The 64,709-nt window shown below is 41.8% G+C and overlaps 2 protein-coding genes across 2 annotated transcripts; one reads left to right on the top strand and one right to left on the bottom strand.

Moving 5' to 3' along the window:
• Positions 1–9,928: 9,928 nt before the first annotated feature.
• On the top strand, positions 9,929–28,887 carry lmod3 (leiomodin 3 (fetal)). Its single transcript, XM_063067935.1, has 3 exons — positions 9,929–10,419; positions 10,950–12,377; positions 28,612–28,887. Exons 1-3 carry the CDS (start codon positions 10,123–10,125, stop codon positions 28,636–28,638), a joined length of 1,752 nt encoding a protein of 583 aa, XP_062924005.1. The 5' UTR covers positions 9,929–10,122; the 3' UTR covers positions 28,639–28,887.
• A 3,621-nt stretch (positions 28,888–32,508) lies between these two features.
• LOC134356793 (PRA1 family protein 3-like) lies at positions 32,509–46,432 on the bottom strand. Its single transcript, XM_063067936.1, has 3 exons — positions 46,161–46,432; positions 34,983–35,200; positions 32,509–34,154 (listed from the first exon to the last, which is right to left on the bottom strand). Exons 1-3 carry the CDS (start codon positions 46,334–46,336, stop codon positions 33,979–33,981), a joined length of 570 nt encoding a protein of 189 aa, XP_062924006.1. The 5' UTR covers positions 46,337–46,432; the 3' UTR covers positions 32,509–33,978.
• Positions 46,433–64,709: the final 18,277 nt, after the last annotated feature.

Genomic DNA, 64,709 nt, shown 5'->3' on the forward strand with positions numbered 1-64,709 from the left:
ATTAGACTGCTGCCACCACTCTGCAAAGATACTAATAGAGAAAGTGGAGAAATAAATTGTACAAAATGGTTTGGTAAAAACTTTTGGAATTTTCTTAGTGCCACTTCTAATGCAAGGTTAATTGGCAGATCCTCTCCGGCAAACTATAAAGGAACATGGGACAACAGAAAAGGAGCAGAATTCTTAAAGTGGCATATGTAATGCATGCATGTAATATATAATTAGTGTAAATAACTAATAAGAAAACACAAGCCAAAACAAAATGTATAGAGTTACTCTGTATAGACTTACAAAAGGTATTGGCAGCTCTCGACCTGTGTCCATTTAAAAAAAAAATTCACTCAATGTTGTCATGAAGACATTTTTTATCACAAACCCCTGATTTTTCCAATATGTTACAAGGCCATTACTTCAGAATAAAGTCAAGAATTTTTCACGTCACTATGATGGAAACATGACAATCAGTTTTGAAGCCACCAAATAAAATGGAACCAATAATGGTAAATATTATTCCTAGGAGTAAACTGCTGGCTAAAAATACCAACAAAGAAAGACACGGCTACAATATGTTTTGAAGATCCTTCACATTAATGCTGACACTTGTGCCTCTAAGTCAAATGTATAACTGCAGGAGTCTTTGCACTGGATAGCACTCTGTACACATTCCAAGCCTCTGAGAACACTGAATAAATACAGCAGGTGATATTTAATCTTTCCCCAAGTCAGATGGGTCTTCAACATAACCAAGCAATCATAGCTTTTTTTGACATACTGTATATTATACAAAGTTTATGTCAAACTCAGCACACATTCGAACTGCATGTTATTCATTAAGGTAATTGTTAAGTAGTTCCCTCACAAGAATGACTTTATTTTCACTACATGAAACATACTGGAATTGATTATGGTTTGGTGCCTAGTACAAAACACAGGACACAGGACATCTTCTGGAAGAAGATGGCACCAGAGAATAACGCGACCGTGGATGACATCCTCCAGACAGTTCACAAAACTACTTCTGTTACATCATTCTTCTTTCAAAAGTGGTTCTGCTACTGTTGGAGCCTGTGAACTACATCTTGGTGGTGCAATTTCGGGCCAATAGAGCGATATGGAGATTGGCTGTCTCCTAGGGTGTCCGATAAGGTTTCGAGCAAAGCATTTGGCCTCGAGGCCTAAAACCCTGGAGACAGGTTGCAAGGCCATGATCGATTCCATTTCTTGCCAATCTCGCTGATGAAAGTGTCAAGGAAGATTGGAATTATTGAGGTGAGAGGAGAAGTGAGAGAGTGTTCAGTGCTGCCTACCAGCCTCTCACTCGCTGCTGCGAGAAGAGGGTCCCTGCATTCAAATGGTCTTCGTCTCCCCTGACACTGCTGGAGGATGGTGTCAGAGTCCTGGGTCTTGGGCAAGATTTAATTGCTGCAGTTATGGATTGGACTCTCCATTTCACATTATGGTGTGCTTCTGGTTCCTGATCGCTCCTTTTTTGTCGCTATTTTGTGCGATTTTGATTGGGACAGCCTGCAGATAATGAATAACAGATCACCAGATTGAACTGAACTGAGCTGAATCTGAATACGTCTGGACTCTTTCAATTACTCCTGCGGGCTGGTGTTTTAAATTCTCAGTTTTTTGCTTGTTTTGTTCCCATTTGCGTGATTTGTTTTCCCTCTTGCGTGCTGGGGTTTGATGTTTTTCTTTGAGCAGGTTTCACGGTTTCCTTTGTTTCATAGCTGTCTGTGGGAATATACTGTATACTGCATACATACTTTGTTAATAAATGAACTCTGAATTTTGTGTACCATAAGAGACAACACAATAGCAACCAACAACTTTCAAGACTGTAGTGCAAACAGCCATGAGCAAATGACAATCACACCTGATCGATTCCATTCCAATAATTTTAATTGACTTAAAAAGTATAAAACAAACACTGTACGGGCAACTGAAGGGTAGGAAGCACATCAATATTTTGATCTGTTGTGATGCAATCCTGAATTTGTTTAGACTGGTAAAGAACATACTGAATGAAGATTGGAAAGCTCCTCGCAGTCACACGTATAACATCCTGAACATTCTCCTGACTGTCACACTGCCAAAGCTCATCTGTTACCCAGACTTACACAGAGAACAGACAAGGCAAACTATAACATTATTAGACAAGAGCTGATGTGGGGGGGCGGGGTGCTCTAGATTGGGAGAAACTATTATTAGGTAAATCCAGTTCTGGACCAGCTGATTAGAATTTGGGACTGGCATGTCCCAATGAGAGAGAAAGATGAGGATGGCAAGGTTTGAGAAGCCGGTTGATAAGGGATATTGTTAATGTATTAAATAAAAAAAACATATATGATTTAGGAAGCTGAAATCAGAAAGGGCTGCTAAGGGAACCTAAAGAAATTGACATAAAATCCGGAGTGTCAAACGAGATTATAAAATGTCCTTGGTGAGTAGGATTAAGGAAAACCCCAAAGCATTTTATACATACATTATAAAAAGGGTGTAACCACTCAGGAACAAAGGAGAGAATTTATGCTGGAGACAGAGGTACCTTGCATCAGTATTTACCAAGGAGAAGGGCATGGAGGAGAGTGACATCATTGGAAGTATACTAATATTCTATGGCACGTAGGTATCAAGAAGAAGGTACTGAGTCTCTTGAAGGTAGCTGTGTCCCCAGGGCCTGATGGGATCTAGCCCAGGTTATTGAGAGAGGCAAGAGAGGAGCTTGCTGGGGTCTTGACAGAGATCTTTCTATCCTCTCTAGTCATGTCTGTGACCAGCAGTAGATCAGTAGTCAGTGGGAGAAATTGAATCGGCTCTTGATTCTTCCATTAATATCTATACAAACTATACGCATTAACCAACAGTGACTGCAAGCAGAAACCCAGGCCTATTTTGCTTCGCTAAACCAAGAGCTGAACCTCGACCCACTACCCCAGATTGCTCTTTTTTTTCATTTGCTGTATCAGAACTAAGATGCTTCCTTTCCATGAAGCATCGAGTAATCTGCAAAGAGAGCCAATAAAGCAGAGGAAAACCTGGAAAAGAATTAACTATACAATTCCTCTCATTTCCACCAATCAATGAAAAATTAGTAACCAAACATGATTTAAGTTCCAAAGAAGTAGGGAGGATAGGGAGAAAAATGGAATGTGTGTAACAGGGTGAAGATCAAGAGAAATCAAATGACACAAGTGGTAGTGGAAGCGGCTGAGCTGTGGACTTGGTGCTGTTGTGGTGAAGCTCAACAGCGCCGACGTATCAATACATTGGCATCAAGTGTGGTCAAAGGGTCTGACAAATAGAGTGATTCATGAAAAACTGAATGTCTTGACAATATCTATACACGTAGTTGTGTGCAACTGAAAAGTGGAATTTCAATTGTAATCCACATGGAAAAAATCAGAGCAGCAGACATTCATGGAGTGAGGAGGGGTTAGGCATTCCCTTGTGAAGAGCAAAACTGGAAACCATAACCAATGAGGATGAGCAAGATAAAGAAGAAAAATGGAAATGCTTCCCGAGAGAGGAGCAGAATTTCTCAAGGTCATAGAGAAGTGGCAAAGTTTTCACATCTTCTGGTGACAAAGCACCACATCATACTGACTATAAACTTGACTCAGATATACTGTGAAACACTTTAAGTCTGGGATTTTGTGGACAGAGTTAATGGGAAAAATCCATCAGTTCATCGTGGTCCTCAACTCCACAGGGAGTCCAATGATCAGACCTTGTCTTCCTGTGATTCCTCAACTTACCTCACAAATATAGATCTGAAATCTAGTTTCAATGGGGTGAGGGATGGCGCTACAGCACAAAGATTCAAGAGGCAAAAGGGGAGGTTAATTTGGTTTTAATAAAAATATTTAATGTATCTAATTATTTTTAATAATTATTTCATATATTTAATTAAATTTAGTACTTATATTTTTGAAACATGGTTTAATTCTTGACTACAATTAAGATGGCAAAATGTCAAGAGTAATTAAAAACTTTAATTAAAGTCAAAAATGAAGACGAAACATGCTGGAACTACTCAGCAGACCAGGAACTCCTCCTGTTCGGTTCAAATGCACCACTGTGCAACTGGGTGTTGGAATTCCTAACCAACAGACCTCAGACAGTCGGGCTGCACAATTGCACTTCCCTCTCCATCACCCTCAGGGCTGTGTGCTGAGCCCACTGCTGTACACTCTGCTCACACACAGCTAGAAACCTAAGTAACCACATTGTCACATTCATCAACGGCACGACAGGGGCAGGACTCGTGACCAACAATGGTTTACAGAGTGGAGGTGGAAGATCTCGAGGCAAATAACCTCTTCATCAATGTCAACAAGATAAAGGAGGAGGTTATTGACTTCAGGAGAACTCACAGAACTCACACCCTGCTTTACATCAGCAGCACAGCAGTGGAAATTGCAAATAGTTTCAAATTCCTGGGAGTGCTCATGTCACACAACCACTTATGGTTCCGGAACTCATCCTGCATGATCAGGAAAGCTCGCCAATGCCTCCACTTTCTGAGGAGGCTGAGGAGAGCAGGACTATGCACATTGATACTCACGTCCTTCTACAGGTGCATAGTAGAGAGCGTCCAAACAGGATGCATCACTGCATGATATGGAAACTGCACTGTAGCAGACAGGGAGACTCTACAACGGATAATCAAAACTACCCCACATATCACTGGCACCAGCCTACCTGTCATCAAGGTCATATATACAGAAAGGTGCCAGAAAAAGCCAGCAATATCATGAAGGATCCCAGCTACCCTGCTCATTGACTGGTTGTCCTACTTCCATCAGGGAGGAGACTACGAAGCATCTACACCAAATGGTTCAAGGGTACATTTGTTATCAAAGAATGTATGTAGTATACATCTCTGAGATTCTTCTTCTCCAGATAGTCATGAAACAAAGAAAAACACAAAAATTTTTACTTTCCCTAAGCAGTAAGGCTGATCAACACCTTCACCCACTAACCCACCCTCTCAACACTACTTCATCATTGCCTGCTGGTGTGTTCAGACACTCCTTTGCTTAGTGTCACTTTATGAACATACAGTCAATCTATCTACATCAGCTATCTTATGTATTTATAGTTATTATATTTTTAAGTTATGGCATTCTTATTGTGGGTTTTTGTGTAACAATTATTCCACCTCCTTTACACTTTTGTACTGGTAAATGACATTAAACAAGCTTGTACCTTGAATCTACTACTGAGGGGTGGAAAACAGAAATACTCAGGTGGCCCTTCTCTATTTATCTAATATCAGACGCTGCCTGGACAGCTGAGTATTTCTGAAATTTACCGCTGTCATTTCAGATTTTCCAGCATCAGCAGTTCTCACTTTTCCAAGAGCAATAACTTTGACTGAAGGCAAAGCTCCACTCAGCTTTACCCTCTGTGAGAGGTTGCCAGGGCTTTTTGGAGGCAGGACAGGCATCACTGTCACCATATGACCCCTGCTACTCTAAGGCTAGTGAGATAAACTTCCGAATAGAGTCACACAGGACAAAAAACAGGCTGCAAATATAAGCAGGAAATGTTGGAAGTTCTCAGCAAGCCAGGTAGCATCTGTGGAAAGAGAAGCAGTTATTATCTCAGAGTTGGGACACTTCAATTGAAAGTGCAAGGGGAAAAAACAAGCTGGCTTTAGGTAGCAGAGAAAATGGGAAGGAACTGGTAGAATAAAGGGAATATCTCTTGACAGGGTGAGACCACATACCTTAATGGGGCATTTCTGCAGCAGATAAAATCAGATTAAGCTGCCTTGCTAATATTGCACTGTGGAAAATACCCAGCTAGGTCAGTCTATGCAAAAGAAGGAGGAAAATCTGAGCCACAGTGGTGCCAGGCAGAAAAAGAGAGGAAGACTGAGTTTGCTGGAGTGGTTCTCTTCATTCCTTTAGGCTATAATGTGCCCAGACAGCTGTTCTTTTAAGCTTGTATTGGGCCTTGTTGTAACAGTACAGGATGTCAAAGAGAGAGTGGGATGAAGAAGTAAAGAGGCAGGCAATCAGGAATTCACAATCACTACAGTGGACTGAAGTGATCGACCGTTCTGGTTTCTTCATTGTGGAGTAAGACATATTGTGAACATTGAGCATAATATGCCAAATAAAAAAGTGCATGTGAATCAGTGCTTCACCTTGGAGTGTTTTGGCTTCTTGGTGTTGTGGAAGGAAGGCAAAAGGAGAGATATTGCAGAAAATGTAGGATGCAGGATTACCTGTACTAGTCACATTTGCTTGCACTTGGACCATGGACTACGTTTAGCTGATTTAAATGCTCATCTGAATACATCTGCCATGGGTAGTGCTACATAATCCAGCCAAAGAGAAAAGAACCATGGCAATTTAACCCTTTTAAAGACGCTCCTAAGCAGCTTGTGGCCAGTGGCATATTTTTAGACTGCAGTCAGTATTGTAATGTGGTCTGTTTGTGCTCCGCAACAGAAATGTGATTAAGGCCACACAATGTGAGTTTAGCAATACTGATTAAGGTATAAACAGCAGCAGCAGCGTCCAGGTGATTCCTATCCACTGCTGAGATACATCCTGGGATGCGCTGGGATACATCATCAGTGATGTAACCTGGGGCCTTCGGGTGTTTCAGCTCTTTCAACATCAGACACACTCACCCAGGTGACCCAACCAGGATTGAACAGGCTCTAGCTTGTGTCCCAGCAGCATTGATGCAGAGGTCACACCTCTTGATCCACAGCCCTCTGGAGGCTCACTCAGCAGCTTCTGTGATGGTCCTGATGGCTTTTTCTCTCGGCCGACCGCGAGCAGCCAGCAAAACTTCTCCACCCCACCTCCATAGGCTCACGTCGTGCCCTCCGCCCATCTCTGGCACTGCCCTACCAGCTCCTGGTACTTGGCTTTGTTACGCTCAAGTGCCTTCTCTATCCGGTCTTCCCAAGGCATTGTCAGTTCTTCCATGACAAGTTGCTCAGGGTTTTCTGACAGAATGGCCACGTCAGGACTCAAGGATGATGATGCAGTGAAGTCCTGGAACTCTACTTGCTTGCCAAGATCGATTTTCGGTTGCCTGTCAGATACTGAGGCAAGCAAGCCTGCTGATGATCTGGGCTGAGGCCGTGGTTGGTCTCCAGCTACGACAAAGGCTTATAGGCTTTTTGCATTGGCGGAGGTGCCTACTGTTGTTAATGGCAAGAAGATACTTTCTGCCACTACTTTCAGCACCTGGTCATGGCATCAGTGATAGCAGCCTTCTCCCAAGGCTTTTGTCATGGTCCAGATCGGGGTCCCTTTAAGTTTAGCTTGTTTATGTTACGATCCAGAACATTGATTCCCTGTTTTCCCGTGTCTCTCGACTTTGATGATTAGAGGCAATTAACACTTGGCTGAACCGGTAGTTTATAGTCTCCGGCTTTCAGCCGTTCGGTGCAAGAGTGTTTGCAAAATCACCAAGGTATGGCGTGCCAATGTCATCTGGCCAGAGCAAGCCTAGTCTCCGCCTGAAGCGAGTGCCAGTAATTCGCCTTTCCTCACCAGAGCAACCTTGTCAAGTTACCTCGCCAAAGCGAGCCTGCAAAGTTTCCTCACCGAGGTGGGTCCATCAGTTAACCCACCGGAGGGAATCAACAACCGCTGTCTACTGTTTCCGGGCCGAGTCGAGAGCTTGCCACTACCTGGAGGCTTCAAGTCAAGTCCTGGCCCTGGCGGCATTCAAGCACCAAGTCAAGTCCTGGCCCTGGCGGCATTCAAGCACCGTCAAGTCCTGGCCCTGGCAGCATTCAAGCACCAAGTCAAGTCCTGGCCCTGGCGGCATTCAAGCACCAAGTCAAGTACTGGCCCTGGCAGCATTCTAACACCAAGTCAAGTACTGACCCTGGTGGCATTCAAGTGCCAAGTCAAGTCCTGGCCTGGCAGCATTCAAGCACCAAGTCAAGTCCTGGCCCCGGCGGCATTCAAGCACCAACTCAAGTCCTGGCCCTGGCGGCATTCAAACACCAAGTCAAGTCCTGGCCCTGGCGGCTTCCCAGTTCTGAGTCAAGTCCTGGCCCTGGCGGTCTGTGATTCCTGTCCTACTCCCTTGTCTGAATCCCTTCTCTGCCCCTCTCGCCTCTCGCCCTTGCCTGCAGCCCCCGCCTGCACTTCGGTCTAGTTCCATCACTGGAACTAGATAGGTATTGTCTGGTGTTCATTCGTGTTGGTCTTGTCTTGTCTGGTCCTCGCCTCCGTGGGGGTAAGTCTGGCCATCTTGCCGTTGCCCCGCGGGGGTCATGTCTTGTCATGTCTTGTCCTTGCCTCCATGGGGCAGGTCAGGCCATCTTGCCGTTGCCCCGCGGGGGGTCATGTTCTGTTTTGTCTTGTCCTCGCCTCCATGGGGTAAGTCAGGCTGTCTTGCCGTTGCCCCGCGGAGGGTCATGAGTCCCGTCCCTATGTCCTGTACCCAATGAGGGGTCCCGACTCTGTGTTCTGTGTATGTGTCCATGGTTCCATGTAGCTGCTCCCCAAGACTGAGGCTCTGTGTTCCCATGTTCCTCCTCTCCCTAGCCCATGTCATGTCCATGCATGGTTCTGAGGTCCGAGCCTGAGGCAAGACCCAGGTACTGGGTCCTTGCCCAGTCTCGGGCTCAGATTCCATACCCTAGCCTCTTCATGTCTCCTCTAGTTCTGGGAGCTGATTCCGAGTCCAAGCCCAGACCCTTGGTCCCAGCCTAGTCATAATCCTGAGTCCTTGTCCAGTTTGCTATTTCCTGCTCCTGCCTTGCTCTCCTGGTATCGAACAATAAACTAAATCTAAGTAACCTCACAAGATGAGTCTTGCATCTAGGTCCACCCTTGCTCCCAATGCCCCGCCATTGTGACAGCTTTTGGGCAGCTGCTGAGGGTGTGTTCCAGGGACCCTCTGCCAGGGCGGAGAGGACATGATGGTGCCTCACTTTAGGCATCTATGACTCTATGACCTTTAGTTTCCATTTAAGAGGGGAGGGGGAGCAAGATCTGTGTTTATTGTTCTATAGGCAAAATGGCACCTCCAATAATGTTGCACTTGTTCAGCTCTGCAATGGGGATAAATAGCAATCTAAGGTCCTGTTGCCACTGGATGCTGAGGGATTGGGTCCTGTGTTCAGTCGACCTTCACTAATCTGACTACCTGTAATCCGGTTCCTTCGATAAAGAACGGTGCTCTGTTCCCTTCTGCTCACGACCTCAGATCAGACGTGGTGACCTGCTGAACTTCAGTATATTACTAAGCGGAGGAAAAGAAACTAACGAGGATTCCCTCAGTAACTGTTAATATTTCTGTTTCATTATTATCTAACTTGTACTGATTTACATGATATTTTAAAGGTATGATAAGGCGGTTAGCTATTGCTTAATGTGATCCTTCAGTAATTCGGCATTTTTACTAATCCGGTACTCCTCAGGTCCCAATGGTGCCGGATTATAGAACGTCGACCTGTAGCAACCTCTCAGTTTTATTCAACCAAGCTAAATACTGGCATTGGTGCTCTCTAAATAGAATGCATTAGTTTAATACACAATAAATGGATTGACATGTTTACACTTTAAATTTGTCCTGGTTGTATTTTACTTCATGCATACTTACTTTTACCAATAAAGATATTTAATTTTTGGGGGGGCGGGGCGTCGGGCTCTCCACTGCATTCTCAGACTGGATTTCTGATAGCTGAAATGCACACTGATAAGTATCTACAAGTGTTGCCGGGAGGGCTGGATTAAATAAATTAGAACAAGCGATGCCGATGACTTGGAGCCCGTTCCCGTCCCCAAGGTCCCGCAATTAGACCTCCAGGCTGGATACACTAATATTTACGTCGTTAATGTCATCTGTCAGAGTAGTTTTAAATTACACTACCAACGAATGTTCTCGAAAACCTTCTGTGACCTGTGGGTTGACGAAAAAGGGAGGCAGCTGTAGTGAAATGTCAGGGTGACTTGGAGCCGGCACAAGCTGCTGCCACAGAAACTCGCATGATCCATAAATACCTTTAACATAGACCCCAGGCACAGAAGAGCCGTCGCGTTACTGCTGCCGGCCGCTCTCCGGACACTTTCTCCGAAGAACGAGGGTAACACTCAGTGATAACATTGTCAGCGGGCCGGCACCATGTCTGAGAGCAGAAGCCAGGAGCTTGAAGCAGGGGCGGGTACCAGCGGGGAGCTGGATGACGACGAGCTCCTCGCCACCTTGTCTGCCGAAGAATTAAAGCAACTGCAAAATGAGATGGAAGACCTGGACCCTGACCCACAGGTGCCCCTGGGCCACAGGCAGAAAGATCACACGGGGAAAGCGCCCACTGGCTCCTTCGATCACAGGTCCTTGATTGAGTACTTGTTCTGGGAGAAGGAATCGAACCGACTGCTGGAGGAAGAAAGGATTCCGGTCACTCTGCTGGAGGGCGAGGTGAGTATGTAAACCCGGAACATCCCGACAGCGGATCGCCCCAGAGAACTGCAGCTGGGTTACAGCAAGGCAAAGCGACGGCAACTCTGCACAATATGTAACACAGATAACTAACAATATCCACGGGACAAAATAAATGAGACTAATTTAGAGTACAGAGGACATAACAAGTTATTAAATAAATAGGTTGTTGCTCTTTTTATTGTAGGTATTACTGTTTGGTAAATCTTCTATCGCCATGTTCAGTTGAATCCTTTGCTAGCTAGACACATGGTCAGTTATATAAATAGAAAGTTAGTCAGTTCGCTAAAGGAGTGAGCCAGGGCAGCATGTGCTGTAATATTAATTCATTTCATTCCTCAAATTTCCAAAGCAATTCAATAAATGGAAACGTTTAGTAAACGTGTAAGAAGGAATCTAAATTTAATTCAATCCTTCTCAGAGGAGTTAAATTGGAACGGAGGTGCCTGTTAGCTTTATACCGAAAGCAAAAAGTATGAGCAAAATTTAAACTTCTCTTTTCCAAACAGCAAAATACAACGAAAAATGCCGATGAGACACAAGCTGGAAAACACTGTGAGGAGGGAAAGAATGAAAGTGAGGCAGAACACAGTGATGGAGGAGAAGAAAGAGAGGACAACCGTGATGGAAATAGCCCGCAGGTCCGGCAGGTGGCAGACGGCGAGCTGGAGAGCAAAGCGGTCCCTTGCAAATCAGAGAAGGAGAATGAGCTGGTGGAAACAATGAAGGCACAGCAAAACAAAGAAATGCCAGTGACTGAACCTGATGCTGAACATGAAAGTAAGAGCAGCAACACGGAGAAAGTCGAGGAGAAGGACCCGGATCAGCCGCACGGCCAGCGGCTGACCGAAAACACCGATTCTTTGTGCGACGAGGCAGATGCAGGATTCTCCAAGGACGGGGGCGAAGTAAATAATGGCGAAGGGGAGCCCAAGAAAGAACTCCCCGCACCACAAAAAGAAAGCAACGAGCCAAAGGGGAAATTAAAGGCAGGAAAGAAGCTGGAAATGGACAGTAGTTTCCTCAAACTTACCGCTAGGCCTTCAGGAAACCCAACGCTGTTGGACGAGTCGCTAGCAAATATCCGCAAGAACAAGCCAGATGTTAAAGAGGTCAACCTGAATAACGTAGAGAACATCCCAAAAGATATGCTGAAAAGCTTTGTGGAAGCTTTAAAGAAGAACAAGCATGTAACCTCTTTCAGCATCACAAACACAGGTGCCGATGATAATATTGCCTTTGCCATAGCCAATATGCTGAGAGAAAATAAGAAAATCATTACCCTCAACATTGAATCCAACTACATCTCAGGCAAAGGGATTGTGGCTATTATGAGATGCTTGCAATATAACGAGGTCCTCACCGAGTTAAGGTTTCACAACCAAAGGCATATGTTGGGTCATCATGCTGAGATGGAAATTGCCAGACTCCTCAAAGCCAACACAACGCTGCTGAAGTTGGGTTATCACTTTGAGTTGCCGGGGCCCAGGATGGTAGTCACCAACTTGCTGAGTCGCAATCTGGATCAGCAGCGGCAGAAGAGGCTGGAGCAGCAACGAAACCAATCTGCACAGGAGCAAGAAGTCCTGGTGAACGCCTGTCAGAAAATCTCCCCCGCAACACTGGCAATGTTGGATGCCTACATGCCGAGTTTCTCCAACCTGTGTGATGAAGATCACTTCCTCCCGCCCGTCGCCTTTCACAGTCGCCCGCCAAGCACTGCTCCAAATGTGCAACTTAGAAAAAGGCCCAAACAAACAAGTAAACAAAAAGTTATTCAAGATAGAACAGGTGGGAATGAAACGCCAAACTTAAAGGCTATGATAAGGTCGCTAAAGCCAGTTCCCAGGACGCGACAGGCACCTGTGGTTGAACGTACCCCTCGAGATAAGTTGCTAAATGATATTCGTCAGAGCAACGTGGCCTATTTAAAATCTGTGAGTAATAGTTCCTTGACTCCTCTATAATGCTTTACTCATTTTCCAGCAAATACTATTCTAAAGGTTGCATGGATGAACTACAACAATTGTTCATCCCAGTTTGGCAAAAGAATAAATCAAGGAAGGTAGTGCACCCGTGGCTGACAAGAGAAATTAGGGATAGTATCAATTCCAAAGAAGTAGCATACAAATTAGCCAGAGAAAGTGGCTCACCTGAGGACTGGGAGAAATTCAGAGTTCAGCAGAGGAGGACAAAGGGCTTAATTAGGAAGGGGAAAAAAGATTATGAGAGAAAACTGGCAGAGAACATAAAAACGGACTGTAAAAGCTTTTATAGATATGTAAAAAGGAAAAGACTGATAAAGACAAATGTAGGTCCCCTGCAAACAGAAACAGGTGAATTGATTATGGGGAGCAAGGACATGGCAGACCAATTGAATAATTACTTTGGTCTGTCTTCACTAAGGAGGACATAAATAATCTTCCAGAAATAGTAAGGGACAGAGGGTCCAGTGAGATGGAGGAACTGAGCGAAATACATGTTAGTAGGGAAGTGGTGTTAGGTAAATTGAAGGGATTGAAGGCAGATAAATCCCCAGGGCCAGATGGTCTGCATCCCAGAGTGCTTAAGGAAGTGGCCCAAGAAATAGTGGATGCATTAGTGATAATTTTTCAAAACTCGTTAGATTCTGGACTAGTTCCTGAGGATTGGAGGGTGGCTAATGTAACCCCACTTTTTAAAAAAGGAGGGAGAGAGAAACCGGGGAATTATAGGCCGGTTAGCCTAACGTCGGTGGTGGGGAAACTGCTGGAGTCAGTTATCAAGGATGTGATAACAGCACATTTGGAAAGCGGTGAAATGATCGGACAAAGTCAGCATGGATTTGTGAAAGGAAAATCATGTCTGACGAATCTCATAGAATTTTTTGAGGATGTAACTAGTAGAGTGGATAGGGGAGAACCAGTGGATGTGGTATATTTGGATTTTCAAAAGGCTTTTGACAAGGTCCCACACAGGAGATTAGTGTGCAAACTTAAAGCACATGGTATTGGGGGTAAGGTATTGGTGTGGGTGGAGAATTGGTTAGCAGACAGGAAGCAAAGAGTGGGAATAAACGGGACCTTTTCAGAATGGCAGGCGGTGACTAGTGGGGTACCGCAAGGCTCAGTGCTGGGACCCCAGTTGTTTACAATATATATTAATGACTTGGATGAGGGAATTAAATGCAGCATCTCCAAGTTTGCGGATGACACGAAGCTGGGTGGCAGTGTTAGCAGTGAGGAGGATGCTAAGAGGATGCAGGGTGACTTGGATAGGTTGGGTGAGTGGGCAAACTCATGGCAGATGCAATTTAATGTGGATAAATGTGAAGTTATCCACTTTGGTGGCAAAAATAGGAAAACAGATTATTATCTGAATGGTGGCCGATTAGGAAAAGGGGAGGTGCAACGAGACCTGGGTGTCATTATACACCAGTCATTGAAAGTGGGCATGCAGGTACAGCAGGCGGTGAAAAAGGCGAACGGTATGCTGGCATTTATAGCGAGAGGATTCGAGTACAGGAGCAGGGAGGTACTACTGCAGTTGTACAAGGCCTTGGTGAGACCACACCTGGAGTATTGTGTGCAGTTTTGGTCCCCTAATCTGAGGAAAGACATCCTTGCCATAGAGGGAGTACAAAGAAGGTTCACCAGATTGATTCCTGGGATGGCAGGTCTTTCATATGAAGAAAGACTGGATGAACTGGGCTTGTACTCGTTGGAATTTAGAAGATTGAGGGGGGATCTGATTGAAACGTATAAGATCCTAAAGGGATTGGACAGGCTAGATGCGGGAAGATTGTTCCCGATGTTGGGGAGGTCTAGAACGAGGGGTCACAGTTTGAGGATAGAGGGGAAGCCTTTTAGGACCGAGGTTAGGAAAAACTTCTTCACACAGAGAGTGGTGAATCTGTGGAATTCTCTGCCACAGCAAACTGTTGAGGCCAGTTATGAATAATCAAAATTTTAAATGAATTCTTTCTTGCTGCAAATCTGAAAGACGAAGAAAAACAGCAAATTCAGCTGAGTTGGATAGGAAAGGGAAAAGCTGATTTTTCAGGCATAGCTTTTGAACAAGTCTAAAACTTGCTAGTAATTACTTGTTGGCTGATTTAGTGTTTTGTGTGGATTACATCTTGAAATAGATTTATATGCAAGATCAATTCGAGAATAAGGTCCTAGCCTGCTAAATCAGATAAAAAATAGTAGGATGGAGAGTTAGGTAGTTTCAGGATGGAACATAGAATTTAATGCTAAGTGCACCATAAGACTGAAAGTTGGATTGCTAGAAAATTAGTGCTAAGATCATCGTTGTTTGTAATAATGTGTTCAAAGCATGTTGAAAGTCCATGACAAAAGTTTTTAGGTATTGTCAATACCTGGAAGGGCTATAACAAATCGCAATATGTTCTCCCGCTGCCTCTCAGGACCGCGTGTCCTTGTGTGTGGGTTTCCGCCTGGTGCTCCGGTTTCCTCCCGGGTGCGACATCGTACAGTTGGTAGGTTAATTGGCCATTGCAAATTGTCCTGTGATTAGGCTTGGCTTAAATTAGGGGATTGCTGGGTGGTGTGGCTTGAGGGGCTGGTAGGGCCAATTCCACACTGTAGCTCAATAAATAAATAAATAAACTTACAGATTCTGACCTGGATATACTAAGTTATAAATCTTGGTAATAAAAATAGTCATATTACTAGAAGTAATATCCAAGTAGTGCAGAGGTTAAAAATGATATTTCAATGTACAAATCTACACTTCAGTTGCAAATTATGATGAAGCTCATTTAAGGTGAAGTAGAAAAGGATTGCTTTTAGATGAATACAATTGAAAAAAATTTTTTTTATAGAACTTAAGAACAAAAGAAATAGAAGGAATAATCCATGAAGCTCTTTGAACCTGCACCATTATTCAGTAAGATCATGACTGCTCTGTTTATTGTTTAGACACCATCACATGCCCATTAGATAAAAATCATCCTCAGCATTAAATTATGATTTAGCACCCAAAGGGAATAGGGAAAATTCTTCGATCTATAATAAAGGATAGCTTAGAAAATAAAAATATGATTGAACAGACTTTGCATGCATTTATGAAACAGGAATTATGCTTGACTAATCCACCTGAAGCCTTTGAAGATGTATATCATTGAGTAGGTGAAAAGGAACCAGAGGATGTTAAGTATTGGATTTCCAGAAGGCTTTTGATGAGGTCCGTCATGGGAGATTAGAACACTGAATTATGGTAATAAATTAGTTTGTTTCATTGACTAATAGGAAATAGGAAGGAATACATACTCAGTGGCCAACTTATTATGTACCTCTTGTACCTAATAAAGTGACCACTAAGTGTACGCTTGTGGTCCTCTGCTCCTATGGCCCATCAACTTCAAGTTTCGACGTGTTGTGCATTCAGAGATGCTCTTCTGCACACCACTGTTGGAACATGTGATTATTTTAAGCTACTGTTGCCTTCCTGTCACTTTGAACCAGGCTGGCCATTCTCCTTTGTCCTCTCTCATTCACAAGATGTTCTTTTGCCCACAGAACTGCCGCTCACAGGATGATTTGTTTTTAACACCATTTTCTGTAAATCTAGAGACTGTTGTGCGTGAAAATTGCAGGAGAGCAGTAGTTTCTGAGACACTCAAATCACCCCATCTGGCACCAACAATCAATCCACAGTCAAGGTCACTTAGGTCACATTACTTCCCCATTCTGATGTTTGGTCTGAACAACAACCCAACCTCTTGACCATGTCTGCATGCTTTTATGCATTGAGTAGCCACATGAATGGCTGATTAGATATCTGCATTAACAAGCAGGTGTACCTAATAAAGAGGCCACTGAGTGTATGTCCTTCTCAGCATGACAGGCTGTGATTAGTGAGTTATCTTAGGGATTGTTGCTTGGGTCCTAACTATTCAAAATCTATATCAACAACGTGGCTAAGGATATCAAATGTAAGGCTTCCAAATTTCTCGATGATAAGAAACATTGTGAGTAGGGATGAGGATGCAAAGAGATTGCAAAGGAATATGGACAAATTGAATGAGTGAGTAACAAAATGGCAGATGGAGCATCATGTGGAAAAATGTGATGTTACCTAATTCAGAGGGGAAAACAGAAATGCTGAGTATCTAGTTGTTGAGATAATGTTCAGAGGGCTTGAGTGTGTCACTGAAGGTGAATATACAAATGCAGCAGGCAATATTGGAATATTGATTTATTATTACTGTCATGTAAGTGAAAAGATTAGTTTTGTAAGTCATCCATGCAGATCATTTCAATACATACCTACAAACGGAGGTAGTACATGGGGAAAGCATTACCAGATTGCAGAATATAGTTATAGCAATGATACAAGGGTTTGATGAGATTGATTGGGAGTTCAAGAGTTCATCTTTAACATACAAGAGGTCTATTCATGAGCTTTAGGATTAGAAGCTTCCTTGACCCCTGGTGCTGCACCTTTTTAAGCTTTTATATCTTTTGCTCAATGGAAGGGAGAAGAGAGAATGTCTTGGGTTGGGCAGATCACAGGTTGGGAAGGCATGCTCACTGTCTTCCCGAGACAGCAATAAGTGTAGACAAGACGTTGTGTTCATTATTGAGGGATTATGCAGAGCACACCAGGACACCAGCGTGCAGGATACTCGACTGAATGTTATTGATAACCCAGCTTGTACAGCACATGAAATCCTCCCATGTGGGAATGGCTAACTCAGTGGCATATGAATAACACTATTAATTACCACTATATCTCCCCTTCTTGAAAAAAACAAAAAACTAGGTTTGTACTTCTTGTCTATAGAACTGTATAGAAATTATAGTCACTGAAATTGAGTGATTCAGTTCACTTTACTCAAAGCACGTATCTTATGCTCCTTACATAAACATAAAAAAGAATTGCCAACATTGTGACTGTCTTTCTGTTTGTTTTAATGGTCTCTCTCTCTCTTTCTCTCTCTCGCTTTGTTTTCCTTCCTCTTTCACCAATTCTTTTTTTTAAAGAACAGTCTCATCTTGTGAAATGTTTTCAACATTAGACCTCTTTGTAAAAAACACTATATCTAATGGAAGTCAGAGTAGACTACCTGAACACTCTGGCGAAGTGAGAAGATTATACTGCCTCTTTAGTCACTTGCCCCAAGCTATTAGGCTATGGAGTATACAGTATCTCTGTGGTGGGACAGATAAATGACCCGATCTGGTATAGGTTCCTGGAAGTTTGGAGTGGATGGAGATTCTTGAACAGGTGTGTCCACCTTAGGTAAGTGGTCCTCGTCATAAGGATCAGGCCATTCTATTTCTTCTTCTACCTTTCCTGGACTTTGGACGTGTATTAGCACACCTGTTTCCACCTGATTTCACCTTGTGATGTTTTGATCACATGTGTGTATATAAATAAATTGGCGAGACCTGACGCAGACTGGGAGACCGTTTCACTGAACACCTATGCTCTGTCCACCAGAGAGAGCAGGATCTCTCAGTGGCCACACATTTTAATTCCACGTCCCATTCCCATTCTGATATGTCTATCCACGGCCTCCTCTACTGTCAAGATGCAGCCACACTCAGGTTGGAGGAACAACACCTTATATTCCGTCTGGGTAGCCTCCAACCTGACGGCATGAACATCGACTTCTCTAACTTCCACTAATGCCGAACCTCCCCCTCGTACCCCATCCGGTATTTATTTATTTATATACACACATTCTTTTTCTCTCTCTCCTTTTTCTCCCTCTGTCCCTCTGACTATACCCCTTGCCCATCCTCTGTTTTTTGCCCCCCTCCCCCTTTTCTTTCTCCCTGGGCCTCCTGTCCCATGATCCTCTCATATTCCTTTTGCCTATCACCTGTCCAGCTCTTGGCTCCATCCCTCCCCCTCCTGTCTTCTCCTATCATTTTGGATTTCCCCTTCCCCCTCCAACTTTCAAATCCCTTACTAGCTCTTCCTTCAGTTAGTCCTGACGAAGGGTCTCGGCCTGAAACGTCGACTGTACCTCCTCCTAGAGATGCTGCCTGGCCTGCTGCATTCACCAGCAACTTTTATGTGTGTTGCGTGAAATTCCAGCACTGCAGATTTCCTTGTGTCAGCGTGAATTTCATCCAGTTACCCTGTAATGCAGGAAAGCTTTCACATACCTGAGTTAAGTAGATGTTGGTATCTTCCATGAGGGTGGAGTTAGCTTCCATCCACTCACTTTTGCATGACATTCTCAATAGAGTGACTGATATTGTGAAAGATTTGCTGGGGACATGTTTAGTGTCGTAACAGTATTGCATAAACCTCATTCTGAATCTTTGCAGATGTAGAGGGAAGTCATCCAAGAGTTTTGAGCTGAGGAGGCTGACAAGTGGCCTGTGGTCTGGTTTCAGTAGGAATTTAGTCCCCATCAAGTAGCAGCTGAAGTGTTCACAAGCTCACAAAAGAGCCAGCATCTCCTTTTCAGTTTGGGCTTAACGCTATTCGGCAGAAATCAGTTCTCTTGATGCATATGCCACCGGTTTCCATACACCACTGCGGTGTTGCATGAGGACATCCCTAAGCCAAAGGAAGAGGCGTCTGCTGAGACCCTGGTTGCTTTGTTCAGATCAGAGAATGCCAATGTTGGTGGAGAGATAAGCTCTGTTTTAAGTGATGAGAATGACTTCTCCTATGGTGCATGCGAGGTCTAAGCATTTCTCTGAGAGAGGAGATCTCATAGTGGCTTTGTTTTCTACGCCAATGAAATTTCCCAGCTGGTTTTCCATGTCAAGAAAAATGCAGATCTCTGGTACATTCATAGGTTGGTCCATGTTCTGAACGCCTGTCAATATGTATGCATCTGGTTGAACTCCCTCTGAGGACAGTTGGTGGCCTAAGATCTTCACCTCCAACTTTGCAAATTTACATTTCTTTTGTTCAGAGTGATTCCAGCCCTGTTTCAGTTTCTCCAAGGCAGCTTCCACTCTTTTGGCATGTTCCTCCCTTGCCCCTCCAAAGATAAGTATATCGTCCATTTGGGCAGACTACTCCTTCTCATCCCTTCAAAACTTGGTTCATCCACATCTGAAAGAGTTCGGAGGCTGATGAGATGCCGAAAAGGAATCCTCTGAAGGCATAGCATCTGTACGGTGTGATAAAGGTTGTGAGCTTCTGTGACTCTGGAGCTAAATGGATTTGTCAGAACTCTGAGTTCTCATCTAGTTTGGTGAAGAAATTTTCTCCACCCAGCATACCCAATGTGTGCTCAACAGAGAGCACAATAAAATTCTCCTACCACACTTCATTATAAAATTTTGTTAGATCGACACAGATCCTCATTGTACCATCTGGCTTGGGAAAAGGAACCAAACTTACTCACCTGCAGTAGGAGCATTCACTATAGTTACTCTAGTTATGATGTCAAGCGCCTCCATTTTCTCAAGTTCGTCTTTGACTTTGTTCATCAATAGTACTGGTACATGCCTCACTGTGGTCAGTGAGTAGGTCTTCGCTCCTGGCCTCATTTGGATAAGGTACTCCTCTTTCAGTACCCCCAGCCCTGTGAACAACTCCGGGTAATTCTCCTGCCACTGAACATTGTTTAGCAATCCAACCTTGCAATGAGGTTCAGCTTCTCAATGGTATGTCTTCCCAGCAGTGGTGAGAAGAGATTCTGAACAACATAGACATAATCTTTTAACTGTTTCTCATTTTTAAGGATGGAAGTTGTGAACATTCCTTTCACACTGAGCTTATGTTTCCCTGGCCCCATGGGCACTTCCTTTGTTGCATTTAGCATAAGATCTGTTTTCTTCGCCAGTTTTGTGAATAGACATTCAGGGATGGAAGTGACATCAGTCACACTATCCATTTTGAACGTCACTGTCTCGTTTTGCAAATGAATCGTAGTACATCAGCCTTCACATTAACAAATTTCATGTCACATGCCGATGATAATAAACCTGATTCTGATTCTAATTGTCTATTTGAATCTAGAGCTCTAAGGAAAGCTGTCTTTGTCTGAATCACAGTCTTCTTTGACCCTCTGAAGAACTGTTTTTGAGTGACACTGTTTTTTGAAATGGGCAACTCTATTGCTTTGGAGGCATTTCACTTCTTTTGGAGACTTGCGGCATCTCCCGCAGTTGGACATTTTATCTGCTCTTTGTTTTGCTGGTTTATTTTGTCTGAGCTGAGCTCTACTGTTATCCCTTTCTGCAGTCTCTCTGACTGCATCTTGTTAGCACCCTTCATTTCGTACAGCTTCAAGCTTTACCTCAGTATTTTTTCTGTGCCTGAGTTCTGCCTGTTGCTGATGAATACTCTCATTCTGCCTGACTGTAGTAATAGCTTTCTCCAGTGTGAGATTTGCCTGCAAATGAACTCTCTCTGACAATTTGGTGTCCAGTGGCCCGACAACAGTCCCTTTTCTAATGAGCTCATCTCTGAGATTTTCATATGCGCAGTTGTCTGACAGGGTGTACAATGTTGCAACTAAGTCATTTACATTCTTATCTGACTCCTTTTTTCTGGAGTTGAACTTCGCCCTCTCATATACCATATCTTGCGTTCCTGTGAAATATTCTTTGAATTTGTTCTGCTCTCGTTTGTACTCTTTTTTTCTAAGTATCCATCAGTCCTAATCCACCCATGATGTCATCTGCTTTGTCACCCATGCAGTATATCAGTGTGCTTACTTGATGCTCTTCTGAAGCCTGAGTCAGATTGTTTGCAACCCTAAATCTCTCAAAGTCCTCTGGTTTAGAGAAATCAAATGTCACAGGTGGGCTTTTTTAGATAAATAGATGTAGGCACTGCAGTTATTACCTCTATTTTCCTGTTTACTTGTTTAGAATTTTATTTATTTGGACTACAAAGTCTTCTTTTCTCTCCCTAAGAGTTGGACAGACTTCTCTTCTGTGTGTATCTCTGTGCACTTCCCAGGCTAGTGGCCTACAGAATATTACAGTACAATATATCCACTTTTGGGTGCAGCTTGAAGGCGTTGCCTAGCAACCCTGGCCCTTTCTTAGATTGTGGTGCAAACTAGCATAGGCGGTTTAGGTTGATAAGCCTCTAGATATTTTTCATAGATTTACTGTATGCAAACAAGAACAGTCACTGTAAATTTTGTCCTGTTGGGTATCTCACTTGGACTGTGGCACCAATTCATTGACGATCCCATTTCTGACACCATGTTGTGTTCATTATCAAGGGACAGTGCAGAGCACAGCAGGACGCCAGCATGCAGGCTATTCAACTCAACTTTATTGATAATCCAGCTTGCACAGTATGTAGACTCCTTCCATGTGAACATGGCTAATGGAGTGGCATAGGAATGACACTATTAACTACTAGTACACAAGTCAGAAGGAACACTGGCCTTTATAGTAAAAGAGTTGAGTACAAGAGTAAAGATGTCTTGCTACAATTATACAGAGTATTGGTAAGATCAGCCCTAGAATCACTGTTTACAGTCTTGGTTACCAATAAAGGACCAACTTACCTTTGAAGGAATATTAAGTTTCAGCAGACAGATGTGGAGATGATGAATTGCATGAGGAAAAACTGAGCAGCGTCAGCATCTGTTTCCTACAGTTTTCCAGAACAAGAAATTCTGGCCCCAAACAAGTTATGTTTGGCCAAAACCTTTGGAAGAAAAAGTTCCTTAGTTCGCAATTCATTTACCAGATCTTCAAAGCATTTATTTTGTCAATTTCCTACAGAATCTTACCTATCAATGCAATCACTTGCCATTTCCCAAATATACAGAGAGATCAAACCATAGGAAGATGCTTTCATCCAGAAATCAATGTATTGAATTGTTATTGCATCTTCCCCCAACCACAACAATTGTATCTTCCTTGAATAAGGAGACCAGAGTAGTAAACAGATTGACTTAAATGAACAGAGATTTGAGAAATACATGGAGGAGGATAGAGGACACTATAAACAGATTTAAACATGAAAAGACAAGGGAAGACTTGAGCTGAGAATAAAATGGCTTTATGTATTGGTTGGACTTGCTGGAAATCTATGTAGTACTTCCCATTTCTTTCTTGCATAAGCTGCTTCATATTGAGATGAGCATAGACAGGTCTGATGCTTGTTTTCAAAAGGTGAACCTTATTACCATGGATACTGGTAATCCTATAACACATGATGCAGTGAAATTCATAATATTATGAATATTTAGATCATAAATGTCAGCAGCTAATCTCACTTAACTTATACAATTTGAATCTGTTTGAGATACTAAGTCGTGATTGACAAAGGAGAACTAGTTGGGATCATGGAATTGGAAACTGGCATTAGTCAGGTTTAGGAACATCCACTTGACGTACCAAAAACCATTCTAGTATCTTTGTTTTATCTCATCTATTGTCCTTGTATTTTGCAGTTTTGTAAAGTTCATTTCCTTGGTGAACTCAGGTGCAAATTCCTAATGACATATAAAACATATTGGTGCAAAATTTAAGATCTTCACCCCAGATGAGAAAACAATGTGGCAAATTTACAGAAGTCAACTCTGAAATGTCAAAAAATAGATTAATCATACATTGAATTTTAATGATATTCTTCATATTATCCTCAATTCTAATACTGAGATTATTGTCAACATTTTCTGGCATACTTTTTGTAAACCTAGAATTTTACAATGCTGTCGGTATTTGATAAATTTCAAAATTGTCTGCTGCAGCTACATTATGCAATTTTAAATACACAGCTTAATACCTTGACAAGAACAGAAACTTGTTATAATCCAAAAAATGTTTTCCACTGACATCATGCACTTTTGCTTAAAAACAAAATCAAATGGTGATCAGGATTTTAATTTATGTTTATACTAGAAGTTGTATCCGTCTTCAGAATTAAATTAACTTTGATCACAGATGTTAGAATTGCAAGGATATATGCACTCAATTCCCAATACGTTAATTATTTAAAAAAATAGTAAGTAACATCATCTTGTTCCTCTCATTCAATGAGATCATGGTTCATCCAATCTCAACTCAAATACAAATTTCTCACTCTCACCACACCATTAAATTATCTTGTGGTTGAAATGTCTGTCAGACTTTCCCTCGAACATATTCAGTAATTCTGTTTACACTGTTACGTACCCCGTAACTGGGTTGCCAAACCAGCAGAAATGGACCACTTAGTTGGAGTCTGGTTTAACAGAAACTAATAAAGTTTTATTAAAGAAATAAGTAACACAGTACTCTAATCGTAAGGATGTAAATGCAACAGGTTAGCAATGATAAAACGCACATGTACACAGAACTAGGGTAATAGGAATCAACCAAGCTCTATCGCAGTCTAGGGGTAAAATGATCAGTCTCAAGTGACGCAGAGTTCAGTTCAGCTTAGTACAGTTCGCAATAATCGCTGTTGTGCCGTTGGAGAGAGAGAGAGAATGCAAATTTTGATTCAAACAGACCTTTGATGTTCTTCGCAGTTAGCTTTCGGGTGAACCCTTTTATGTCTTCTGTGGTCACCGACTGTGACCCCTCCGTTCTGGATACGACCGTTCTTCCGCGGTGAACCCGGCACCCAGGCAAGGGCGGACACACACACCAGGTTCCCACCGATCGTCCCTTTTCACCCTGTGCGTCTATGGTCGGTTCCCTCGAACCAGACCTCCAACTGCCACCAACTTGTGGGGGCACACCGCTCTTCCAGGGTCTCGTTATCTCGTGATCTCGTGCTGTGTCGTGCCTTAGCGAACCTGTTCTTTTTATTCCCCTGCTGGGGTATCGCCTGTCCATCAAACTTCAAACAGTTCAGGTTCAAAGCAACCGGTCTGTCAATATTCTGAAATGTGTTTCTTTCTCGTTAATCTCTCTCTTCTCTCTTATTGGCATATTGAATGTTTCTCCATTGTCTCACTTATCTCTCTCTCATTAGCATCAATCTTCTGATAACTTGGTTTTTCGTCACAACCCTATCCTTCAAAGGATTTTTACCAGGGTAAAAATTATGGGCATGAATACATTATTAGATACACACTAATATACATGGTCATCAGCTATTTGGCTAATACAGAGAACTTTTAACACCTTGACAGTCAGCAATCACATTTTCCGTTCCTCTTATATGTGTTATTTTAATATCCTCTAAGACCAGGCTCCAACTTAGCAACCTTTTGTTTTTATCCTTCATAGTGCCCAAAAACACTAATGGGTTGTGATCAGTGTAAATTCTCAGTTGTTTCCGTCCCGGACAAATATAACAAAAGTCGTCCCAAACAAACTTAGCATTCTTTGGCAAGAGCTTAGTAAGAGGGAGGGTAATATCCGCAAAGTTTTTGCAAAACTTCCGATAGTACCCCACCAACCCCAAGAACCTTCTCAGGGCTCTCTTGTCTGTCGGGGTGGGGACTTCAGAGATAGCCCGTACCTTAGCCTGCGTCGGAGCCAGCAGTCTCGTTCCTGTGCCTGTATAAATTCCTTCCTTGCAAATGATAAGTCTACCTCAACTTCCGTTTCACTACGCCCCTTCTTCTCACTTTCTAACCCCTCCTGGTACAAAGCTGGTAAAAACGTCTCAGCTAAATCTACATTCGCTTCGGCAGCCTTTCTGGACATGCACCGAGTCACTGCGCAAATGGGATAAACCTGTGAGTCCATGGGCAGGGCCTCAATGCTGGTAGGCTGGCTTGTCAGTTTTACTGCTGAGTACACATTTCCGCTGGTGAGGTCATTCCCGAGTAAGACCTCCAAGTCTTCCATCAGTAGTTCGGGCATCACCCCGATCGTGACCGGTCCATAGACCAAGTCGCTTTTTAGGTGTATCTGGTGCAAAGGTACTGCTTCAGTCCCTTTCCCAATGCCTTTTATCGCCCTGACCTCCCCAGTCTGGGTCTCTGAACTAAAGTCTAACACACTCTTTAATATCAATGACTGACAAGCTCCAGTGTCTCTCCAGATCCGTACTGGAACCGGGTTTAACCCCTCCTTCACCGACACCAATCCAGCTAAGATAAACTTCTCGCACCCTTCCTGAACTTTATCAGACCTCTTCTCCCCTAGCGGTTTGTTTGCCAGCTCAATACAGCCAGTCGGAATCATCATTTTTCCTTTCCCCATCTCCTTCTTTGGGGCAAAGCACCTGGACGCAAAGTGACCGGCTTTCACACAATTATAGCATACGACCCCAGGAGACTTCCTACTAAACTGCTCCCGGTCATCCGTATCCTTCTCACTAGTGCCTGGCTTACTTTCTGGCTTTTCCAGCGAACTCTCTCCGCCCTCTTGACTACCCTTCTGGTAGCTTTTACTCGGGGTAAACTTCGCTTTGTGCGTTAACGCATGTTCATCTGCTAACTTAGCAGTTGTGGCTAAGGTTTCTGCCTCTTTCTATCTAGGTAGGGCCTCATACCTTCCGGGACACAACCTTTAAACTGCTCAATCAGTATTAGCCGTAGCAGTCTGTCATAATCCCCATTGACCCCTTTCGAGGCGCACCAATGCTCACAATACATCTGCATCTCACGGGCAAGCTCTAAATACGTGCGGCCCCACTGCTTTCTCGCATTCTGGAACCTCTGCCGGTATGCCTCCGGGACCAACTCATAAATCCTGAGTATCGCCTCTTTCACCACATCATATCTCTGGGCATCTTCTGCGGACAATGCCGAGTAAGCTTGTTGAGCTTTTCCTTTAAGTACGCTCTGAAGCAAAATAGCCCACTTATCCCTCGGCCAGTCCTGACTTGCAGCGACTTTTTTAAAATGTAGAAAATACCGATCAACATAGGCCTCCTCAAGTGGGGGAACCAGCCTAACCTCCTGGGTCGCCCTGAACCCTCCACCTTGGTTCGGCATGGGCCCCTGCGCTAGCATTATCTTTAACTTCTCCAGCTCAAATTTCCTTTCCCTCTGTTTCTCTCTCTCTTCTCATTCTAACTGCCGGTCCCTCTCTTCTCGGTCCAGCTGCTTTATTCTCTCTTCTCATTCCAACTGCCTGTCCCTCTCTTCTCGTTCCAGCTGTTTTACCAGGAACTCGAGCTCGAGTCTCAATTTTTCCATTTGCAGCTGTACTGCTTCTCCACCAGGTTTGCCCATAGATACCACCTTCAGCTCCCCTTGGGGAAACACACCTTTAGATACATAATGCTCAATGATAGCTCTGTGCATCTCCGCTCTCCTCATTGTCGACTTCCCCTTAAAAAGATTCAACCGTTTGGCAACAATTGCCAATTCTGATTGCCTGGCATCCTCTAATGCCTCCAAGGTTGGCGGCTTTAGAAATTCCTCAATCTCTATTTCTGCTGTTTGCCCTTTCTTTCTTTTGGGAATTTTAACCCAATCAATTTACCCAATCCCAAATTTGGCGTTCAAAATCGCGGATGAGATCCCCACTTATGTTACGTACCCCATAACTGGGTTGCCAAACCAGCAGAAATGGACCACTTAGTTGGAGTCTGGTTTAACAGAAACTAATAAAGTTTTATTGAAGAAATAAGTAACACAGTACTCTAATCGTAAGGATATAAATGCAACGGGTTAGCAATGATAAAACACACATGTACACAGAACTAGGGTAGTAGGAAATAACCAAGCTCTATTGCAGTCTAGGGGTAAAATGATCAGTCTCAAGTGACGCAGAGTTCAGTTCAGCTTAGTACAGTTCGCAGTAATCGCTGTTGTGCCATTGGAGAGAAAGAGAGAATGCAAATTTTGATTCAGACAGACCTTTTGATGTTCTTCGTAGCTTTTGGGTGAACCCTTTTATGTCTTCTGCGGTCACTGACTGTGACCCCTCTGCTCCGGATATGACCGTTCTTCCGCGGTGAACCCAGCACCCAGGCAAGGGCGGACACACACACCAGGTTCCCGCCAATCGTCCCTTTTCACCCTGTGCGTCTATGGTCGGTTCCCTCGAACCAGACCTCCAACTGCCACCAACTTGTGGGGGCACACCGCTCTTCCAGGGTCTCGTTATCTCGTGATCTCATGGTGTGTCATGCCTTAGCGAACCTGTTCTTTTTATCCCCCTGCTGGGGTATCGCCTGTCCATCAAACTTCAAACAGTTCAGGTTCAAAGCAACCGGTCTGTCAATATTCTGAAATATTCTGAAATGTGTTTCTTTCTCGTTAATTTCTCTTTTCTCTCTTATTAGCATTTTGAACGTTTCTCCATTGTCTCACTTATCTCTCTCTCATTAGCATCAATCTTCTGATAACTTGGTTTTTCATCACAGCACACATCTCTGGGATGGAGAATTTGAAAATTTCATGATTCTCCAGGAAGATAAATTATTTTCATCTCCATGTCAAATGGGTAACCCCTTATTGTGAATCTATGCCCCCTGATTTTGACCTGCAGCCCCTTCCCAAACCACCCAACTAAGAGAAACACTCTGTCATCATCCACCCCATCAATTCCCCTCAGAATCTTTTACAATACAGTAACTTGTTATTCTTCTACACTCTAATAAGTACAATCCCTTCTTCCCAGGAAATTAACCCAGTTAGCCTTCTCCACACTTCTTTCAGTGCAAGCACATCCTCTCTTTAATATGGAAACCAGAACTGCATACAGCACTCCGTGTGTACTCTTATTACAACCTAAAAAACTTGCATCAGAACTTTTATAATACACAACCCTCGCAATAACATCAACATTCCATTAACCTTACTAAGTATTTATTGTAACTGCATGCTAACTTTGTATTTTATGTACTAGGAGATCCATATCCTTTTTCAAACAATACTTTGAAGTATAACTCCATTTAAATAACAATTTTATTTTTCATTCTTCCTTCCAAAAATGTAAATAATCTCTATTTTTCCATATTACACTCTGCCAGTCTAATGCCCACTTGCTGCAGCAACCTATGTCTTTACATTTTCTGCATCCTTCTCACAACTTGCTACCATTATACAGTATCTTCAGCAAATGTGTTTTTCATATATTTGGCCACTTCATCCAAGTCATTAACATAGATAATTAAGGCCCTGCAATTGATACCTGTGACATCTCATTAATTACTGATTTCCAAAGCAGTTCTCTATTGAAATTTTTATTTTGCAATTAAATGGAACATTGTGCAACTAATTCTCTGCACTCAGGAATGATGAAAAGTCTTGCTTGGGCACCACACAGATGTCCATTCTTCTTTTAAAATGTAAGAGGACATTCAGCTTCTGATATCCTTTTGTGATTAGTTGCATTTCAACTAAATATTGAAATTAACTCTGTTTTGTTTTATTAACAGGTTCCTCTTCCAAAGCTGTTGGGTTAGTCGTGTTAATGTGGAGTGTCAGTAAGCCAGATATTTGGCTAAAATTTCAAAATCGTGCAACAATGGAGGAGGAGTGTCACAATAAACCTTTGACAGATTCCTACTGTTTGCATATCTGTGTGGGAACAATTAATAAGAACAGGTTGGAGGTGTTTATGCATAAAAGCCTATTGTCTTAGAAAGTTATTTATTCACTTTAATTTGTATCTTGGAATTGGGAATGTATTATAAAATTATACAATTATCAGCTACATGTTTATCATTCTGATCCATTACAGCTCTTACTGTACACTACTGAACATATTACAAAGGCCTAAAGTTCACAGTGAAGGTTTTGAGTCCCAGAATACTGTTGTTTAATGCCGTTTTCAATGATAGAGCTCAAACTCCACTCCAGGTTATTGGTGAAACATCAAGTGGTAAGATTTTCTGTATTTTAGATGAGCAATACTTAATGTATTTATTCTAGTCTGTCCTTTTTACTTTCGATATGGATCATCATTTGTGGAAAATCTACAATGACTAATATCTCAATTTTTCTACACAGTGGAATACTTTGCTTTGCAATTAAAGAAAATGCTGTACAGCTAATGTAAGCATTACAGGGTGTTCCTTCGTGCCTGGTGTTGGGGTGTTATTTTGCAATTGACAAGACATTGGTGAGGCTACACCCAAAGTTATCATGTAAAGTTATCATTACCGTGTTGTCAGAAAGATGTCATTAAGCTCTAAATAATGCAAAGAATAATTTCAAGATTATTGCTAAGACTCAAGGCCTGAGATACAGGGAGAGATTGGGCAGGCTAGGATTTTAGCATTCTCAAGCAAAAGGTAACCAACCCCATTTCCCACCTCCTCCCTCTTTACTACTTCACTTTCCCCACTCCCAGCCTCAATTTGTCCTTCACAGACAACTTCCTCTCTCTGGCTCCCCTCTTTCCATTTATTTCATGGCCCATTATCATCCCTCATCAGATTCCACCAATCACCTCCCACTTCTCATACCATTCTTATTTTGTCCTCCCCTTCCCCACCTTCCGACCTTCACCCGCTCACCTTGATTCACCTATCTTCCACCAGCTCATGTTGCTCCCCACCTCTCTCCAAAATTTTATACACCCTTCTGTGTTCCTGATAAAGGGTCTGAGCCCAAAATATCAACTGTTCAATTCCCACCATACCTGCTACTGAGTTCCTCCAGCATTTTGTGCATGGTTATGCCTTGGAGTGTAGATGACTGAAGAGTGGGGCATAGTTAGTGCAAATAAACTTTTTCCCAGGAAAAGGGAATTAAGAACTAGAGGGCATAGATTCAAGATGTGAGGGAAAAGTTCAGCGTAACTTCTTCATGCTCAGGGAAGTGTATATATGGAAGAAATGGTGGAGGTAGGTACAACAACAGGATAGGTACACAGAAGGTGAAGATTCAGAGAGATGTGGGCCAAATGTAGGCAAATAGGCCTAGCTTAGACTGGCATCTTGTCAGTATGGATGAATCAGACCAAAGGGCCTAATGCCGTGCTGTATTACCTATCATCATGACTTTCAAATCACAGTTACACTGTCCCTCCACAAAGAACTCCAATGACAAATCTGTTAAACCATTAAGCTTGTCATTAGGAGGTGCAGTTGAATTGGCTGTGTATCTTTTCCTTGACTTGTGTATCCTTGAACATCAAAAGTGACCATCTGTGGATAGTTTAAACTCTCAGCTTCAGTACATTCAAGTCAAATCAATTTGACTAGTTCACAATGCAGGTACTTGATGTAACATAGTAAGCTGCAAGACTAATACAAGTTTCTGCAGTCTTTGAGAGGCCACAAAAAATTGCCCAACTTAATACTTGTTACAGTGATAGTTGCCACTTTCAGCATTAAAACTAAAGTATTTTAGTACTGTACCTAAACTTAAAGAAACTACAGTAAATTACATGCTGTATATAAGTGAAAGTTTGAAAATCATTCTAAATTCTGCACTTAAGCTCATCTATCCATTGACAAAATTAGAAAATTTCAGTGTGACATTATAAACCATGTCAACTGCAAAATTAAATCAATCAAGGCCAGTTGAATTGGAATGCTTCAGCAGCTTTGCTTAAAAACTTATTGGGGAAACACATTTCTATTAGAATTGTTGTAACAGAATCAACGGCAAAATAGATACTCTAAATCATCGTGTACGATAGGAATACAGTATTTATTGCTCATCCCTGTGGTCTTTGTGACATCAAGAATCAATTAATCAGTTTAAAACCAGAGTCAGATTGCTAGACTCGATAGGACTAGTGGTTTCTTTCCGAGAAGAGAGTTTTGTCAACCCACATGATAATCCAGCAGCTTTACTAATTAATCCTCCAATTCCTGAAGTTAAATTTTGCATCTAGCAACAATGCTCATAGACAAGTTATTTAACAAGAAACAAATTGACAATGGTCAAAATCAACCATTTTTAAAACTAGCATTTGAAATTGTACTTAGCAACCTAAATGGCTACTTTGGAGCAATTTTTTAAAAAATCCACAATCCTCTAATCGGCCTTTTAGAATCACTAACTAAGGGCACTGATGCAGAGACAAAAATTTGCCTTCACAAATCCCATTCCTGATGATGGGTCTCTGCCTGAAACATCGATCATTTATTAATTTCTGTAGATGCTGCCTGGCCTGCTGACTTCCTCCTACATTTTGAATGTGTTACTCCAAAGCTGTAATCTTATTGGCCCACACAATTCATACTTACTAGCCTGTTGCAAAATTAATGTAGACAAGCAAGGTATGTCAAGCGGAAGTGTTTTTTTTTTAAATAGATTATGCACCAAAAGCAAGAAAAATGTGCTTAAGTATCACTCACAACCGAAGAATAATTTCTGGTTATCAAAAGGACCTTCCAAAAAAGGAGGAGGTATTAAGTGAGGTGTTAAACTTAATGACTTTCTTCCAATGCCCCAATGTTACATGAAAATTAGATACGATTTGTTATTTACAATCTGCAAATGAAAAATTCCACTCAGTATTTAGATTAAAATCTGCAGACAGAACAAGAATCAATATTATCAACATAGTTGAAGTAAATGGATCGGTAAAATGTATTTTTGAGAATTTGCGCTTTCACGGGTGGTGCAGCTCGTTGGACCAGAAGGGCCTATTCTGCCTGTATCTCTAGATAAAATAAATAACCTTGGGTTCTCTCAAAGCACTTTAAAAATTAATGAAGGTACTTCTGAAGCAATCACTGGTGCAACTGTAAGGCATATGGCAGTTAAATTATGTACAAAGTAAATATTATTGACCAGGTCATTATGCTGAAGAGATTATTAACTAGGACACCAAGAAAACTTCACCAGCTTTTCTAAATAGCACATTTTCAGTTCTTAAGACTGATTGGAGGAAACAAAAATAACCTCTGCAATACCTTATTGTCAAAGGTGATGCCACCCAAAAGAGGTTATGAAAATTAAAACACTTAGTAAAACTACGCTTTGGTAACAGTTGAAATCGTTTTACCCATAAACATCTAATTTTACTAGTGTTATGCTTATGTATGGGTAATCCATACATTTTATATACCCAAGCAGGAATTCTACTGTACAACAGATTCATTGCTGATGTCAATACTACCATACCTCTTTTATCTAAAACCACAGCTTTAATGTTATTACACAAGCAGAGAAAACTTGTCCTAATGTACTTGACAATTGGGCTAAAACTTGGTCAAGCAGTTTGAGAGCAGAGAATAAGAGATGGGGGGGGGAAACACGGGGGTGGGGGTAGAAAGTATTCGCAACCAGAAGCTTTCCTAACCAAAGCTTTTAACTGCACAGGATGAGAGATGTCATGATTGCCATCATCATCTGGGGGACAATTCCTGGTGATACAACACTGACCCTTCTTGGCATCTTCCCTCCTTTCTGTTACGATTACTGTAGTTCCCAATAATGGAAATGAATCCATGATCAAAAGTCATTTTTCAGAAACTGCTTTTCCTGGAGATTTAAAGTACTAGGAAATGCACCAAGCAGATACACCACAACTGTTAAATAAGATCAGTTTTGGTTTTCTCACTAAACTGGCAGGGAAAATACAAAGAAAACATCTAGTCTTGTCTTCAAAGCTGAGGTGGTTCTGTCATACAAAGACCTCGTGTTGCACCTGCATTGTGTACAATATTACTGAAGAATTGTAAGAGATGCAAGTGGCTGCCTTATTCTTGCATTGCAAAACAAAAATAGGAGTAAAGGTCTATTTAACCAGGATATCTTCAGACAGTGTCAATAAAAGGTTTAAAATAGTTCATATTCGACACAACAGTAATTTAAAGTAGCTTTATTGCATGCAAGATATGTTGCATATCTTTGGACCTGAAAATTGAAACACATTAGTAACACTTTATACAACAAATTCTTTGTCATGAGCTCATACTTCACATTTAACAGCTTTTCTAAAACAAAGCATTACAATTGCAGTTTTGTCAAAAGCCAATTTTTTTTCAAAGATACCAATTTGTTGAAACTCATTTTCCATGACTAAGAGGTTTTGTAAAAATTGATTTGGATACTAAATGATGATTGTATACCTTTCACGTTCTGATGGCATGACTTCCTTACACATGTTCTCTTTACATCCATAGTTCATATATGAAAACTGATGTTTGCTCTGTGTTTTACTCAAGTTCAGTTTTATACGGTATTAATTTCTATCACCCAAAGTTGCAGACCATATTAAGTGGAGTAAAAAGGATAAACTGATCGTTCCAACTCCCCAAATATGATTTTTTTTTTAAAAGTATATTATATACATTTTCAAATTGCAAACAAGATCACATCACACAGGAGGGATGTGCAACTTGATCCATTTGAAGCTGGGATTGAGAACTTCAATTGTGAAAATGTCAATGTGCCTCTACATAACCCTACACCATTAAATCTATACATTCTGGTTCTTTTACTCATGGGAATCTAAATAATTAAGATAATATCCCTCCATCCTAAATCAGGCCTTAACCAATTAAATAAATACAAGTAATAAAGAAAGTGCAAGATTATGTATCATCCAGATAAATTGTTAGGTTACCCTGTCATCTGGGATTCAGACAAGAACTGTTCTAAGGTACACAAAGACAAAATGGCATACTGTCACTGTATCAAGCAGTTAATTTTCCACAATACATTGTAACTTGCAAAAAAAAAATTTTCGGTTGTACTTTGCAACAGCATTAATATCAGCTTGTTAAAGCTTGGAATACTTGAAAATGAACAATACCAGCTTAAGGCTCTTCAAAAAAATCTTACTCCAGGAATACAACACAACACATACTAAAGGTGCTAAATTAGTCAGAACCTTGTTAGTGTTTGCCTTGTGCTGACAAAATATCAGCAATTTTAGAGATCTGCTCCTGTTCCTGACCAAGCGCATTCAGTAAGATTCCCATGGGAGTTTTCTTAAGTCCGATCTCTTCCATCTTGTTCTCAAACTTATTCTGAAGGTTCCGAAGCCGTAGAGAGGAATGCACGAATATTACTGAGAAAAGCACAAGTTTTAGTTAATTTTTGATTTTAAGGACTTGCACAGCAGTGTATACCAGAGCATGACTTGTAGATTGGTACTAATTCACTATCATCTCCAATTTGAACTTCTAGTAACAAAATAAACACACAAGCTTTGTGTATTTTTGAAGGACCCATGCACAATGGCCTGCAAGTCTCTTTAACATTATACAAGAATACATTCTTCACATTTCTAGGTCTGATTTGAAGCAACTGACATGAACTTTTATAGTCCAAGCCGAGATTATCATAGGTACAAGTATGCACAGGTATAATGTAAATTACTTACAACAGCATTATAGGCATATAGCATTAGAGACAAATTTCACCAAAAAAAATCCACATTTAACATAGTTCTACAAAAATAAAGTAAATCCATTGTAGTGCAAAGTGGTCATCGTGTTGCCAATACCAAGACTGTAATTAGCATTGTTTCACAGCAGCAATTGTTCTTTTTATTATAAGAAAATTAGGGATGCACGAGATTATTAAAGTTATTGCATAAATAAATGGAATCTCAGCTCTGTCCAACCAAAAAAAAATAAATTAAGTTTAGAATTCAACCAGCATTTGTGGAAGAAAGAAGAGGAGAAAACAAAGTCCAGCCTTTAAACACCTACTATCCATGTAAATTAATATACAGTCAGAACCCTGATTAAATTTTGCACCAGTACAGCTCAAGATGGAGAATCCACTGACTCAATGTAGATACTGCATTTATCAATAATCATGCACGGGTTCCTTTATGCGATGGTTAAAATTTGTCAAAGTTCAACATATCAAATAAACACATAATACTTACAAAATAGTGGTAGTGTGATTCCAAGCAAGAAAACCATCACACCCCCGATTATGGAAATGAAAAAGTAGCTCATCATTAGAATGGCCAAAACAAAGAAAGTTGGGTGCTGGCGCTTGAAGTTACCGATTGTTGCCTTATTTTCTGAGGCCCACACAGAGCCCATGAAAATCACTGTTACCACTGCTCCTCCTAGGATGATTTCCAATGGATTCATAAACCTGCCAATAAAAGAAAGTTAAATTGAACAGCTTATTTTTGATAGCACTGGAAATCTTGTATACTGCTCAGAAAAAACTGATGAGAAAACAGCACCAGCTGAACTGCCCTTTTACAAGAGGTCAATTGGCTTGCATTCATGAATTGCCAAAAGAAATTTCAATTGACTCCCTGTTCCTCTCAACCTGCATGCCTTCTTTGGTATGTGACCAGACCATCATCCTCCTACACCTCTTCCTCACTATTTTGCTGTCCAGACCATGGTCACCCATATTTATTTTGATTCATTCAGTTGTAGTTACAGAAACACTCCTGTGCAATGACTCTTCTGTGATTTCCAGTGTTTCCTACAGATTTATCTTGTCTCTACTGCAACCCAAATGTTGCCCCATAGTGACATTATCCAAAGTGTCCATGAGTACTGACAATATCATTCCCTAACTTATTGAAGTTTGTTGGAAATCCTTAAGTAATTTTTCAACCAATGAAATACATTTCTCTAGTTCCAGTCTCAGCACTTGCATTGAGAATTGTTGAAGACTGAACCAGATGGTTCTTAACCCTGCTATCATATTTAAGCCATAACTTCCACAACACTGAGGCTTCTACATCCACCTCTAATGATCTTACTTCACTCTGCCCCTTATATGTACGACTTGATCAATCTGAGTGGCATGCAGAACTTTTCACTATTTTCAATCATGTGAGATATTAAAACCATACCACAATTTATCTACTTGAAATTCTGGGCCATGATTATTCATCTTGACATGATCATTCTAAAACTCTTCTTTCCTTCATGAAGATGAGATCATTCAAAGCTATGCAAGGCACCAAACTCACAACATATTCACTGATCACCACATTGTTCCCCAAAAGGTGATTTTTTTTTCCTGATAAGTAATGCAATCCATCTTTTAAAAACTCAATGGCTTTGTTCATTCCCATCTCCAGTCTTCACTAGTGATACAGGCTTCAAGATAATCAATTCTACTTGAGACATCCTCAACAGTGATCATTCCACCAATGACACTCATGGCTAAACGAAGGAACCCAGTCTCCCCACTGCTCCAAGCCCTTAAACACTGCTGCTTTGACCAAGCTTTCAGTTATCATTCTTAATGTCCCTGTGTCAGTGGTCATATTTTGTTTGATAAATACTTGATAAAAACCCGGAATTTTAAAAAGCAGCATTAAAAACTGCATTAGTTTCCCCTGTACATTAGTTCATACGTGGCTACTCACTGCCACTACTCATGCAGAAATTACCATAAATTACCAGTGAAAGGGGAAGTTTGTTAATTTCCAGAATCAAATCAAAATTTTAGGTGAAGTATGGAAGGGTTATGCTTTCCTTTATACACCACTGAAAGATAACCTTGTTTCCTAGGCTAATAAGGGCCTGGCGAATTCTCAAGCTTCAGTTGGGAAATGCACAACTGCTGGATAATATCCCCTCCCTTTTTCTCTCTCTCAACTATGAGGAAATATCTCACCAGCCCCATCTTAAATTAACGTATTTAAATCAATTGCTCAGCAGGAGCAAAGGGGATGAATTGAGTTCACTTAAAGGCAGGGAATATGAAATGCAAATGATTAGTTGACTTTTTAAAATATGCAAACATGGTAAATATTATATAAGTCAACAAGTTGTTTACAGGATTTATGTAAATGCAAGCAGAAGTCTAACAAACTCAGATGAATAACAATTAAATGCCAGTGCAATAACTAAAACGGTGCACAGTGTGGGGTAAGGTAACGACAAAGGTAGCGTTACCGGCTAAGCAAGGTTGGAGACCTCCAATTGCAGTTGATTATTCCAGAGGTATGAACTGAGAGCAATTCATGCACTGGATCCTGCATTCCCCCCCTCCCCCCACACACACACCCACACACCCATTCCCACTGTATATTCTTTTAACGGACACGTCAAGAGAAATCCCTTTGACCAAGCACGCAAATCACTTTAAGAATGCCATAAAGCATTTCCACAGGCCATAACATTATAGAAATAAAAATTTTAGAGCAGTATTTCTCTCCCTTTCACCACAGTCATTATGACATTTATGCAGGGGAGGTCATGCCTTACCAAGTTGACTTGAGTTTTAAGGAAAGTGATAAAGGTGCAGGGAAGCACATGCTATATATATGGATTTAAAACATGGTTTCAACAAGGCTCCATGGTAGACTAATCCCAAAGATCAAAACAGGTGGAGACCACAGTGACTTGGTGGACTGGCCAAGCCAATTTTGAATCCATTGAGGACACAGGGTAGTGATGGAGGGGTGTTTATCTGACAGGAGGCCTGTGACTTGTGGTGCCCCACAAAGATTACTGCTGAGGCCTCAGATTATTTCAATGCAATGAAGGTAAGATGATCAGTAACTTTGCAAATGACAAAAATTGGAGAAGTTTTGGATAGTATATCGTCAAAAGATTCAAAAGGAAATAAACCAGCTGAAAATTAGAGCAGAGACTTGGCTTGTGTGAAGTGTTCCACTTTGGGACCAAACCATCTGCATTGAAACACAATTAAATCATCCACTTTGGTTTTCAAGGTGGAAAATAAAATGAAGACCCACCCCTACACTGCAGAAACCAAGCAGAGATGGGGTGATAACTTTGCAGAGTATGTGCACTCACTCCACAGGAGTAACTGAGCTTCTGGTGCCTGCCACTAATTCACTATCACATTCCCTCTGACCTCCTGCAATGTTACAATGTGGGTGGGTTGCAGCAGGCAGAACTCAATTAATTCCTCAACTTTGGATAGCTTGTTTTCTTTCTTTGTATTCAGACTGCCATTTTATATGTCATTCCCCTCTTTCATTTATCTATGTTAGCCTGCTGGGCATGTCATAGTGAGCTTGACTATTACACTACATAGACTTCAACAATTTTACAGATAAAACAAACTGACAATTTTATGGCTGTAAAACCATTCCATCACACAAACAGTGCCCTGACCTGTGTATATTTCAATGCAAGAGGTATTGTAAGAAAGATGGATGAGCTCAGGGCATGGATCAACATATGGAATTATGATGTTGCAGCCATTACTGAGACTTGGTTGCAGGAGGAGCAAGACTGGCAGTTCAATATTCCGGGGTTCTGTTGTTTTAGATGTGACAGAATGGGAGGGATAAAAGGAGGAGAGATGGCATTACTAGTCAGAGAAAGTGTCACGGCAGCATTCTGTCAGGAGACTGGAGAACTCGAGTGAGGCATTATGGGTGGAACTGAGATTTCAGAAAGGTATGACCACATTAATGGGGATATATTACAGACTACCCAAAAGATCTTAGAATTTAGAGGAAAAATTAGAAGAGATCACAGACTGTTATAGTGGGTGATTTTAACTTTCCACATACTGACTGGGAATCCCATACTATGAAAGGACTTGATGGGATAGAGTTTGTCAAATGTGTTCAGTAAAGTTTTCTTCATCAGTACATAGAAGTCCCAATGAGAGAACGTGCAATACTGGATCTGCTAGTAGGGAAATAAGACAGGGCAAGTACAGAGGTTTATGTTGGGGAACACTTTGCATCCAGTAACCACAACACCATTAGTTTCTTAGTAAATATGCAAAAAGATAGGGCCGGTCTGCAGGTTGAGATTCTATATTGGAGGAAGGCCAATTTTGATGGTATCAGAAATGATCTGGCAAGTGTGGATTGGGACAGGCTGCTTTCAGGCAAAGGTGTACTTAGAGAGAGGCCTTCAAAAACAAAATTTTGAATGTGCATGTCAGAATAAAAAGTAAAGATGATAAGTGTAGAGAAGCTTGGTTTTCAAGAAATATTGAGGCCCTGGTCAAGAAAAGAAAGGAGGTGCATAGCAGGTATAGGCAGGTAGGAACAAATAAGGTGCTCATGGAGTACAAAAATGCAAGAGAACACCTAAAGAAATCAGGAAGGGTACAAGAAGGGATGAAGCTGCTCCAGCGGACAAGATGAAGAAGAATTGTAAGGGATTCCACAGATATGTTGAGAGCAATTGCAAGGGACAAAATTGATCCTCTGGAACAGTGGTCCCCAACCACCGGGCCGCAAAGCATGTGCTACCGGGCTGCGAGGAGACGATATGATTTGGCGATATGAAACGATACGAGTCAGCTGCACCTTTCCTCATTCCGTGTCACGCACTGTTGAGCTGCCAGGTCATACAGCAGTTCAAAACCTCAACTTTGCAAGGGATTGCAGTGATCCTATCCGAGCAAAAGTGTGATTAATACAGCAATTTATAGTTTTGTTTGCTACCACAGCAAGTCGTCACTGTACTTCACCAGCGCCATTTTAAACACAATGAAAGATTGTGCAGATGCTGGAAAACTAGAGCAATGAAAGGAAAACAAAACTAACCTTGAACACAACACTTACAGCATTTAGAAACAAAGTATTCTACGGAAAGTGCTCAGTTACTGTTATCATTGTGTAAATGTAATACTCATTTGCCTAAATTCAGCCAGCACCTGTCATTCCACTGCTGTGAACTCATCATCCATTTTCTGCTGCCAACTCATTGGAAACTATGAGTGCATGTGTGCTCAGCTTCCCCATCAGCTATTATTAACAACAATATGTATTCTTAAAATCTCAATTCCAAAGCTTCAAGTCCAGAAACCACAGTGTCGGCAGAATATCAGTTTCCATCCAATTACATACAGCATTGACTTTATAAGACGTTGGCATGGTACAGTGTCAAACTGCATATTTGCAAACACCCAGGAAGGAGCATGTGGGTTGCACACAGAATTTGAAAGTATTTTGTAATAATAATAATCATCACAGGGAGAGGTTAGGTGAAAATGTAGCTTGGGTATAGTCCTAAACATCTTGAATTATTTGGCTTATTATATGCCTTTATTGTTCAACCCATACTTTTGTCAGTGGAGCAGATTATGGTGGCAAGAGGAACTACGATGGGCAGCCTAATTAACCCAAGATAAAATCTGTACTCTTACCTACAATCACGACAGTGATAGCTCCAAGAGTGGGGCCAGAAACCAAAACAAAACCTACTGCAAAGGTTCCATCATTCATACATAATGAATCCACAGATGGAGCCTTGCCTTATTGCACTGTTATAAGTGTGTAACACCAGCGATGGTGTTTTGTTATGGGTATCTTAACACCAAAAGCTGGCACTGTTCTTCCTCAGCAGCTTACTGTGCAGGGTGATGGTAGAAATTCAAAAGCTGCTGCCTAATTTCAATAGCCTTTACAGCAAGGGATGGAGACAGTTACTGCAGTCAATTTCAAATTAAAGATCATTAGCTTAATCAACAAAGCAATGGTATTGCCTTATTGCTGAGTCATGGTAGAAAGTAACAGCAAAGTCATTCTGGTATTGATTGGCTTTGCTTTTCAGGATTGTTCGTGGCATATCAGATTAAAAATGTGTAACTTCCATTGCCAGTCTTTCAGCATATTTTGCATGAATGATACTTACACTTCATTTCATAAGATTCACGTCTATTTATCACTTGTACATCAAAGCAGTGGAATGTTCTGTTTGCGTTAACAATCAGCACACCCAAGGATGAGCTGGGGGTGGGGGGAGCCTGCAAATGTCACCACATATTGCAGTGCTGACATAGAACACTCAGCAGATTAACATAACACAACATATTATGGAAGTGTGACCCTGAGCTCTGATTATTCTTGCTGATCATTACCCATTTAAAGTTGAGATAGAATCTAATGAAATCAGGAGGGTATCGGACGTAACTTGACACTGACTAAATGGAAACATTTTCCTTTTTAGCTTCAGCAAATATGATGTAAAAAAAGAGATCATTTTGGCTCTTACACAACACCCACCCTTTTCTGCTACACCATGATCTAGATTCTACAGCTTGATTGGTAACAGAACTGTCACTAGATCCCTCTGAAGTGTTTCAAATTGTAAAGGAAATGAGTTTTTTCCACCACCACCCCCAAAAGGCCTTGATATTTCAACTTCTACCTCAAATTTTACTCACAGTTAAAATTCATGACTGGCACCAGTCTACCCACCATCAAGGACGTGTATACAGAAAGGTGCAGGAAAAAGGGCCAGTAACATCATGAAGGATCCACCAACACAGCTTACGGACTGTTTGTCCCACTCCCAGTAGGGAGGAGGCTACATGGCATCCATTACCAGGACCACCAGACTCAAAAAACAGTTACTTTCAGTAAGGCTGATTCGTGAAAGACAACTCCACCCACCAATTCACCATCACTACTTTATCATTTTCTGTCAGCCACCTTAATGTACTGATACCCCTGTGCCTAGAGTCACTTTACAGGCTTACAATCAACGTATTCAAGTTCTGCTATGCATTTTATATTCATTCTTTTTAAGCCATCTTATGTATTTATATTTATTGTTTTATTATGCTCTTATCTTATTGTGTTTTTTTTTGGGTTGCATCAGATCCAGAGTAATAACTATTTTGTTCTCCTTTACACTTGAGGACTGGAAGTGACAATAAATGATCTTGAATCCCAAGGTCGAAAAATACTACCTATTTTTTCCCTTGCTTACACAGCACAAGAGTATTACATTATTGGCTGCGCAGCCAATTTAATAACATTGCTTCAGATTACCGGATGTCTGTCATATATTGACCAAGAGAAAAATACTGTTAAATTACCCAAATATGGGAAAGGACAATCCTCCCACCAATGCATGGGTCTATTTAGTAACAACCCACAATTCCATGCAAACTGGATCTCATGGAACCATATTAATCCTTATACACAAAATCTAACTAATATCTTTTTAAACAAATTTCCATGTTCATACAATGAGTTAAGCTTGTTTATGGTAACTCCTGTTGAGAAACCTATGCCAACTTCTGCAATTAAATTCTCTATCGCACTGCACTTAAGAGCAAATGCATCAATAACTGGCTCCTGATCTGCTGGCTTCTTGCACCATCCTACTGTCTTATAATTTCATTTTCCAATTGGCTTTTCAAAGTAGTTTGGGAAATTACAAGAAGCTCTTGACCAGTTCTTCCATTGGTTTACAGCCAAAAAACTCCAGAAGCATTGAGCCTCAATATATTGACCAGTTTCAAGTTCAGTTTGAATAATTAGACATGTTAGTTACTTTCACTTCAGCATGCTTGATACCATATAGAAAGTGAAATATACTGTGTTAATAGCATTCACCAAAAGCACTAAAGGTTTAAAGAAAAACCCTGGCTACTCAATCTTAATCTGTAGGAGTCATTTTGCAGGTACTGGTTGCCCAGCATGTTGAAGAGATCCAGTTGCATTCACAGATAAAGTGAACTATTTTGGGTATCAAGACAAGACTGGAAATATTTGGTTAAAACCTCTCTCCAATATGCTGGCCAAGCAGTACCTGCAGAAGGACTGCTATAGTTTGAGATTTAGTAGCCAGAGTTTCAAGTGCACGTAACTGGAAATTCATGGACCATACCGTTTTGGAAGATGACCAAAGTATGTCGTTAATGGCAAATTCTGTTTCTGGATTAAAATGAATCACAGGTCAAGATAGTTTCTTCACTTTCCAGCATATTTTCACCATGTTCTCCCATTACTGATTACTCCATTCCTTTCATTGACTTATCCATCACCATATTACAGTATGATTTGGTGCCCAATTCCATTACAAACCCAAAAATCTTAGCTACCTTGAAACAGCTCTTCCTACTTGTTTCCTGCAATTCTCCCAGTTTCTCAGGCTATACGTCTGATTGACTATTTCCTGCACTTGTTTTGAAAGTTCTTTCTTTTGTTAATGGTAATTCGCGTCTTTATCTGTTCCATTTGCTGCATTTTCATTCTCAAATTCCTCCCATCCTGAGCAAGGACAGGATTTACAGATTGTCTGTCTCTCTTCATTCAATGGATCTTCCACAATTTCTGGCACATAGAACATAGAATAGTACAGCACAGTACAGGCCCTTTGGCCCACAATGTTGTGCCGACCCTCAAACCCTGCCTCCCGTATAAGCCCCCACCTTAAATTCCTCCATATACCTGTCTAGTAGTCTCTTAAACTTCACTAGTGTATCTGCCTCCACCACTGACTCAGGCAGTGCATTCCACGCACCAACCATTCTGAGTAAAAACCTTCCTCTAATATCCCCCTTGAACTTCCCATCCCTTACCTTAAAGCCATCTCCTCTTGTATTGAGCAGTGGTGCCCTGGGGAAGAGGCTATTCACTCTATCTATTCCTCTTATTATCATGTACACCTCTATCATGTCTCCTCTCATCCTCCTCCTCTCCAAAGAGTAAAGCCCTAGCTCCCTTAATCTCTGATCATAATACATACTCTCTAAAACAGGCAGCATCCTGGTAAATCTCCTCTGTACCCTTTCCAATGCTTCCACATCCTTCCTATAGTGAGGCGACCAGAACTGGACACAGTACTCCAAGTGTGGCCTAACCAGAGTTTTATAGAGCTGCATCATTACATCGCGATGCTTAAACTCTATCCCTCGACTTATGAAAGCTAACACTCCATAAGCTTTCTTAACTACCCTATCCATCTGTGAAGCAACTTTCAGGGATCTGTGGACATGTACCCCGAGATCCCTCTGCTCCTCCACACTACCAAGTATTCTGCCATTTACTTTGTACTCTGCCTTGGAGTTTGTCCTTTCAAAGAGTACCACCTCACACTTCTCTGGGTTGAACTCCATCTGCCACTTCTCAGCCCACTTCTGCATCCTATCAATGTCTCTCTGCAATCTTTGACAATCCTTTACACTATCTACAACACCACCAACCTTTGAGTCATCTGCAAACTTGCCAACCCACCCTTCTACCCCCACATCCAGGTCGGTAATAAAAATCACGAAAAGTAGAGGTCCCAGAGCAGATCCTTGTGGGACACCACTAGTCACAATCCTCCAATCTGAATGTACTCCCTCCACCACAACCCTCTGCCTTCTGCAGGCAAGCCAATTCTGAATCCACCCGGCCAAACTTCCCTGGATCCCATGCCTTCTGACTTTCTGAATAAGCCTACCATGTGGAACCTTGTCAAATGCCTTACTAAAATTCATATAGATCACATCCACTGCACTACCCTCATCTATATGCCTGGTCACCTCCTCTCATTCACTTTCAATGAAATGCCACTAGTCACATTTTGCTTTCAGCATTCCACAAAGACTGTTCTTTCCACAATTCCCACTCCTCTTCCCTACAATCATAGAAAAGATGTCCTTTAAACCTCACCGTCCAGGGCTGCAAATGCCCTGTCCTGGTAATTCATCAGTTCACATCAATTTCTTCCAATTTAGCATACTACATTCATGGCTCACAGCAACACCTCCTCTATACTAGAAAAAAAAGCATATGTAGATTGGGTGACTGCTTTCCAAGTCTCCCTCTTCAGTCTGGAGGAGAGAATCTTGGGCACCCCATTACCCGTCCTTTTCGCCTCATTTTCACTCTCAAGATAGAGCAAAGAACCTGATGCAACAAACAAGATGCTGGAGTAACTTGACTGGCAAGGCCTATAAGCAATATGCTGGAGGAACTCATCCAACAGATAAGGAACTGGAGAAAGCCATAGATGAAGAGTCTTGGCCCAAAACATTGACTGTCCACTTCTCTCCACAAAATTCTGCCCGACCTGCTGAGTTTCCCCAGCATATTGCTAACTGCCTCACTTCTGCAGCTGTCTTTTGTCAGAAAGTCATCCCAAGTCATCTTAAGGCTTAACATTTCATCTTCTGCAAAGCAACATTTCAGAGTACACACAGTTTGCTGAGCTCAGGTAGGATAGCCATAACAATGGAATAATTGGTCTAACTGGCCTTGATTACTGCCAGTTAAAGCACTAAGAACACGCCTGATTTGCCAGCTACAATTCCTGCTTTGAAAGTCCACATTACTATTAGGAGGAAAGATATTGCTCAACTGTGAAACATTCCTTAGGCTTAAAATTCCTATCCCCCTTCTACCCAAAAGTAGATGAAAAAAATTCAAATAGCAATTGTTTTATTTAACATGAGTAGAAAGAATTTAAAATCAATAATCGTGCAGGAAAGCAAAAAGTTAAGCATACAGATTGTGCCCCTTACACCCAATTACATTAAATCGTCTTTTTGGCAAAAATGAATTACTTGCTCAAGAAAGCTTTAAGAAATAATTATGAAATTATTTGCATAACCAGTGGCAGTAGCAACGTGCAATATCAACCAGTGGATACTACACATCACTGAAAAAGAAATAACATTGTATCATTTTAATGAAACTTTGAGAACATGCAGATCTAAAACCACGTACTGTTGACCATATAGTTATACTATCTTGGCTGATAGAAAGCCACAAACTGCAGATAACAGATATTTACACTTCTGCATTCTATTGTTCAAATTTTAACTTGCGTTTTAAACTAAAAAGTTTAATATTGTCTGTGTAAAGAGAAAACTAAATGTGACCTTCAAAATATTTTTAAAAGGGTGAGCTATCCTACATACTGTCCACTATAGCAAACCAGAACTCAAAGGAGGAATTGAAATAACGATGTGCAGTCGATCCCCTTCAACCTCCCAATCTATGATTTACAGCCTCCGAAAGTGTAAGATAAATTTATGATGCTTGCATGAATAGAAGATCCCAGCAGTGAATCTAACCATTTTAAAGGAAAGGGCTGAACTGCAGTAATGAGTTCCCAATCGTATTAAAACAACTGTTCTTTCTCTAACGAGATAATGAGTTACTACACTGAATAAAACAAGACAAAATGTTACTAACAGGTACAGGAGGATACCTCCCGTGTTGCAGGATTATTTGCACCGAACTAGAATTGGCTCACACAAGCATTATAAAATAGTCACATTATATAGGTCACTGCCACAAGAAATGAAGAGATATCTCACAAAGAGTGCCTTCTCAAGCTACGTTTAAGCGAACGATTGTGATCCTTGCATATCTGATAAACAAAAGGCTGAAGGCCCAGACAGCAAGTTCTTTTACCCGATAAGTAGGAAGACACAGACAGCCACAACGAAGTAATTGGTCTGATAAAACAGCAAATTGCTGACGACGCGATTGTTCCATTTAGCTAAATCTCGAAAATCTGGCTGGGCGAAACGCGTGGAGCCAAATATGAAATCGTCCCAAGCTCTTAAGGGAGCGAACTTCACTTCCATGTTAAGCGGCTACTGCGCTGAGAAGAGGAGCAGCAACACCCAGACAAGTTCTTGCAGAGGCGTCACGACCGGCGCGCGGTACCGCCGCCTCACTCACCGGTCACGCGGAAGCTTCAGCGTGTCGACTCAATGCGCGGATTACAGCTGTTCCGGCAAATCGTCCGAGACTACTTAAATCTGACCTAATCTTTTGTCTTTTCTAAAATAAGCCTCAAAAATACGCTCGTTTGACAGTCTGACTATGGTACAAATCAAACAAAAGACCCCCGCTTCGGAGAGAAATAACTGGTAGACATGACAAAAAAGAAACCTAAAAATTAATATTATTTTCAAAATACTGTGCACATCCAAAGTCAAATGATACCCACCAGCTGTACAAATATAATTTTAGACCATAAGATACAGAAGCAGATTTAGGCCATTTTTGCCCCATCGAGTCATTTCATCGTGGCTAATTCATTTCCCTGGTTAGTACCGTGATTAACTCCAGGGGAAACAGAATGAGATGCAATATAACTTCAACTACAATCACAGAATAAAAACTATACATGCAAGATTTTCTTTGCCTTCCATCATTTCAAATAGTTAAACTTGGAAATAAGATATAAGGGTTAGGATTAGAACAGAGAATAGTACAGCTCAGGAAAAGGCCCTTCAGCCCAGAATATAGTGCAGAATGAATTAATAATCAAATGACCAATGAAATAATTATCTTCTACCAACGCAATCTTCATATCCTTCCATTTCATGCACATTCATGTGCCTACCTAAGAGCCTCTCAGACACCCTAGTGTCCACCCTCTCCTCATAGCTCATGCCCTCTAATCCAGGCAGCATCCTTGTAAACATCTTCAATACCCTTTCCAAAGCCTTAGCATCTTTCCTACACTAGGACGACCAGAGCCAAATGCAATACTGCAGATGTAGCTTGCCTAAAGTCTTATAAAGCAGCAACATAACCTATAGACCCTTGAACTCAATTTCTCGACTAATAAAAGGCAGGCCAAACATTTTCTTTACCTCCCTATCAGCCTATGGAGCTGCTTTCTAGGAGCTGTAGACTTTCCCCCCCAAAATCTCTCTGCATGTCAACACTTTTAAGGGTCTTGCACTTTATCTCATTATGTTTGATCTCCCAAAGGACAACAAGTCACATTTGGCCAAGCTAAAATTCACCTGCCACTTCTCAGCCCATATCTGTAACTGATCTATATTCTGCTGTATCCTATGCCAGTCTTCTGCTCCATTCACAACACCACCAATCCTTGTTTCTTCTGAAAACTTACTAACCCATCCATCTATGTTTTCATCCAAGTCATTTATAAATATATCAGAGGTCCTGGAATTTGTGAAACACCACTGGTCACAGACCTCCAGCCAGAATAGGTCCCATTGACCACTATCCTTTGTCTTCTTTCGGCAAGCCAATTCAGCATTGAATTCACCATGGATCCCATGCATCTCCCATGAAGGGCCTTGTAAAGTGCCTTACTAACTTCATCAACCAAATTATTGATTGTATTCATAGCAAAATTGCCACATTTCATTAAAAGTAACAACAATGTCTGGAGTACACTCATGAGAAGTTCAGTACAAAAATGCAGAAGTTGTTATCAGTAGTTAACCACTTTCCTTCTGGGTAAGCTGCTGTCTTCACAATTGATGATACAACATGAATTTTTATTATTATTATTATTATTATTATTATTGTTATTATTGGGCACATTCTTGCTGCAAAAATCGTGGAAAAGTTAGGATGCTGACAGAAGAGTATGAAAGCTGAACATCAAGCTGCCGACCCCAGAAAACAATAACTTAAAAGGGGTTACAGAGGTTGGAGAAATATGAACTCCCTCTTTGTCTTCCTAATGCTTAAATGGGAAGCAAGCAAAAGGAAGAAGATATTCTACTTGACCTGTTAGATGACAAAGATTTGACAGAAATGAAGGTTGTAAAGTAACCTGAGGACAATCTATAACTTAAATTTCTTACTGGTTAGATGTACCATAAAACACATTCTTGTCACCGTTATCTTACTGACTTACGTTTGCTTACTTTTACCTTTTGGCTGTGTGAAGCAGAATTCCCTGTCATCTGCAAGAAAGGATCTGGTTCAGGTGAAAAGTGCTTTCGGTGTTGTTACATGTGGTCCACACGCTTGTTCTTGGCAGTCACCCAAGTTGATTTTCATTTCATCTGCAGTTCAAAATTAGATGTCTGCAGAGACATAATGGACAATTCACCAGAGACTGAGGGAAGAAATCTACTCAAGCATAATCAGATTTCTTATCGCCGACTAATATCTAAAATTTGTTGTCTTGGGACAGCAGTATAGTGCAGAGACATAAATGTGGCCCTCATCTTTTTGGCTAACTTTGTATCAACATGTGCATAGATCCTGAGCAGGCAAATACTGAGTGTAAACATGTGCTGGGTTCGAATTGTCCCCAGTGTTGAAAAGGATGGGTTTGGCTATGTAGTCGCAGAACTTTCATTTAGTCAGACTGTATTGGAGTACCCGCACTTGGTTTAAAGATGTTTGCAGAACAATGCCTTTGACCACATCAATCAGGCAATGACCAGCATAGAATATTCTCGAGGCCCTGAAGGAGAAGGAAATTCTGGATCATGTCAGATGGATTCCTAAGGAGAATATGCTTGGCAGAACATGACATCAGTAAAAATTTTAAAGAAGCACCAAGGGTTGATAGTGAGAAGGCCTACACAGTTAGAGCCTTCTTACACAGCAGAGACCCTGCATCACTAAATGCTGCAGGTGCAACAGCTGCAGAGGAGATAAGCACTTCTAGAATGTTAGTTTTCAAAAGGAGGTATGCAGCGGTTTTTGACGATGTTCTTCTCTAAACCTGTGTAACAAGGACTTTCTGTTCTTCGGCTGGCTGCAAAAGGTCACGTAGTATCACCTGCTGAGGGAAGTACATTAGTTCTGCAAGAGTCGCAATTTCGTCTGCTCATAAACCTTGTAAGCAAATGAAATCTTATGTCTTGCATTCAGAAGAGTAGCATATTGATTTAAAAACTGAAAACTTCTAGAAATGAAGTGTACTTCTTTTTACAACTTCCAAAAGTGTAGTCACTGGAGTTTAAAAGAATGATGGGGGGATCTCATTGAAACCTATCGAATTTTGAAAGGCTGAGATAAAGTGGATGTGCAGAGGATGTTTTCTATAGTGGGAGAGTCTAGGATCACAGGGCACAGCTTCAGAATAGAGAGACAACCACTTTGAACAGAAATGAGAAAGATTCTCTCCAGCCAGAGGGTGGTGAATTTGTGGAATTCATTGCCACAGATGACATGGAGGCCAAGTTATTGGGTATCTTTAAAGCGAAGGTTGACAGGTTCTTGATTAGTAAGGGCATCAAAGGTTATGGGGAGAAGGCAGAAGAATGGGATTTAGAGGGCTAATAAGTCATCCATGATGGAATGGTGGAGCAGACTCCATGGGCCAAGTTGGCTAAATCTGCTCCTTTGACTTATGGTCTTACAGTCTTTTGGGGGAAAAAAACGTGTGGACTGTCATTGCTCAAAACATTTGAAAATTCTGTGGTTTTTCAGAATAATAAAATATGATACATAAGGTTTTTTGACATTCCAGATTCAATTATAAATCCATGTCTATCTGCCAAACTTTATTTTACTTTCTGTTAAGAGTTTAAAGAATGTATTTGTTGTGTGAGAATTCTTCAAACTGGTTGGCTGCTTAAATAGCTTGATGATGTCACTGTTGCTGGAAGGCAAAGATACCTTACAGATGGTGCCTGACCGTAAAACCCATCAACAAAATGGTAATGCATGCCAGCAAACTGTCTTTGTGGGCAGGTTTTCATGTTCAACAGTGAGCATTATGCCTTTGCTGTGGACCAGAATTTCTAAGCCAATTATTTTTATTCATTTGCTGAGTTTTATATTGTAAAACATACAATAGAATTTATTGTTTTCATGTACCTTTCTCTCAGTTGTTAAAATATATTGTATTAAACCTTGTTGCTATAGGTTAATTATTTTATTATATCATGGTTATATTTTATTGTACAGCTTATTATTGCGGTAAAGTTAGCCAAGAAACCTGGCTTTAATGGTGCAAATTGAGTATTTTCAAATATTCGACACATCTGCCAGAAATAAGACATATGACCTAGAAGCAGAATTGGGTCTACAACCCATCAAGTCTGCTCTGTCATTCGATAGTGGCTGATTTATTTTTCTTCTCAACCCCGTTCTCCTGCCTTCTCCCCAAAATCTTTAGTGCCTTTACTAATTAAGAACCTATCAATCTCCACTTTAAATATACTCAGTGCTTTAGCTTCCCCTGCATCTGTGGTAATGAATTCCACAGATTCAAAAAGTTCAAGCAACAAAGTAAATGTATTATTAAAGTACATCTATGTCACTATATACAACCCTGAGATTCATTTTCTTGTGAGTATACTCAATAAATCCAATAACCAAAATAGAATCAATGAAAGACCATACCAACAGGGCAGACAACCAGTGTCCAAAAGACAAAAATACAAAAAGAAAGAAAAAAAAATATTCATTATTAATTAATAGACAATAAGTATCTAGAACATGAGATGAAGAGTCCTTGAAAGTAAGTCATTAGGTTGTGGATACAGTTCAGTAATGGGGCAAGTGAGGTTGAGTGAAGTTATCTCCTCTGGTTCATGAGCCTGATGTTTGAGGAGTAATAACTGTTCCTGAACCTGGTGGTGAGGGTCCCAAAGCTCCTGTCCTTCTTCCTGACGGCAGCAGCGAGATTAGAGCATGATCTGGGTGGTAGGGGTCCCTGATGATGGATGCCGCTTTCCCGCGACAGCACTCTCTGTAGATGTGCTCAATTGGGCTGTTGGGGGTGGGGAGGGGGAACGACATTACCCCTGATGGACTGGGCTGTATCCATGACCTTATGTTGGGTTTTCTGTTCAAGTGCATTGGTACTTTGGTACTTCCATACCAGGCAGTGATACAACTAGTCAAAATAATCTCCACCTTACATCTAGAGAAGTTTGTCAAAGTTTTCGATGTCATGACAAACCTTCACAAACTTCTAAGGAAGCAGAGGTGCTGCCATGCTTCCTTCCTTCAGAGGATAGGTCCTCTGAAATGGTAACACTGAAGAATTTTAAGTTGTTGACCCTCTCCACCTATGATCCCCTGATGAGGACTGGCTCATGGACCTCCAGTTTTCCCCTCCTGAAGTCAATTATCATCTCCTTGGTCTTGCTGACATTGAGGTTGCTGTTATAGCATCACTCAGCCAGATTTTCAATCTCCCTCCTATACACTGATTTGTCACCGCCTTTCTGCCTACGACAGTGGTGTTGTCAACAAACTTGAGTATGGCATTGGAGATGTGCATAGCCACACAGTCATAAGTGGACAGCGAGTAGAGCAGAGGGCTAAGCACAGAGTCTTGTGGTGCACCTGTGCTGACGGAGATTGCGGAGGAGATGTTGTTGCTAATCCGACCTGACTAGGGTCTGCAAGTGAGGAAATTGAGGATCCAATTGCACAAGGAGGTATTGAGGCCAAAGTCTCGAAGCTTACTGATTAGTTTGAGGGAATGATAATATTGAATGCCAAGCTGTAGTCAATGAAGAGCATCCTGATGTATGCATCTTCATTGTCCAGATATTCCAAGGTTGAGTGAATAGCCAATGAAATGGCATCCTTTGTGGACCTGTTGTGCTGGTATGTAAATTGGAGCGGATCTAAGTCACTTCTCAGGTAGAAACATAGAAACATAGAAAATAGGTGCAGGAGTAGGCCATTCGGCCCTTCGAGCCTGCACCGCCATTTATTATGATCATGGCTGATCATCCAACTCAGAACCCAGCCTTCCCTCCATACCCCCTGACCCCTGTAGCCACAAGGGCCATATCTAACTTCCTTTTAAACATAGCTAATGAACTGGCCTCAACAGTTTGCTGTGGCAGAGAATTCCACAGATTCACCACTCTCTGTGTGAAGAAGTTTTTCCTAACCTCGGTCCTAAAAGGCTTCCCCTCTATCCTCAAACTGTGACCCCTCGTTCTAGACCTCCCCAACATCGGGAACAATCTTCCTGCATCTAGCCTGTCCAATCCCTTTAGGATCTTATACGTTTCAATCAGATCCCCCCTCAATCTTCTAAATTCCAACGAGTACAAGCCCAGTTCATCCAGTCTTTCTTCATATGAAAGACCTGCCATCCCAGGAATCAATCTGGTGAACCTTCTTTGTACTCCCTCTATGGCAAAGATGTCTTTCCTCAGATTAGGGGACCAAAACTGCACACAATACTCCAGGTGTGGTCTCACCAAGGCCTTGTACAACTGCAGTAGTACCTCCCTGCTCCTGTACTCGAATCCTCTCGCTATAAATGCCAGCATACCGTTCGCCTTTTTCACCGCCTGCTGTACCTGCATGCCCACTTTCAATGACTGGTGTATAATGACACCCAGGTCTCGTTGCACCTCCCCTTTTCCTAATCGGCCACCATTCAGATAATAATCTGTTTTCCTATTTTTGCCACCAAAGTGGATAACTTCACATTTATCCACATTAAATTGCATCTGCCATGAGTTTGCCCACTCACCCAACCTATCCAAGTCACCCTGCATCCTCTTAGCATCCTCCTCACTGCTAACACTGCCACCCAGCTTCGTGTCATCCGCAAACTTGGAGATGCTGCATTTAATTCCCTCATCCAAGTCATTAATATATATTGTAAACAACTGGGGTCCCAGCACTGAGCCTTGCGGTACCCCACTAGTCACCGCCTGCCATTCTGAAAAGGTCCCGTTTATTCCCACTCTTTGCTTCCTGTCTGCTAACCAATTCTCCACCCACACCAATACCTTACCCCCAATACCGTGTGCTTTAAGTTTGCACACTAATCTCCTATGTGGGACCTTGTCAAAAGCCTTTTGAAAATCCAAATATACCACATCCACTGGTTCTCCCCTATCCACTCTACTAGTTACATCCTCAAAAAATTCTATGAGATTCGTCAGACATGATTTTCCTTTCACAAATCCATGCTGACTTTGTCCGATCATGATATGTTTCATCATCATCCTCTCAAAACACTTTTTTCACTGACGATGTAAGTGCTACTGAATGATAATCATTAAGGTTGGTTACCACATTCTTCTTAGGCACCAGTATAATTGAAGCCTACTTGAAGAGGATGGGTACCTCAGACTGCCAAAGCACAACTCTCTGCCTAAAGTAATTCTGCCATGTGTCCGTTCCAAAAGACATCCTTCAATTCTGAGACTGTGCCATCTGGTCCTGGGCTCTCCCACTACTGGAAAGACCCTCTCCATGTCCACTCTATCTAGGCCTTCCAATATTCCGTACATTTCAATGAGATCCCACCTCCACACCCCCCATTCTTCTAAATTCTTCTCCTATGTCTTATGGCCTTATGCCCATCGTAATTACAGATAGTTCCAGCAATTACAGACCCAGAGCCATCAAACACTCCTCAAATGCTAACCCTTTCATTCCAGAGATCATTCCTGTAAACCTCCTCTGGACCCTTTTCAATGCCAGCAGATCCTTTCCGAGATAGGCCCAAAACTGCTCACAATACTCCAAATGTGGTCTGACCAATGCCGTTCAAAGTCTCAGCATTACGTCCTTGCTTTTATATCCTAGTCCGCTCTAAATGAAAGCTAACATTGACTTTGCCTTCCTTACTCCTGACTCAACCTGTAAGTTAAGCTTCAGGGAATTCTGGACTAGGGCTCTAGGTCTCTTTGCACCCATTTAGAAAAATGCTTCCATCTTTTACCATATACAGTACTTCCCTACATCCACCACTTCTTTGCCCATTCTCCTAGACTGTCCATGTCCTTCTGGATCCTCACTGCTTCCTCAACATTACCTGCCCTTCCACCTGTAAAAAAAAGTGAGAAAACATGCTGATCTTCCCTCAGCAACACTGTTAACTTCACCACAGGGAACCTCACCCTTGGGGGATGTCCATGCCAGTACCTAAGCCAAAAAACAGTGCAGTAATCTGTGAAAACATTGGGCCAGTGGGCACAGGATAATTGACGATGATAATGGACCTTTAACTTTAAAATATATATACATTATAGATTTGAAAAATACATTCAATAACATGCACAGTGTTGAAAGCACAGCATGATGTGTTGTCTCATTGGAATACCTTGCCAAGGTCAAAGTTGATGTGATGCTTCTGCAGGAATGTGGCCTACTGCGCTACCACAGCTATCAAAAGTGATGGTCATGTCTTGAGTTGTTGATATAGTCAGCGGACATTGATTGTCATGCTTCTGGCCCGAGTGTCCTGCTGCAGGGAGGCAGGCTCACCTAATAATCCAGAGTCTCCTCCGTTCCGGTCCCAACTATCCTGCTGGTGAATGTACAGTCTCCGGAAAATAAAATTCAAGAGACTGGGACTGCTGTCTACTTTGCTTCATTGAAACAAGGCTATCCTCTGCCATTTCCGACATGATACTACAACTCAATGGCTTCACCATCCTCCACAAAGACAAGACAGCTGAATCTTTCAAAGGCAGAAGAGGTAGAATATGCTTTATGATTAACTCATCATTGTGCACAAATATGGCAGTTTCTGTCCCAGTCCCACTCACCCGATCTGGAACATCCAGCAGTCAAAAGTCATCCAATTTATCTGCCCAGGGAGTTTTAAGCCATCATCCTGGTGGTAGTGTACATTCCACCTCAGGCCAATGTCAGACAGGCACTGGAGAAGCTGAACAATGTCATCAGCAGACATGAAACTGTGCACCCCTATGCCTCCCCTATCATTGCAGGAAATTTCAACCAGTCCAGCTTGAAGAAGTCTCTGAACAACTACCACCAACATATCACCTGTGAAACCAGAGTAGCCAACACACTTGACCGCTGTCATACCAACCTCAAGAAAGCTTACCCTGCCATCCCACGGCCACACTTTAGAAAGTCCGATCACCTGGCTGTACTTATACTCCCACCATATAGACCACAGCATCAGCTGTGAGGACCAGGAAGGTATGATCAAGGGAGGTGGAGAAGCACTTGCAGGACTACTTCTAGTCCATGTACCAGACAATATTCAGGGATTCATCTTTAAATCTGAATGAATATGCCACAGTTGTCACCGACTTCATCAAGACCTGGGTGGATGAGTGCGTGCCTTTGAGAACTTACCCAAACCAAAAGCCATGGATGAACCAGGAGATTCATAGTCTGTTAAGGACTAGATCTGTGGCATTCAAGAAAAGACCAATGATCCAGAACTATGCAAGAAGTCCAGCTACAACTACTGAAGGCTACTTTAAAGGTGAAAAAACAATTCTGATTGAGATTAGAGATGGAACTGGATGCATGTCATTGTGGCGGGGTTTGCAGTCTGCAGATCGATAATAACATCTCCTCCTTGCTGATAATTAACACTGGCGCACCTCAAGGATGTGTGCTTGGCCCACTACTCTTTCTACACCTTCAAATGTGTGGCTAGGCACAGCTCAAATCCCATCTATAAATTTGCCAACCATTGTTGGCAGAATTTCAGGTGGTGATGAGGAGGCGTACAGGAGTGAGATAGATCAGCTGGTTGAGTGGTGTCACAGCAACAGCCTTGCACTCAACATCAGGAAGACCGAAGAATTGATTGTGGACTTCAGAAAGGTTAAATCGAGGCTCCTCATCAAGGGATCAGAAGTGGAAAGGGTAAAAAGTTTCAGGTTACTGGGTGTTGACATCTCCGAGGATCTATCGTGGGCCCAACATTTTGATGCAATTACAAAGAAAGCATGACAGTGGCTATATTTCATTAGGAGTTTGAGGAGAATTGGTATGTCACTCTCAAATTTCTACAGATGTACTATGGAGAGCATTCTAAGTGGTTGCATCACCAAATGGTATGAAGCAGCCTCCCTTGTATCCAGGATACCTTCAAAATTATGCCTTAAAAAGATGGCATTTATCATTAAGGACCCACATAACCCAGGACATGCTCTTTTCTCCATCAAGAAGGAGGTACAAGAGCCTGAAGACACACACTCAACATTTCAGGAAAAGCTTCTTCCCCTTCACCATCAGATTTCTGAATGAACAAAGAACCCTTGAACAGGACCTCAGTATTTTTCCCCTCTCTTTGTGACCAGTTTGAGCACGCCTCAGAGGCCAGAAATAACTGTGGGAAGAGTCAGGCCATGAAGTGAAGGCTATCATTCGTGGATGAAAGGTTCACCTCCAGAGGTGGATATTGGAATTCTGAGGGATATTGATTTGCTCTTTTGGCATCTGGACATTAGTGTGGAAGTGTCAACACTGGAGTTAAGGGGTTACATCAATATGATGTAGTCTTGCCCAGTATGTGTGGACAATCATTCCCCTTGTTGGAATTAAGTTCCTTGTTAGAATTGTGAAATAAAATGACATAATGTTGAAAAACCCTGTATAGGAATGATTACTGATTATGCACTATTGTTAATTAATGGGAATAATATGAAAATGTTAACTTGGATATTCAATATGACATACATTTGAATTTTTTAATGAACAAAGTATATTCTGAAATAAAAAGTACAGAAATAACATATTTCTCCAGACTGTAGCATTTTACTTTTCGTTTTTTTAACAGACGTATGTCAGTCTGCAGGCAATTGAGTCAAACGAGCAATAGATGCAGCCTGGCTATTTTATGTCTTTGAATCATCAACTCTTATGTTTGCTTAAAAATAGAAACCGTCCTTCACAGCTGCTTCATTTTAATCCAGAAATTCCATGGAGACTGTTCATGTTATGGGCTCCTAAACCACATAGTGAATCATGAATTCAGGAATACCATTTGAGAGGACAGCTGACTCATGTTGTTCCACAAACTACTTGCTCAACAAACCAGCGGCTCGGCTGATAAGAGCCACTCACTGGAGCTAGAATAGCCAGGCAAAAGTCACAGATATATTCCAAAGAGGAGAGAGAGCTAAATCTGATAACATAGACTAATCAATCTAAAGTCACTAAAAACCATTCTCAAGGAGAAAAACAACTGAATTCTCATTATTGATATCCTAAAATTAGGAAGCTGCAGCTGGATCAGCTGAGAAAAAAAAATCCTGTAACATGGACCTGTGCCATTGCTGCTTTTGGCTAACCTTACCAATTTCCTTTCATTGGTTAAAATACTGGATGACTTTGTTTCCATTCAGAGATTCAGACTAATGGTCTTTAGGGATGCAACAAGATATAAATGGAGCAACCTGGGAACCTGCATCACTGTCTGGTATGGAGGGGCTACTGCACAAGACCAAAAGAAGCTGCAGAAGGTTGTAAATCTAATCAGCTCCATCTTGGGTACTAGCCTACAAAGTACCCAGGACATTGTTAGGGAGTGGTGTCTCAGAAAGGCAGTGTCCATTATTAAGGACCTCCAGCACCCAGGGCATGCCCTTCTCTCACTGTTACCATCAGGTAGGAGGTACAGAAGCCTGAAGTCACACACTCAGTGATTCAGGAACAGCTTCTTCCCCTCTGGCTATCTGATTCCTAAATGGACATTGAACCTTTGGACACTAACTCACTTTTTTTCTTTTAATATACGGTATTTCTCTTTTTGCATGTTTAAAAAATATATTCAATATATGTAATTGATTTACTTGTTTTTTTATTTTTTTTTCTCTCTGCTAATTATGTATTTCATTGAACTGCTGCTACTAAGTTAACAAATTTCATGTCACATGCCAGTGATAATAAACCTGATTCTGAATAAGTGACAATTGGAGCTCTGTCAGGGTGTAATGTATCTCAGAACAAAGAAAATGGGATCCATGATAATTAGTAGAATTTTGAGAAGAGCAGAGTAACTGAGGGACCATCTTAACCATGTAGACTCTGAAGATAATAAGACAGGCATATGAACCATTTAGAAAGTGTAGGAAACTTTCATTTACATAAACACAAAAGATTGTGCAGGTGCTGGAAATGTTGAGCAACACATACAAAGTGCTGGAGGAACTCAGCAAGTCAAGCAGCATCTGTAGAGGGAAAAGCAGTTGATGTTTCAGGCTGAGACCTTTCATCAGGACTGAAAAGGAAGGGGGCAGAAACTACAATAAGGAGGTGAGGGGAAGGGAAGAGTATAAACTGGCAGGTAAAAGGTGAGGGGGGAATGTGGGTGGGGGAGGGGGAATAAAGTGAGAAGCTGGGAGGTGATAGCTGGAAAAAATATAGGGCTAAGAAGAAGAAATCTCAAAGGAAAGGAGAATGGACCATGGAAGAAAGGGAAGGGGGGACCCAGAGGGAGCCACCCCTGTATCCTGCCCCCAAACCCCCCTCCCCACGGCTCATCGATGGGTCAGAGGCCTTCATAGTGCGTTGACTGCTGGCCATTCGTTGCCGGGGCCGTGGCCTCCAGTACCTTGTGGACTGGGAGGGCTATGGTCCTGAGGAGAGGTGCTGGGTCCCTGCCCATAACATCCTAGACCCCTCTCTCATCAGGAACTTTCATCGCCAGAACCCAGCTCTACCTGCCGTGACGCCAGGAGACGTCCGTGGAGGGGTGGGGGGTAACTGTCAGTACCGCCAGTTGAACTCTGTCTTTTTGTGTGTTTCCCCCCAGCTGTCAGTCTGTGGTTTTGTATTGCCACGTGCTCCTGTCCCCGCTCCTGCTCTACTCCGTCTCTCATCTGCTCCTCATTATTACCTGTTTTGCTGCCACCTGTGTCTCATTGTGCTCCACCTATCATCTGCCTCTCTGTTTATTGCTCAGTGTATTTCAGTCCTGTGCTTTCACCTGTTTGTTGCCAGATTATGCCAGTGAATTTTCCTGAGCCTTTCCAGTATTTGTATCTGTATTCTGTCTGAATATTGACTCTGCCTGTTTCCTGATTCTGGTTTTTGGATTTTTCTGGATGTTTTGATCTCTGCCTGAACTTTGATGCTGACTTTGTTTGCACCTCAGGATCTGTTACTCAATTAATATCACTGTGTGCACAGTACTGGGTCTGCAATTAGATCCCTGCTCCAGCGCCCTGACATTGAGACACATAAAATATGAAAACAAAAAGCAGTATATAGAAGTGAAAAGGAAGGATGAGGCAGTATCTACACAGTTTGCACAGACTTGTATATCGTTTCACCAGTCACCTTCCAGCATTTGTCTCACACCTCCCTCTTGCCTCTATATACTGGCCATCTTGGCTCTACGCTCTCAGTCCTGATGCAGGGTTTTAAGCTGGTGTAAAGTATCAACAATCCCTTTTGCCTCCACACGTTGCTTGATCTGCTGAGTTCTTTCAGCATTTACTCTTCTCTCTAGATTTTAGTAGCTGCACTTTGTTGTGCCTCAATAGGAAAAACATGCTAGACTCGTGGTAGGTGCAGATAAGACGGATAAATATTTAGTTAGACATATCTATAGCAGAAAGAGAAAAGCAGAGTATAATTTTAAATGGTGAAAGATCAGGAAATATTGATGTACGAAGGACCTAATTGTTCTTGCACAGCAGTTACTGAAAGCAAACATGCAGATATAATAAGAGAAAAATAAGTTTGCCTTCATTTTCAGGTTTTGTGTACCACAGCAAAAATATGTTACTACAATTCTACCGGGTGTTAATGAGAACCACAGCTAGAATACTGTGTACGGTTTTAATTTCCTTAACTAGGAAGTGACATACTTGCTGTAGTAGTAGTAGTTGATAGTGATATTCCAATACCGCTGTTAACCACTCACACAAAGGAGGAGCTCACATACAGCACAAGCTGAGTTTATCAATAAAATTCAATTGGGTATCCTGAAAATAAAAGGAATTGGTGGAAAAAATAGGAGGAGAACAAAGAGAGCGAAAGACCATTAAAAACAAAGTGAAGGACAGTTATAATGTTGGCAATTCTCTTTTCAAAGTGCATTTATTATCACAGAATGTATAAATTATACAACCTTGAGAGTTGTTTGCTTACAGGCAGTTGCAAAGCAAGGAACCTGAAAGAACCCAATTTAAAAAAATAAGACCAACCCCCTCCCCAGTGTCCAGTGAGAAAGAGAAAGAAAACCACAAATTGCGTAAACAATAGAAGCGAGCAGCAACAGCAGCATTCCGAACCAAATTAAGTTCTGAGATCCAAACGCCAGAACAGACTGAAGTCAGCTCGAAACCTCCATATTCAGTTCATCATATTAGTGGGGCAAGTCGCCACAAAGTTCACAGACACGAAGCACAGCAGCCGGGGCGGTCTCTCAGCCTTAGCATCACAGAGAGAGGAGCCCCCAGACTATAGGGCCAGCATTTAAATTGTCCAAACCTCAGCGTTTAAATTGTCCTATGTTAGGAGCATAAGTTACATGTTATGGGTAAAGTGAATTGCATTGCTCAATTTTAGTGACTATAATTTCAAAGCAGTTCTATGAACAAGAAGTACATACCTAGTTTTTTCTTTTTTTTCAAGAAGGGGAGATATAGTGGTAGTTAATAGTTTTATTCCTACATCAGTCTTTTAGCCACTCCCACATGGAAGGAGTTCCCATGCTGTACAAGCAGGGTTGTCAATAAAGTTCAGTGCAGTATAGAACATAGAATAGTACAGCACAGTACAGGCCCTTTGGCCCACAATGTTGTGCCGACCCTCAAACCCTGCCTCCCATATAAGCCCCCACCCTAGATTCCTCCATATACCTGTCTAGTAGTCTCTTAAACTTCACTAGTGTATCTGCCTCCACCACTGACTCAGGCAGTGCATTCCACGCACCAACCACTCTCTGAGTAAAAAACCTTCCTCTAATATCCCCCTTGAACTTCCCACCCCTTACCTTAAAGCCATGTCCTCTTGTAATGAGCAGTGGTGCCCTGGGGAAGAGGCGCTGGCTATCCACTCTATCTATCCCTCTTATTATCTTGTACACCTCTATCATGTCTCCTCTCATCCTCCTTCTCTCCAAAGAGTAAAGCCCTAGCTCCCTTAATCTCTGATCATAATGCATACTTTCTAAACCAGGCAGCATCCTGGTAAATCTCCTCTGTACCCTTTCCAATGCTTCCACATCCTTCCTATAGTGAGGCAATCAGAACTGGACACAGTACTCCAAGTGTGGCCTAACCAGAGTTTTATAGAGCTGCTTCATTACATCGCGACTCTTAAACTCTATCCCTCGACTTATGAAAGCTAACACCCCATAAGCTTTCTTAACTACCCTATCCACCTGTGAGGCAACTTTCAGGGATCTGTGGACATGTACCCTGAGATCCCTCTGCTCCTCCACACTACCAAGTATCCTGCCATTTACTTTGTGCTCTGCCTTGGAGTTTGTACTTCCCAAGTGTACCACCTCACACTTCTCTGGGTTGAACTCCATTTGCCACTTCTCAGCCCACTTCTGCATCCTACCAATGTCTCTCTGCAATCTTTGACAATCCTCTACACTATCTACAACACCACCAACCTTTGTGTCGTCTGCAAACCTGCCAACCCACCCTTCTACCCCCACATCCAGGTTGTTAATAAAAATCACGAAAAGTAGAGGTCCCAGAGCAGATCCTTGTGGGACACCACTATTCACAATCCTCCAATCTGAATGTACTCCCTCCACCACCACCCTCTGCCTTCTGCAGGCAAGCCAATTCTGAATCCACCTGGCCAAACTTCCCTGGATCCCATGCCTTCTAACTTTCTGAATAAGCCTACTGTGTGGAACCTCATCAAATGCCTTACTAAAATCCATATAGATCACATCCACTGCACTACCTTCATCTATATGCCTGGTCACCTCCTCAAAGAACTCTAGCAGGCTTGTTAGACACGATCTGCCCTTCACAAAGCCATGCTGACTGTCCCTGATCAGGCCATGATTCTCTAAATGTCTATAGATCCTATCTCTTAGAATCTTTTCCAACAGCTTTCCCACCACAGACGTAAGGCTCACTGGTCTATAATTACCCGGACTATCCCTACTACCTTTTTTGAACAAGGAAACAACATTCCCCTCCCTCCAATCTTCTGGTACCATTCCCGTGGACAACGAGGACATAAAGATCCTAGCCAGAGGCTCAGCAATCTCTTCTCTCGCCTCGTGGAGCAGCCTGGGGAATATTCTGTCAGGCCCCGGGGACTTATCTGTCCTAATGTATTTTAACAACTCCAACACCTCCTCTCCCTTAATATCAACATGCTCCAGAACATCAACCTCACTCATATTGTCCTCACCATCATCAAGTTCATCTTGTATGTCCTCACCATCATCTTGTATGTTGCTGATCTGGTGTGCCCTGCATTATCCCTCTATAATGAATATAACATTTCATTGATATGTTCGTAGCCTAAGGTAGAAGGAATCAATTTTAGAAAACCTAGCTCACTTATTTTTCCTACATTTACACACTTAGTCCAGTGGTCGTGGAGCATACAGATCCCTTCTTTGTAGAAGTCGGCGTCTTGCACCTCCAGAACTGGTCCACAGCAGGGGTGATTGATAATTTTGTGCCCTAAAGTAGAATGAGATGAGGAGAAACTTCAAACTTTCTGCATTTTCACTCTGCACGTTCACGTAACGAGAGCTGTATAACTCATCTCCTCAAGCACGAGGCAATCTGCAGATGCTGGAATTTCAAACAAAACACATAAATATTGCTGGTGAACGCAACAGGCCAGGCAGCATCTATAGGAAGAGGTACAGTCGACATTTCAGGCCGAGAACCTTCGTCAGGCCCGAAACATGACTGTACCTCTTCCTATAGATGCTGCCTGGCCTGCAGCAATTTTTATGTGTGTAACTCATCTCCTTCTACCTTTGGCCACAAACTTATCAATCACCCCCACTGTGGACCACCTGGAGGTCCAAGACGCTCTCATTACATGCACGTGCACTCTTTGTGTGATAATGCAGAAAGTTTGAAGTTAATAACTCATCTCCTTCTACCTTAGGCCACGAACTTATCAATCACCCTTGCTGTGGACCACTTCTACAAAGAAGCGATCTGTATGCTCCATGACCGCTGGACTAAGTGTGTACATGTAGGAGGGGACTATGTTGAAAAATAAATGTGCTAGGTTTTCTAAAATTGACTCCTTCTACCTTAGGCCATGAACTAATCAATCACCCTCGTACAACTTGTAGTGTAGTGGTTAGCACAGTATCGTCGATCTGGGTTCAGTTCCTGCTGTTGTCTGTACGGAGTTTGTATGTTCTCCCCGTGGGTTTCCTCTGGGTGCTCAGCTCCCTCCCACAGTCCAAAGACAGACTGGTTGGTAATAGTCAATATAAATTGTCCCATGGGTCAAATTGGGGATTGCTGGATTACTCACCTCAAAGGGCCGAAAAGGCCATTTCCGCACTGTATCTCAGGAAGGAGAAAGAAACGTGTTCCTTGAACTGTCGAAAGTATCCCGACTGGTTGCATCATGGTCTGGTACTGAACTTAGAATGTGCAAGAATGTGAGAAGCTGCAGAGTCGTGGATTCACCGCCCTGCATCATGGGCACACTCCTCCCCAACATTGGTAGTATCTAGAGGAGGCGCTCCTTAAAGAAGGCAACATCCATCATCAAGCATCCCCACAATCTGGGCCATGCCATCTTCTTAGTAGCATCAGAGAGGAGGTACAGGAGCCTGAAGACTCACACTCAATGATTGGAACAGCTTCTTCCCCTCCACCATCAGATTTCAGAACAGACAATGAATTCATGAACACTAAGTCGCTATTTTACTTTCTTTTTGCACTACTTAATTAATTTTTTAAAAATTCAACAAATTGAAACAAAAAATGATTCAGAATCTGATTCTTAGGGCAGGAGGTACAGATGCCTGAAGTCCCACACCACCTTGATCAAGAACAGCTACTTTCCTTCGAGCATTCAGTTCTTGAACTCACTGGTGCAACAGCAGAGTTTAGCTCCTTGAAAGTGGCTACACAGGTCGATAAGGTGGTTAAGAAGGCTTGTATTTATTAGTTGAGGCAATGAGTTCAAAAGTTGGGAGAGTATGTTGCAACTTTATAAAACTCCGCTTAGGCCACATCTGGAGTATTTCATACAGTTCCAGTCAACCCTCTACAGGAAGAATGTCGAGGCTTTGGAGTGTGTGCAGAAGAGGTTTACCAGGACGTTTCCTGGTTTAGAGGGCATTTGCTATCATGACAAGCTGGATAAATTTGGGTTGTTTTCCCTGGAGCGTTGGAAGCTGAGGGGAGACCTGATAGAGGATTTCAAGATTATAAGGGGCATAGATAGAGTGAACAGAGAGTATCTGTTTCCCGGGGGTGAAATGTCTAATATCAGTGTAAATGTAACTTTGCTGGATCAAATAACAAAAGCACAAAAAGATCGTTACTTTTCTTTTCACCTGTCTATTTCTTCGAGCTCAGCCGGCGAGTGAACTTGGACCCGACATCAGGG

This window comes from Mobula hypostoma, chromosome 15, assembly GCF_963921235.1.
Source record: "Mobula hypostoma chromosome 15, sMobHyp1.1, whole genome shotgun sequence".
Lineage (NCBI taxonomy): Eukaryota > Metazoa > Chordata > Chondrichthyes > Myliobatiformes > Myliobatidae > Mobula > Mobula hypostoma.

What these genes read in the sequence shown, in the direction of transcription:
- lmod3 (XM_063067935.1), top strand. Translation starts at nt 10,123, where the DNA reads ATGTCTGAGAGCAGAAGCCAGGAGCTTGAAGCAGGGGCGGGTACCAGC. An exon ending in TCACTCTGCTGGAGGGCGAG is followed by an intron (nt 10,420 to 10,949) that starts GTGAGTATGTAA and finishes TTTTCCAAACAG; the next exon opens with CAAAATACAACGAAAAATGC. An exon ending in ACGTGGCCTATTTAAAATCT is followed by an intron (nt 12,378 to 28,611) that starts GTGAGTAATAGT and finishes TTTTATTAACAG; the next exon opens with GTTCCTCTTCCAAAGCTGTT.
- LOC134356793 (XM_063067936.1), bottom strand. Translation starts at nt 46,336, where the DNA reads ATGGAAGTGAAGTTCGCTCCCTTAAGAGCTTGGGACGATTTCATATTT. An exon ending in TGTGTCTTCCTACTTATCGG is followed by an intron (nt 35,201 to 46,160) that starts GTAAAAGAACTT and finishes TTTTATTGGCAG; the next exon opens with GTTTATGAATCCATTGGAAA. An exon ending in AATCACACTACCACTATTTT is followed by an intron (nt 34,155 to 34,982) that starts GTAAGTATTATG and finishes TGCTTTTCTCAG; the next exon opens with TAATATTCGTGCATTCCTCT.